Source organism: Cucumis melo, chromosome 7 (genome assembly GCF_025177605.1).
Source record: "Cucumis melo cultivar AY chromosome 7, USDA_Cmelo_AY_1.0, whole genome shotgun sequence".
In the NCBI taxonomy this organism is placed as follows: domain Eukaryota; kingdom Viridiplantae; phylum Streptophyta; class Magnoliopsida; order Cucurbitales; family Cucurbitaceae; genus Cucumis; species Cucumis melo.
Window position 1 is genome coordinate 7,854,632 of NC_066863.1, and position 72,089 is coordinate 7,926,720.

A 72,089-nucleotide genomic window follows, 5' to 3' on the forward strand; every position below is an offset into this window, starting at 1 on the left:
ATAAATAAAAGAAAAGTTGGCAATGCCATTTTGAAATTTGAAAAGGTAATTTTACTTTATTGCTCTTCAAAAATCAAAAGTTTTGCTTCCATTTGGGAAGCAAATCTCTCCTAACCATCTAAATATTCATAGCTAAATAGCTACAAATATTTGAATATTAATTGATATTAAAAGTATATATATATAGTACTAAAATACTAATAATAATATGGATCATATAATATCCAATGTGAAAATAATGTTTCCAAACTTGAGACTTTTTTACATATTGCATATATTGTGATTAATACCGTTAATATTTTCGTTTATGAACCCTAAACTTTGACAATGAAATAACATTCATTTTAGAATCATTTAAAATAAATGCAACAATTATCCTCCTCCGAAGGTAGGTCTTAATGATATGTCGATTTTTTTACTACTCATTATAATTAATCAAATAAATATTATTTTTCTTTTGATGTGCAAAACACATAAAAACAAATGTCTACTTTGATGGTCTTTGCCCGTCCAAGTAGGCATCCATCAAGAAAAAGGACTTTGATGCTTTTTGTCCATCAAAGAAACTCAAAAATTCTGTCCAAGTAGGCATCCATCAATGAGACTTTGAAGTCTTTTGTACATAAAGAAATTGGATCCGTCCATCAAGATAAACCATTTCATTGGCGTGTTTTGCCCATCAAGATAGTCCTTCTATTGACAATTTTTGACCATCAACAAAAATCTATTATTGACATTTTTCTTCCGTTAACTATAACAGCTTTAAAAAAAAATACACGGGTCATTACGACCCTCCCATATGTGTGACCTGTAATCAACCTCAACCAAGCTAAAAAAACCTGAAAATATCAAAACGTCAAAGTATGCAAAATTCATTACATACAACTACAGACCAACTTCAAACAACTTCTATAAATTCTTTTCAACTACATAACCTACACAACAATTCCAAAACTACAAAGCTCAAACAACTGTAGAACTCCAACAATTTGAAACTTCTAACTTCAAAAATTCAAACAACTCATGCAAAATATCAACAATCACAAATACAAAATTCATACCATTAGAGACCATATAATTGAAAAGCAAGTAACATATATTTCATAAACTTACCGGACATCCAAAATTCATACCATTAGAGACCATATAATTGAAAAGCAAGTAACATATATTTCATAAACTTACCGGACATCCATAGAATAAACTAATTAATTATTATTAATCAATTGTAATCCATCGAATAAACTAATTAATTTTTATTAATCAATTGTAATCCAAATTTTCTACAAAAAAAAACCCATTTATCTAACAAATAGGATCACATAAGACATAACCTTACAGAAATTGATATTGTATCACAATATACCTAAACCTATAAATATAAAAACTACCAGTTCATCACAATAAAAACACATGTATCATATGTAGCGTCCTAGAATTTCAAAAAATAATTTATTAGGGGGAGGAAATTTAAAAATTAGAAAACGAAATTACATGGAGTGTATCATTATTGTCTCATTTAGATTATTGTACAAATCAATGTGAACTTGAAGTTCAGAAAATAATTCATTTGCAAAATATAACAAATCAGTTTCCAGATGCATTTGTAAGTGTAAAGAAAGTAACTGAGTCACATATAAAAGTTACAAAAGTTCCATAAAAAATTGATATCCCAACACAACAATTTGTCATCAACGAATCTGGAACATGCCAGATACATGGTAGACTAGTGGGTTCCAAAGATAAAAATCCTCAAAAAAAAAAAAAAAAAAAAAAAAAGAAAGGGAGTCAATAACTCAATTAATAAGAATATAGATGTTCTAGAAGAAATCTAAAATTTGACTACTAACCAGAATATCAAAAAGATAAAAACAACCGAGAATAATAATGAGATTTCAATAAACCATGTCATGATAAAAGAAAGATGGAATCGAACTAATGTATTGTTGACAACATTTTTTATACAATATTTCTCTATTGATATTATATCTGAAAATGAGGATCCTGAAACAAAATCTGTTGAAGAATGTCGACAAAAAAAAGATTGATTTTTGTGGAAAGAAGCAATTGAGATAGAATTAAATTCACTGTCAAAATGTCAAATTTTTGTACTAGTAATCCAAACACCAAAATGTATCAAACTTGTGGGATATAAATGAGTATTTGTGAAAAAAAAAAAGAAATGAATATAATGAGATCACAAGATATAAAACAAGATATAAACTTGTTGCACAAGGTTTTTCACAAAGACCTAATATTGATCATTATGAGGACACATATTCTCCAGTAGTGGATGCAATCACATTAAGATTTTTAATTGGTCTGGTTGTGTATGAAAGCCTGGACATACATCTTATAAATATAGTCACAACATATTTATATGAATCACTTAATAATGTTATTTATATGAAAGTCCCAAAATGATTTAAAATACCTGAAACTATATATCAAATTCTCAGAAATTATATTAAATAAAGTTACTAAGATCATTATATGGATTATTAAAACAAAATCAGATGAAAATGGTAAAATCACTAATTAAGTGAGTATTTGTTAAAAGTAAAATATCAAAATAATCCAATATGTTCATGCGTTTTTTTTAAGAAATCACAGTCTGAATTTGTTATTATAACTGTATATGTTCATGATTTGAATACAATTGGAACTTTTGAAGAGCTTTTAAAGACAAAAATTATCTTAGGAAAGAATTAGAGATGAAAAATCTAAAAAAAAATAAAATTTTGCCTTCGTTTACAAATTGAGCATTTAGCAAATGAGATTTTTGTTCATCAATCAACTTATACAGGAACAATTTTGAAAGGATTTTATATGGATAAAGCACATTCATTGAACATTCTTATGCAAGTTCCGTTCATAAGATGTGAAGAAAGATATATTTCGACGTCGAGATGATAATGAAGAATTCCTTGGTATGGAAATACAATATCTTAGTGCAATTGGTGCACTTATATATATTGCTAGTAATACAAGACTGGATATTGCATTTTCAGTAAATTTATTAGCTAGATGCAATTCCTCTCCAACAAAAAGACATTGGAATGGAATAAAGCATATACTTTGTTATCTCCGAGGAACAATTGATACGAATTTGTTTTATTCAAATGAATTAAATGTCGACTTAGTTGGTTTTGCAGATTTTGGATATTTATATGATCCACAAAAAGGTAGATCTCAAATATGTTATCTATTCACTTATGGAGGAACTCATATATCATGATGATCAGTGAAACAAACCATATAACAACCACCTCCTCCAATCATGTTGAAATTCTTGCAATGCATGAAGCAAGTCGAGAATGTATATGACTAAGATTAATGACTCAATAATTTATAGACATGTGGTTTGTTTTCTAGTAAAATCTTCCAATGATACTGTACGAAGACAACATGACATGTATAGCTCAAATAAAATGAGGTTATATTAAAAGAGATAGAACAAAACATATTTCATCAAAACTTTTCTACACTCGTGATCTTGAAAAAAATGGAAACATCACGATACAACAAATTTGTTTAAAGGATAATCTATGAGACTTATTTACGAAATCATTATCTACCGCAACCTTTAAAAAATTGGTGCACAACAATGGAATGCGATAACTCAGAGATCTCAAATGATGTGTTCATGAGGGGGAGTAAATTTTATTTTTTAAGTATAGATGAAATATGTACTATTTTTTCCTCGCTAGGATTTTTTCCCATTTGGGTTTTTTTCTAGTAATGAGCATATAAGGGGAGTACTATAAACATTAGATGAATATATACCCATTATCCATTGAGCTTAGTGTCCTGTATCCATTGTTGGCTTTTTAGCCCTTAATCTCAAATTAATTAATTAATTAATTAAAGTAATATTTTGATGATAATAAATCTAATTTTTTTATAATTTTATTTTTAAATAGTTCATAATGTAGAGCTCGGAATAATGATTCTAAGCCTCTTGAATCACCAAAATCGGAATTCGAACAAAGAAAATAGTGCTAAAAGAAGCTTAACGGAAAAATTCATGAGATGATGATGTGACGACCAAATAATCAATTTGAACCAACTATAGAAAGTCACTTGGACCGTCGGAGAAGCAACACATGTGACTTTTGTTTTTTTATTGGCTTTTAAAAAGAAAACAAAGTTTTAAAAAATAAATTTTATTTTATTATTTATTTTGTGTCTAACGACTAGTTCTTTAAAATGAGTTGTTTTATTGAGCTTTAAACAAATTATTTTAAATTGATATATTATTATTTGTGTTTGTGTTGCAATCTAATTGAGTTTAAATCTCAACCATTTAATTTTCATTTACTTAGATCGAAAATTGTTTTGGGTTTCAATATCTATCCTCTCCATTTAAATACTTTATTTTCCCATAAATTTGTTAGAAGTTTGTTTTAACTTCACAGTCCTAGAAAAGTGCAAAAACCACAATTGTTTGAGTTTGATTTCATGTATTTCACCTTTTGCTTGCCAAATAGTCAAGAGATAACAACATTCGATGAATTTTGGAAAAGTGATACATCCACGAACTTTTCAAACAAAAGGGAGCGGTATTTGAAGAGTTTTTTTCTTTTTAATTTTAATTTTAATTTTATTTATTTATTAATATTATATTTATTTAGATATTTTATTTTTTTGGAGTTTCATATTTCAACTACGCCACGTTCTCACAACAGCTATTATTTATCAACATTTTCTCACTAATTTTGTTCTGAAGCACCAGTATTGTATTTTATGACAGTATAATTTGTTAAGATGTACGGAAAATACACAGATACTTGTTAAGATGTGAAAATGCATTAATTTAAACAATATGATGTAATATAAAATTAGGAGTAAGAAACGAAAAAGGAAAAAGAAAAATAAGAATGAAAACAAAAACATATGAGAGTGTGAGTTGTGATGGCGTTAGACAAATGAGAGCCATGCATTGGTTGCTTTATCAGGTGGTGAGCGCATGGGGCAGCCACGTCCCAACATCAACATGCACCTCTATGGACCACCCTAATTAAACGCTCTTATCTGCACGCCGTCTTCGCTTCCCCCAAACCACAAAACTTCCATTTCATTTCTTCCCTAATAGTAATAACTGATTTAATAAAATAATTTTACTACTATTTTTTCCGTGAACAATAGTTTTCGCAAATATCTTCCACTTTCAATTATTTTATTAGACCTCTTGTTTCGGTCTTAGACCAATTTAATATGTTTATGGTGTAAAGCTGACACAACACACATACATCCATAAACTATAATATTAAAATAATTAATATACAAATATAAATATAAATAAATAATATATTATAAATTTTTGAAATTTCAATCATTATTTGTGTGTGACAAAATTCATCAAATCTCACTATTTATTGACAATTTGACGAGCATACGATAGATTACAGGACCATTAAAGATTAATATTTTCAAGATACATAACAAATAAGTTTGGATGTATAGAAGAGTAAAATATGACAATAAACACTAAACATGATAAGCATTCCTAATAGTTTATCATTATTTCACCATTTTTAAAATATTTGATTATTTACTTGTTAACATTATTTAAAAAACATTAATTTCTAATTTTGACTTTGTTTTTGTTATTTGTTAATTTCAATTAATATTTATTTAAATATATAATATTTCAAACTGAGGTTACATTTCTTTCAGGAAATTTCATTTTTTTTTTTCTAATAGCTCACCTTTCAATTGAGATCTCGAGTATATGGTCAGTGTATTGGTAATGTGCTAAAAAATATAAATATATATTACATGTAACATATTTTGTTTGGAGTTTTATAAAAAAAATGGTGAAAAAAAAAAGATAAATTTTATTTCATCTATTTCTTTAAGAAATATAAATATTTTATCAATTTTTTAATCTTTGACAATTTTCCTATAATTTTTTTTTTTCTTTTGCGTTTTCAAATATACTAAAAAATATATGTATTTTAGGGTTTATGCATTTATCAAATATACCTTGACTTATATAGGTATGATACATTTATATATAATGTTTTTCTTTCTAAATTTGTTGTTTGATTCTTGTCTTTATCTACAGAATAATAAATTTTTTAGATTTTTTTCCTTATTTTCAAAAGAATACCGCAAAACTATCAATACAAATATGTTTTGAGCCATGTTTTGGTTCGATTAAGTCTCATTTTAATTAATATGTTGAAGACTTTGTAAAAGATATTATGAGATTATTATGTTAAAAGATAAGATTTTGTTCCGAAAGTATATTTGGAGGCAAGAAGTGAAATAAGAAATTAAATAAGAGAGTTATGAATTGTGATGACCAATGTAATAAGGAGTTGATAAAAAAGAAAAGTGGGACCTGTGAGGGAGACGAGAAACAAATGCACAACTCTATTTTCAAACTTTTTGCATCATAAACTTACTAAATGGCCGGCAGTAAATATTTCAACATTTGAGATTCAAAATGAAAAACATTCAATGAATTAAACATATATAATACAAATTGATAGAAGAAGACAAAATAAAAACTTAAAAATTCAAACACTAGAATAATATGGTTTGGTTTGCTTGTGTTTCACTCCTCCAAAAGAAACAAAACAAAACAAATTAAAAGGTCACTAATTTAGAAGATAAACAAATAGAGAGACAAAGAAAGAAAGAAAGAAAGAAAGAAAGAAATAAGATTGGTTGAAACTGAAAGGGGAAGGCATTGGAACAACGACATTCTGTCCAACCAAACAACCCTTTCTTTTTCAATGTCAAATTTCCAACCTCCCCTCCAACACTTCATATTTTCAATGTTTCATCTCTTAGTTCTTTTATCCATCTCACTTTCATTCCATTTATATATATATATATATATATATATATATATATATATATATATATATAATAGATAAATCGGTCCTACAATTTTTCTTTTCTTCAACTATTGTATTGTTTTCATTTATATACTTTCAAGTTTGTCTCATTTTACTCAATATAGTTTCAATAAATCTTAAATTTAGTTTGTCTTATTTTTATTCTTTTATTGTTATTTTGGAAAAAGAGTTATCTATGAAAATTTTACTACGAGTTTTGAAAATATCTTCATATACTTCATTTACTTACATGAAAATTACTGAAAGTATGAGAACTAACTAAAATTGAACAAACTTTAATGTTTGGAAATCAAAATGATATATTGACTTTTTTTTTTTTTTTAATGCTGTGATATCATGTACTAAATAGAAATATAAAATAGTTTAATAGCAACTTAGAATGAGTGAGGATGCAAATATATATTTTAAGTTACCACTAGGTTTATATTTTCTTTATTTGATGAATGTACACAACACACTAGCTTAATTAAGTTATATGTATTGGCTTTCATAAATAATTTTTATCTCTTTCTTTTTTATATACACGAATATTTTTAAAACTAAGCCAAGTTCTAAAATATAGAATTTTTTTGTTAAAATTGTAAATTATATTTAAGAAATATGAAATATATCTAAAGTAGAAAAAAATATGTATACATGTTTAGTTAAAAATAAAAAGTTAATTAAAACTAAACAAGACAATGGAATTATTATCAAACCATGATTTAATGATTATGTCTAATAATATAAAAATATTAAACAATTGCAAAACAAAAGCATGCTAGTGAATATTATAAGGGTAAAATAACGAGTATATTTGAAGCAATTTTTGGCAGGAACAAATACACTTTTCCCTCTTCTTGAAAAACAAAAAACAACCATTTCCCCTCAAAACCAACATTTGTTTCGGATACGTAAAAGTCCTCTAGCAAAAATAAATAAATAAATAAATAAATAAGTGAAGTATAGTTTGCAACAAAGTAGAGGCAGAATGCCCTAAATATCAATATTTAACCCAAACAAATTCAAAAAGTGAAAAAAAAAATAAAATAATAAAAAGCTTTGTTGACATTTGTATGAATTGAGTAATAAGAGATCTCCGATCAAATCTACTCCTCTCAATTTGTACTAAAGAAAAGAGATTTGATAACCAAATTGACATATCAATTAATAACAACAAATTTATTGGTTCTTTTTTCAAAGGACATTGATTTGTTGCACTATAGGAATTCGAGGATTTCCCGACACACAAACAAGCGCTTGGAAAATGGACGTTGAGACACAGGACTTTCCCCGACATCCTAATGGACACGTCAATAAATGGTAAATACATTATTTAATTGTTCACCTTCCCTGATGCCATGCACGTGACGTCGGAAAAAAGGACGCCAATCCCGACGTGTAGACCTACTGTGTTTGGGAAGGTGAACAATTAAATAATATATATCTTTTCTCACGACGTGCCTTGCATGACGTCGGGAATGGTGGGGTTCTCCCAACGTTTTCGTTGTGTGTTGGGAGTTCCCTTATAAAAAACGATCTTTCAGTTCTGTAAATCATTGAACTGAAAGAGAAAAAGAAAGAAGAACGACAGAGACCGCGAAGAAAAGAAAGAGAAATCCCCTATCGCTCGCCACGCTCGCAATGCTTGTCGCCGTTCCCTGCGGCCATTCATCGCCGCCGTCTGTCGAAATCTACTTACTATTGAAATATCCCCTTACTACGTAGAATGTGTGTATTATGGAGAGCTAGTTAACTTGAATAGAGGTTTAGAAAACTTTGATGAATGAACTAGTAGTAACCTTTTTGATGAAGGAACTAGTAGTAGCCACTTTCATAAAAAAGATAAAATGTTTGGTATGCTGAATGATTTACAAGAACTCCGATTGAATAGGAAGAGGAAATGGAGGAAGGTCATTTGGAGAATGCAATACCGTTTTGGGTAGACGACCGGACTACTCAAAAGGTTTTGGTTGGATGTAACGCCCCAAATTTTGGATGTTTAATATTATTTAATTTGTGATTATGTGATTTTGTTAGACATTACCTAATGGTGGTGGTGCTTGGGAGTTGTGTTAATTGGATGTATTTGAGGAAACTTGATTAATGAAATTTTTGGTTGTGTAATTAATTAAGTTTTGAGAAATATAATTATTTTGTTTGGATAATAAAAATTGGTAGAGATATTGTTTGTAGATAAAGATGATTGGTTGGTTGAGGAGGGAGGTTATGTGATTTATTTGGGAAAATTAAAAAAAAAAAGAAGATAAAAAGGGAGATTTGATGAGATTTATTTGAGGAGAGAGAGGATTTGTTGTTTGAAATAAAATAAGGAAAAGGAAAGAGAAATTCTTTTATTGATTTTATTATTGGTGTTTAAATAGGCATAGGAATCCGTGCACCAAAACCCATCATCTTCATCTTTGGAAAAAAAAAGGAGAAAACCCTAGCCGCCGCTGTGTTCATCCGACCGCCGCCGGAAGTGGACCGCGACTGTCCATCGAAGCCGTGAGCCCGACCCGCACGCCCGCGTCCCTTCCTCCGCAGTCCGCCCCGATTCGTCGTCGTCTGCACCGATCCACCAAACGCAGCCCCGTTCCGTCGTCGACCATCAAAGTTCGCTGCCACTTGGTCAGCGTCGCGTCGTTGGAAGACCAAGCCCTACCGTCTCAGCTGTCGCTCGAACTCGGAACTCGACTCGCGAGCCCGCGTCTTCTTCACCACGTGAAGCCGGTCGACCCGCGTCCCTTCCCCGCGACCCGAGCCGCGCCCGCACAATCCTTGCCGAGCCGCACCCGCGCATACGCCGTAGCTGAGTCGCACGCATGTCGCGCCTGCCCGAGCCGTCCTGTACGCGCGCGAGCCGCCTGTCCGAGCCGCCTTCTGCTTTTAGCCAAGCCGCCTAGCCATTTCACCTGTCTTTGAGCTACCAACCTGCTTTCAGTCCTTTTCACCTAGTTTGGTAAGTTTGATTGGGTTTTGGAATACCCAACTAAGATTTGTATTTGTTGGATCTCAAATAATTTAATTTTGGGGTTAAATTAAATTATTTCTCTTAAGGAACATCTTGGACCAATTGATTTTTGGAGCGTGGGATTTCTTCAGTTAAGGGCTCAAGCGTTGCAACCTCGACCTAGGGTAAGTTACTTCAATTGAATGTCTAGAGACTTTGGTCGTTTGGTGTTTAAGTTATGAAAATTGATGTTTCTAACCAGTAGGACTTCGCTGCTGGGAAAGCGTGACTTTGCGGTTAGGACTCGTTGAGCAAATCTCCAGGTAAGAGATTCTACTACTAAACCTACAAGTAGAATTAAGAGATCGCATACATTCTTAGTTATGCACATTGATGACTAGACTGCATAACGGTATGACAATCAATGAGGATATGATATGACATGATGATATGAGTTGACATAATGATATGACATGACATGATGATATGACATGACATGATGATATGATTCGACATGATGATATGATTTGACATGATGATATGATGTGACATGATGACGCGATGATGCTATGTTACGTGTATGCTATGGTTAGGGTGCATGTTAGCTTATCCTATTAGAGTCGTACCTGCATGGGTGTCCTTCGGGATCATCACCTATTTAGGACTGCGTAGTCCGACGGGACCGGCAGTCTGGCATTGATATAGACATGATTCGAGTGATTCGACGGGATCGCTTGCAGCCCGATCGTCTTAGTGTTTCCTCTGGATACGCTACAAACCAGTTTTTCCTAGGTGTTCCTTAGGGTCATCGAAGACCAGATTTTGTTCCTACGGGATCACATGTTGCACCTGTTCGGGAACGTGCCAGTTCTTGGGTATCATTTTTAGGACTCTAATAGGAAGTTAACAGGTACCTAGCGGGACTAGTAGTGGGTCATTTACTGAGTATTTTATACTCACTCTTTCCATTTCATTTTTCAGGTAGGGGCAGAGGTAAGGGCAAGGGCAAGCTGGCGAGCGACCAAAAGTGACCGCGACGAACCATAGGGATCTCTTGCTTCCGCTTTATATCCAAGTTCAGACCTTAATGTTTGCATTTTAGTTTATTCCTTATTTGTTATTTTATTTCTTTAAAATTAGATAGGGCCCGAGTTAGAATTTTATTTTTTTATTTTTTTATACATATCTCAAATTACTTTTGATTAGGCTTTTAAATAAAAATTTTGAGGTTTTGTTTCATTTTATCCAAACTTTACAAATTTTATTTGTCTTTTAAAATTAGTAATGACTTCGACTTAGTATAAGGAGTTGAGTCGTTACATTGGGGATCTAAGCCCAAGTCACGCAAGAGTTGTGGTAGCAATTTTTCGTCCTCATTTTTGCAAGCTCGGGAGTACGAAGATGCTAAAGACCTAATTGAGCAGCAACAAGTTGTGTTTGAAGAAGCCAAACACATGATTGAAGAACAAAGAAGGGTATCATAGATGCTAACTTCACAAATGGAGGAAATGAAGAAGATAGTCGAAGAAATACATCGGGCACAGAGGGGACCATGATTCCTTGCGGTACGAATATATCTTCCAATTATTAAGTTTTTTACTTTGCATTGTTCAGTTATTGTATATCTAAACTTACTTTTGTATCATTGTACGTCTGAAGTTGTTGTAATATGGCGTACACGGCTGTTAGGAGATGAACATATATATATTATTTCTATGTACTTTTTATCAAACATTTAATATTCTATGTAATTTTTCAAACATTCTTAGACATCGCAACACTGAATTATAATATGCTCATTTTTTATTTGGTATTTTATATAATTATTTACTAATTTATTGCTTATTTTCTATAATTTGATTCAATTTAAATCGAATTAGAACCGAAAAGAATAATATATGATTGAATAAAAAAAATTCAAAAAATATATATATTTAAAATCTTTCTCGACGCAGCAAATGCATTGGCAATTACCACATTCCCCGACGCTACTCTGGGTGCGTTGGGGTAACCATTTCCAATGTTGCATCGGGACAACTTCGAGGAATATGGTTTTCCAACGTCATATTAACATCGGCCAAAGTGATGTTGGGAAACGTTCAAGCTCCCAACATAGTGCTAGTAGCGCGTCAGGAATGGTTCTCCCGACGTATTTCTCTTGACAATCTTCCTGACATCATTTTGTGAGTCAGAAAAGCCTTTTCCGACGTATTTCCAGTCTACTCCAACGCTTTTATGCGTCGGGAATCCCTCAACTTGTTGTAATGTTGTTTTATATATATATATATGTATATATAAAATCGAATAGTTGGAAGAAAATAAGAGACCTTTTTATCCTCTCTTCTTATTTTTTAGACACCTTTAGGAATATAACAATTAGTCACAAATATATAATATATCAAAATTTTCGAACTCAAGGAAAAAAATTAGGAAAATTTCGTTTAAATGATGTAAATTCTAAGCCCAAACAATCTGTCTTGTAGTGTTTATAATTAAAGTTTTTTTTTTTCTGAACCCCACGATCTAAACACTATCTAACATTATATTTTATTTAATTCTAAAGTACAACACCATACAACACCATCGCATAGACAAATCAAACATACCACAAAGTTGAAAGAAGGGAGGTATATATATTAAATAAGCAAACAGCATATATACATATAGAAACAAAACAATTTTTTTTAAAAAAATAATCCTAAATTTGTTAAATCGGATCCATTTTAACCATAAACTTTATAAGAAAAAAATCATTACATTTAATTTTTTTTCATAAAATATAAATATTTTGTCAAATATTTTATTTTTAAAAATTTTCCTTAAAAGAAAATTTTAAAATTTATGAACCTTGGCAAAGTTATATTACGGTTCATCTTGGTGCTTGGATTTCGTTAGCGCAAACGATTCACTTCTCTCTTTGGTTTGATCTCCATGGAAAGATATAATGTGAGAGAGTCTCATCGAAGAAAATCCAAATGGAATGCACTAATATTGTCACTCTTAGAGAGAGCTTAAGTACATAAAGAATGAGGGGAGCTCCCACTTAGGAAAAGTATAAGTTTACTTGAGAGGAAGTTTTACATCTAAAAGAATCCAAATGATCAATAAGTTTATCTCTACATGGAGTGAGTGTAGTAGAGGTATTATAGAAAAGTATTAAATTGTAAAATGCTTAACTTTTCAATAGTGGTAGATTATCTTTCTTGAATGCAGTGCCTCAAATGTAAATAGTATATCGCTGAATTGAGTTACCAACTTTTGTGACACTCTCACTTTTTTTCTTGCCGTTGGTACTTTACTTGTTTCGATTTTTGTTAGTGTTTCTTTTGAGACATACCTAGTATGTAAGAAGTTACCCTCCCCTTTTGATAGAAGGTAATAAATACAATATTTCATAAATTTACTTTAAGATTAAATTAGAAGTTAAATTCTAGAAACAACCAAATTACTGCGATTAGCCAAATTTAAAGTAAGTTTTTGAAATTTTTTTTGTTCGAAAAACTTTGCTTGATTTTTAAAAACAAAAAGTGAATAACAATAAAACCAAAGGAAAGAAAATTATGAATGAAGTATTTATTTATATACTTTAGTTTTTTTATAAAGCTTAATTAAAAGAATTAATAATAGAAAGAAACTAAAAAAAGGTAATTTTCTTTTTTAAAAAAGAAAAAGCGAAAGAAAAAAAGGAAAAAAAGAAAGGCAAAAAAAAGGCTGAAAGCGGCAATGCAATAATGACAAAAACAAATCGGTTACCAATGGCGGGTTCCACGAGCCTCGTGTTCCTCTGTTTCTGCCCTTCTTCTTCTTCTCCTTCATCTTCTTCTTTTCGACTCTGAATTTCCAATTCAATTTCTCTGAAACACACAGACAAACAGCCAAGCGAGTAAACCAAGAAACAACGAAGAATACCCACTGGACAAATTTTGCTCAGATCTCCACCTTCACGCATTCCCATGTCTGGCTTTCCTTTTCTCTTTCTAGTTTTTTCAATTTCTTCTTAATTTTTTATCACCCAAAGTACTCCAATTTGTGATTTCCGCTTCCTGTTTTTTATTTTCTGAATTGGGATTCCTCTAATTAATCCTCCCAAACTATTCATGCTATCTCTTTCTCTCTCTGTCTCTGATTCTGTGCTCCTCGCATGGACGGCTATTACGCATTCTCATCGATCTCAACGGTCAGTGCTTCTTCCTTCTTGACTTTTGTGAGATTTCCCTCTCTTTCTAATGGGGTTTCTTTCTTTTATCTCTTTGGCTCGCACTTGGAGGTTTGATGTAATGTGTGTGAATCGGAGCTTCGCATTCCTCTTTGGAGTTGATTTTTTGTATGATCTGATTCTGTGATTTGTGTTCGTTTCGTTTGATCTGTATCTTGGTTGTGGTGGGTTTGTTCTGAAATTTGCTTTTCTTGTCCAGTAGATTATTTCTGGATCTGGAGTGGTTGATGTTGTTGCTCATGATGCTTCTCCCTGTTTTTCATCTCCATCGATTTGGAATCGGGTGGATATGGCGGCCATGATTAGGAGGGGTATGCTGCCGTTCTTTGGTGGTATTGGCCTAGGGTTTTGCTCTGGGGTTTTTCTGTGGTTTCTGTTACCATGGGCTGTGGAGGATCCAAGGTGGACGAGCTTCAATTGGTGACGCTTTGCAGAGAGAGGAAGGAGTTAATCAAAGCCGCGTCTCGACATCGTTATGCTCTTGCTGCAGCTCATGTTACGTATTTTCAGTCTCTTAAAGACATTGGTGAAGCTATACGAAAATTTGTTGATGAAGAGATTGTGATCTCTGGTGCTGAATCATCCTCCTCTCATGGTTCTCCTGTTCTTACTCTGCCATCCGATGAAGGGAAAGGAAAAAGGAAGAAACCGAAATCGGGTGAGAAACACATAAACTCATCTTCATCTTCCTCGGTTTTACATTCTGTTTCGATTTCACATGAACACTCTCCTCATGAGGACGAGATTGACGGTTCTCACTTGCATTTATCATCTGGATCGGAGTCTGAATATGAACAAAATTCTTCGGGTCATATTCATATCGAGGATAGCCCAGTACATGACGAAGGTTATAGCCATCCTCCTTATGCATATCCGCCAAAGGATATCCCAGCACAAGATGAAGGTTATAGCCATCTTCCTTATGCTTATCCGCCTAGAGATGTCCCCATACAAGATGAAGGATATAGCCATCCCCCTTATGCTTATCCGCCAAGAGATATCCCGGTACGCGACGAAGGATATAGCTATGCTCCTTATGCTTATCCGCCAAGGGACATCCCACTAGAAGTTGACGGTTCTAGCCATCCTCCTCCTTTTGCTTCTCCCCCAAGGGATTGGAGTTCGACGAATACATATGCTTACTTTATGCAGAAGTCAACCACTCCAGCGACTACTGTAATGTATAATGGGCCAGAGACGCATACCGCTTCAGATGGGCAGTGGCCTGGTCCGTCGTACAGTTATCCGCCGTATGCACAGTATGGAAACGGAGGGTTCTATGGGTTTTCAATGGGTTCACCACCGGATTATAACATGCACAGTCAGCAGCCTAAGCGCCCTGCTACTCCACCTCCTCCGCCTTCTCCGCCTAAGGTCTCTGCTTGGGATTTTATGAATGTGTTTGATGGCTATGATGATGGTTACCAGGAATATAACTCAGCAATTAGATACGGGTATGGTTCCATTCAAAGCAGTCCTGATTCCAATGAAGTGAGGGAGAGAGAAGGGATACCTCAGTTGGAAGATGAAACAGAGCCTGAAGCTCTGAAAGAAATTAAAGAGAGGAAGAAGTTGAAGGTGGAAGGGACGAACAAGAATATGAATTCAGGGGAGGGAACTTCAAAGTTTGTACCACCAGAGAGTGGTGAGGAGATCTCAAAATCGGTGCCATTGCCAAATAGTGGTACCTCAACGGTTTTGAAGGAGAAGGGCATAAATAACAGTCCTGATACAATTGTGTCGAAAACTTCAGAACATGAGGAGCCAATGGTGAAGAAAGAGGTGAGTTTCGAGATTGAGGAGACTTCAACATTGGATGTTGAATCTTCCAAGAAAACTAATTTAGCCACATTCGCTGCCTTTGGGACAAGGGACCTCCAGGAAGTTGTGAGTGAGATTAAGAATGAATTTGAAGCTGCTTCTAGTTGTGGGAAGGAGGTTGCAATGCTGCTTGAAGTGGGGAGATTGCCTTATAGGTCTAAGATCACAGTACTTAAAGGTTGGTACCTAAGAGGCACTGGTGTTTAAATTTTTCTTCTTGTGAATATATCTTTAAAACATCTTTCTCCATCTCTCTCTTTTAAACGAACAAATTTATTTTTGGTAATTAATCTGCGAACTGCATTTTTTTGGCTTCTTGTCGTTGTATATAAATAACGTACGTCCAATATTTATGGGGCATCACGCTCGGGTCAGCTCGGTTGTACTAAGCTTTTAACAATTCCAATTGACACAACATATATGTATATGAAATGATAATTAATAGTTTACTTACTATGGCAGCTAGTCTTGTTGTTTATGGCCTGTGGTTTTTTAATCTAGTCCATTGGGTTTACAAGAAGTTAAAAGCTGTAAGTTAGAATCTCCTTGCTTTCTCTAGGTTTTATTGGAACTTGAAAAGTTTGACCCAAAGTAGCCTTGGGACTGAACTTCAAGAAGCTGCCACAGATGCATCTCGATATTAATATTTTCTAAATATTTATTGTTTGGATCCTGTTATTTCCTACTGCTTTTATATCGGTAGATATTTGTTTCCCATATGCTAGTGGTCTTAAAACATGTTATACAGAGGGAACAAATTAGTTTGGGGCATTACAGAAATTCCTGTTAATTTGCAGTTATTCTTTCTCGGATCCAGTACTTGGTGGCCCCTTCCTCAGCATCTTCTCAGCCGCCATTGATTCGGTTGGACCCCAAGACAGTGAAAATGGCTAAAGAATATGCTGGGTCTAGCAGTCCTGGCAATGAGTTTGACTTGAAATCTGGAAGCCTTTCCTCTACGCTGGAGAAGCTTTATGTATGGGAGAAGAAACTTTACAAAGAAGTTAAGGTACTGATGAATATAAATTATATGCTAGTTTTTGCTTCTTGATTATGTAGTTGATTTGATTCGCGTTCCTTGATAAAATGCATTAAAATATGAATTTGTGAAGAGTCTAGATAAACTAATTGTTTGTGTACTGACATGCACACTGTCCTTTCTTCTCATTCACACCCAACTCTTGCTGCATTCGTGATAGAGAACGTCTGGCGTCCTTTTGAATGTGAACCCTGCCATATTTGGTGAATATGTCTTAGGACAACTCACGTGTACACAGACAATTCTACACTTCAATAAAAAAGAAGGGAATTATTATTAAGGATATGCTTGCATTTTTTATTAGTTTACTCTTGGTGAAGAAAATACAATTTCTTTCTCATTGCAACTTTCTTTGGTCTTCCATTATTGGGGAAGTTGTCCTAGATTTGTTGCTGGACAGCGTCAGCTGTTGAAAAAGAGCTTTCTAGTTTAGGGGGCAAATGTGTTCAGTTTACTCAAATAATACAACTGATATTAGAATTTAGTATACTTTTGTGTTGATTATTTGATTTTTTTTGTTCCATTGGGGCCATCTGATATGATTGGAATTTGGAACAATATAGAGAAGAGAGGCATTGGGCCTGCATAAAAATTGCTTGGAGATTCTTTGTGCTTGACTTTATCTTTTCTCTGTGATTCTAGCTTCCGAAGTATGTAAATGACCCTTAATGATGCTTTTGCACATTATGAACTCATGGGGTGAGGATAGCTGCAGTTTTGTTTTGGTAGGACAGGAAATGGCTTGAATGATGTTGTGCAGTTGACATGAAAATGCTGTCCTCTTCATTACAAATCTCCAATTTGATGTTCTAGGGCTGGTGCATGTTCGTTGCTTTTATTTAGGTGTTTGGATACAAATAAATTTTCTGACTCTACTGTTTTGTGTTCTTTTGCCAGGATGAAGAAAGGTTACGTATTATTTATGAAAAATTGTGCAAGAAGTTGAAAAGGTTAGATGACCATGGAGCTGATTCCACTAAAATTGACGCTACTCATGCCTCTATTCGAAAATTATCAACCAAGATCGACGTCTGTATCAAAGCTGCTGATGCTATATCAAGCAGGATACATAAGTTACGTGATGAAGAATTGCAGCCCCAATTAACAGATCTTATTCAGGGGTACTCAAACACATCCGATCTTGATTATTCAATTCTTTAAAAGTCCTTCGTTGCACTGATTTGTGAAAATAGATATCATAATCGTTGTTGAATGTTTATTGAGGGGACTGTATGAATTTTTCTATTCTGCTAAAGATGAAATAGAGAGATGAAATGTGAACAAGTTGTTTTAAGAAGAGATTTGACGTGATATCTTTTAAATGCTTTGATTAAATCTCACCACACGCAACCTACTAGCTTTGGCAGTTGCTTGACACACACATCTTGACATATTTGGTCTTCATTATTAAAACCTCTTTGTTACATGCAGGTGGATAAAAATGTGGAAATCCATTCTCAAGTGTCACCAGAAACAATTTCAAGCAGTCATGGAGAGCAAGATTCGCTCATTAAAAGCTAGAACTGGCTCTCGCAGAGACGAGAGTTTGAAGGCTACTGTTGATCTTGAAATGGAACTTGTCAATTGGTGCAGCAGATTCAACAATTGGATTCGCACCCAAAAAGCTTATGTTGAATCTTTAAATGGATGGCTCCTACGATGCCTTAATAATGAGCCTGAAGAAACTGCTGACGGAGTTGCTCCTTTTTCACCAAGTCGGATGGGAGCTCCACCAATTTTCATTATCTGCAACGATTGGCACCAAGCTATGGTTGAAATTTCAGAAGATAAAGTGGTCGGTGCCATTCATGGTTTTGCTTTAAACTTGCATGAGTTATGGGAAAGGCAAGATGAGGAACAACGTCAGAGAATCAAAGCCAATTTCCTTTACAAGGATTTTGAAGAACACCTTAGAACCTTGAAAATGGAGAGAGCAATGATAAAACCTGACCAAGATGAGGCATCAGTAAGAACTGCACTCTCAAAAGTCCCTTCCGAAAATCAAGTTTCACCACCAGATGATCTGAAAGCTAATTTAGATTCATTGAGGAAGAAGTTATATGATGAGAGAGCAAAACACAAAGATGCCATTAAATTGGTTCACAATGCTGCTTCGAATAGCATACAAGCAGGTTTGGTTCCAATTTTTGAGGCTTTGGAAAAATTCAGTTCTGAGGTCATGAAAGCTCACGAACAGGTCAGGCTTCAAAACTCTTAAGACGCTAATACCTGAAATACAATACGGCTCCACCGCATTCCGTTGCACAGGATTGAACTACAGCAGGTTATGTGTGATTGGGAGATACACTACGACGTACTGGCACTTGCAAATCTCGGTTGCCATTTATTTAAAATCCTCTCCCTTTCATGTACATATATAAGCGATGGAGATCACATGGTGTATGTATAATATTAGGCTACCAGAAAGGAAGCCATGGAAAAAGGATTAGACACACTGAGATAAGAAGAATGGATAACAGAAGCTAGAACTAGAAGTGATATTTTTGGAACAAAAAATTGGATTATAATTTTGAAGAGAGGAATGTTATTAGGATCAAGGAGAACATAGATTATAGAAGTCCGTGGTGGTATTGGTTATTTCGATATGCCTTGGAGAGCTGTCAAATGGGTGCAAGTTCTGAAAAAGAGTTGGTTTGCTTTGCCTAGCACCTTCATTTGGATGGATAGGAACAAGAATGTTGTATAGAAATTCATTTATTGGTGCATTTGTTGTAAGTTACATTAGGTTCTAGAATCTCCAAGATGAAAGAACTAACCCAAATTTTGATAATCTATGTTTTAGAGAGTAATAGCTGTTATTTTCGTTCTTTTCTTTTTGACAAGTTACTACTACTGGGGCAAGGGCTTAAACATCAAACCATAAATTTTAAATTCTTTGATATATGACAAATAGTTTATACAATAAGTAATTTTCAATTCTAAAGAAATACGTTCTTAATCAGGTTTTGAAAGCTACGACATGATTCTAATAATTTTAAATATTAAAATCACTCTCAAACCCGTCTCAAAATAAATTGTTATTAAATTTGATTTTCTTAAATTTAAGCTCAAGAACACTATTACTTATATATGTTTTTATTTGTTATTCATCTTCTACAACATTTTTTAAAAACCCTATATCGAATGGTGTGTTGGATTACATTTTCAAATATTTAATTTAAAAAATAAGTTATTTCGAAAAAATTTATAGTGTTTAGAAGCTATTTACAAATATTCTTTTTGAATGTATTTTAAACAATTTTTATAAAAATGAGTTTAAACAAAAATGAATTTTTTGAAAAACATTTTTTTTTAGGTTCAAGATGGATTAGAAATGTATGACAAGAAAATAAAGAGGAAACTAAAACTATAATTATTACCTAACATAGCTTTGATTTGTTTCTAAGATGTATTTTTATATGATAGGTAGTTCATAACTTAAACAAAAAAGATAAATAAACTTAGTGTATTTTAATTGACATGATATTTCATCGCAAGGTATAAAATCTGATCTAAATCTTTACTATTTTAGTTAATTTGCTAGAAGAAAAAAGTTAGAAAAAACGTGCAGTAAAATTTGCATAGTGTTTAGGTTCTTTTTGTACATCATCTATTTTGTGCCTTCTCACCTACTTACATAAAAAAATATTAAAATACTATATAAAGAAAAAGAAAATACAAAATTTGTCGTGACAAATTTTGATGGAACAATTTGGTAAAATGCATTAAAATATGTGGTATCTGAAATGTACCAAAACATTTTTCATGAAAACTTAAGGGTCGTTGGAGAAGAGTTATATAGGTAATGCTATAATAGTGTTTGTGATAAGATGTGTTTGGGAAAAGGTTATATGGGTAGATTTATGATTTTTTTTTGGTAATATTTTTTTCAAGTCATTTTGTAAATGTAAAAACCATTTATTGCATATTTTTAATTTTCCAAATCGTCCAACATTTTGTGTAATAGTTTGCCTTAATTTTCTCTAACGCCGATGTTCATATTTAACGTGATTAAATTAGTAATTATGTTTTGCATAATTGCTTTTTTTTCTTTTTTTTTTTTGTAACTTTTTTCCAAGTCATTTTCTAAATGTAAAAACCATTAATTGCATATTTTTAATTTTTGAAATCGTCCAACATTTTGTGTAACAGTTTGCTTTACTTTCTCTAACTCCAACGTTCATATATAATGTGATTAAATTAGATGGATAAGAAAAATACCTACAACTTTTTTAAAAATTCTAATTTTATTGAATGGTAAAACTTATGATGGATGTGTATACTAAAAAAATATATACAACTCTGGCAAAAATCCTAATTTCAAATAAGTAGTACTAAGAACAATTATAAATATTGAACTCACATCGCTCACGACGAAATTGCACTAATAAATAGTATTATGAACTTAGCGGCGGTTACTTTGAAAACATTACATAGTTTTAGATCTATGTTTCGTAATGTTAAAAAATTGTCTTACTTGCGATGTGTTAAAATAATCAGTCATAGTAATTTGGAAAATTTTCTTTGTATGATTTATAAACATATTAGCAGGCGTGGATTTTTTATTTTTATAAATTAATAGTCATGACAATGTAATAAGAAACCTTTTTAGGTTTCAATTTTTGGTAGTTATGTTTCGTGGGCATGCTTTTTATTGTAAAAGATACTAGTCACTTTTGTAAAACATATGTCGTTCCTAATTTTCTTAAACTAATGTGGCAATTATGTTCGCAATGACAAGTAGCAGTGAAATGCAATCTAAGAAGATTGTAATTTTACAAAAGCGAACTAAAAGGTAGAAGGAAAAAATTAGAGCGTTGCAAATTTATAAAGAATACTAGAAATGTTCTACATATAGTGTAAATACAAAACCAACAATCTGTTGAGAATAACTCAATTTAAATTTCACTGTCCTAACCATAAACGGAAAGAAACGACAAGAAAATGGAAATATACTACAAACGACTAATTCGTAGTACCTCTTACAAGGATATTATGAAGGCTGACGTCTTGCAGAAGAAAAAGAAAATTTGGAAATTCACACAGCAACGTGCGCAGGAACTATTGTAAATGAGTTAAGTAATTGAAAAAAAAATAAAAGAAACATAACCAATACGTACATTGTACGTCGACTAATGGACCTAAAAGATTAGAGATGAAGCTTGTTAATAGTGAGCATGAAAATGTAAATGGTTTTAGAAAAAAAAAAGTAGTCTTAAAGGAAAGAAATCCATTCAATAATTTGAACCAAATTTCTAGCAGTGGAAACATTAATTAAAAATATGCAAAACAAAAAACAGACACAAATAATAACATATAGCATAGATAAAAAAAACAAGGCAGAAATGGATGGAGGATGATGATGGTATAGAAAAAAGAAAGTGAACTACCAAAGAAGAAGGAACATAGAACACACAAACAACCAACGACTCAAAAGATGCAAGTAAAAACATATAAAGCGATTTTAACATAATTTCTAGTAGTTGAAACATCAATCAAAAGATTGGATCATAAGTAAGTGACACTAATAATAACATAGAGCATAGATACAAAACAAGGCAAAAAGGAATGGAGGATGATAATAATATAGAAAAAAGAAAGTGAACTAACAAAGAAGGAATAGAGAACACACAAACAACCAACAAATTCAAAAGATGCGAGTAAAAGCATATAAAGAGATCTTAACTGAATATGTAGTACTTGAAACATCAATTACAAGATTGCAACATACATGAATCATAACATGAAGCATAAATATAAAAAGGGATGGAGGATGATAATAATATAGAAAAAGAAAGTGACCTACCAAAGAAGAAGGAGCAAAAGACATACTAACAACCAATGAAATAAAAAATGCAAGTAATATGACATAAGAGGAAAGATATATATATAGGGGGATGGGAAAAATTATGATGCTTTTGATGACCACAAACCAAAAAATGCAGAAAAATCTCTGCAAATGACATGACAGAAAGGAGAAAAGTCCAATAACAGTCAAACCCTAACCATGGAAGCTACCCCATTTAGGACACAAAGAAAATGTTGTAAAAAAGGATTGAATAGATAAAACAATTTGCAAGGAACAAAGATAGCGGCTGAATGGATTCCCCATAAGATCAGTTATTCAACAGATATTGAAATAAAGAAGTAAATGCAAGTGAAGGGAAATTACAAAAAGAGGGCAACACAAGTTCAAAAAGAGGGCAACACAAGTTCAAAATTCACAAAGTTTCCAAAGAGGTACAATCCTCACAGAGACGAAAGACAGAACATATTGTACATACAAACATAGAGACAAAAGAACACAATATCGGTAAAAATTAGCAAACTAACAAAAAGAAACTACAAAAACGGATCCTAGAAACTACAAAAACAAATCCCAACTTGCACAGCGAGTACAAACATTTGACTACACATATAAAAAAGCAAACAAATTTAAATATGCTAATTTTGTTTTTGAAATCGGTCCTTAATAGACCTCATCATCGGCTTATGGAATAAAGAAAATCAAACCGAGAATTACCTCCCTACCATGCTCTACAATCACCCATTGCCACAATAAGAAATGTATAGCACCTGTCCTAACTCAGTGAAGAGAAACACCGATCCGCAAAGAGAAGATCGAGCGGCAAGGAGAAACAACGAAGGACTTGCATGTTCACCAAGAAGACTCATCGAACATGCAAGGCAAGGTTTCAGAGGCAATGAATCGTCCTAGCCGTTCAACGAAACCAAAAAGGGAAAAATGAAATGTTTTGAAGGTAATATTGTTGGAGTGAAGCCTTCAACAAAACAAATCACTTTTGAAGAGTGAGAGAGAAGATTTAGATCGATTTAGAGATGGATTGCGAAGAGAACAGAGAAGGGTGCTTTAGATGCAAGGGTTAAGATCTCACAGAGATACGAATCAGAAAGATGGTTTTTTGGGCGGCGTGTATGGAGGAGTAAAGGGAGAAAAAGAAAGAAGAAAAATCGACAAGGTTGAGGAATGAAGATTGGGAAAACACGGATTGAAGAGACAGATGAAAACATAGGTTGAAGAGACCCTACATAGGTTGAAGGATAGAAAGAAGGAAGAGAAATTGACAAGGTTGAAAAAGATAGAATGTGGTAAGCTTAGTATTATGGAAGCTCTAAAACTAGAATTTCCATCGACCTAAGCTCAAACAAAGGGTTAGGGTTGAGAAAACCCAAAAAGCCCCTAAAATTGTGCACTACAAGAATAAAGAAGATTGTAGAATTTAACAAATTTTGGAAATAATTAAAAGAAATCAACAACTAAAACTAAATCCACGTTGTAAAATGTAACGCCGTAGAGAAAAACGACAAAAATGAATTATAGATTATAAACGCAAAAGAGCTCAACAAAGGGGTCCATGGGAAGTCCCGAAGTGATGTGAGACAGTGAAATACGTCAGAAAAAGCATGCGAAGCACGTGATCTAAAATGGCACTATTCGTTTTCTTCTCTGACTGTGAGTCTGTGACTCAGAGCTCAACCACTAATCAACGGCTATGGCGTCCGCCATTTCTCTCTGCTTCGTTATTCTCTTTACTTTTCATTCTTCTTTACTCGTGCTTATCGTCGCCGGAACGTACGATTCTCAGGAGTTCGTCGTCGAGTTGGACCATTCTAACTTCACCGACTTCGTAAGCAAGCTCGATTTCCTTATCGTCTCCTTGTACTCTCCAGGGTATACTGAATTTAACTACTTAATTTGTAGTTCTTTTGTGTTATTTAGTCCGATTCTTTCTTCTATCTCTACTTCCATCTCGAGTTGAAGTATGTGAACTAGATGTTGCCATTGGTATTTACATTTCTTGAAATTTCATCCCTTCTCCTTGTATTTTGGTCCATCTGTACGATAGTTAAAAACTTGTTGATGATAATTATGTAATTCTCTCATTTCAGATGTGGACGTTGTAAGAAGTTGGCACCGGAGGTGATGAAATAGTTCTGTTCCTAATATCAGTAATTTGTAATCTGATTTTCGGACTGTTTTTGTTTGGACTGATTTTAACTCTCGAGGATTTAGTATTATATTTATAGCTGAACGATCACTTGTTAAAATGTTTTGTAGTATGAAAAAGCTGCTAATATCCTAAGTAAGCATAATCCTCCTCTGGTTCTAGCAAAAGTTGACATTTCAAAACAAGCAAATGAGGGACTTGCTGGATCCGATGGAAGAATTTCTATTAAGATTGTTAGAGAGGGAGGTAAGAATGTTCAAGAATACAAGGGTCCTTATGATGCAGAGGGTATTGTTAAATATGTGAAGAGACAGTATGGGCCTGCCTCTACTGAAATAAATACTCTGAAGGATGCCCAAATATTCTTATCTGACAATAAGATTGCTATTGTGAGTACTCTATATTGGCTCCTCTGATTTCATTCATACTTGTTGAAGCGTCTAGAATTATCATATTTTTTTTACTTGCAGGTTGGCATATTCCCTCATTTTTCTGGGGAGGAGTTTGAAAACTATACTATCCTAGCCAAGAAATTACGTCCTACCGAGGAATTTTTTCATACTTCAGATGCTAAACTTCTTCCTTGGGGTGAATCATCTGTACCCAGTCCCTTAATGAAGGTATTCAAGCCCTTTGATGAGCTCTTTGTTGATACTCAGGTACTTGAGAATTTTGTAAACCTATTATCCTGTGACGTATTATAATATGCTGTAAACTGGGATTCTTATGGAAGTACACTTTCAGGATTTTGACGTCAATGCTCTCGAGAAATTTGTTGAAGAATCAATTGTACCTACAGTAACTATTATGGATGGAGACCAGAGAAATCAACGTCTAGTTGACAATTTCATGTATAATTCAAATTCAAAGGTTAGAAGGAAGCTAGGAAATATTTACTGGTTTTATGTAGATGATTTAATACAAGTAATAAGAGATGGAAATTTTGTGTGAACTAGTGAACATTCCATCATTGAGAACATGCTGAAATTATTCTTTTTTCTCGAGGATTATTGATCCAAAGTCCGTTTCCAAATTTGTAGGTCATGTTGTTTATAAATTTTAGCAGTGAGGTTGCTGCTTCCTTTAAGTACAAGTATCATGAACTTGCTGAGCTGTACAAAGGAAATAACCTCAGTTTTCTGATGGCAGATATTGGTGTTAGTTCTCATGCGACTAAGGTTCATAACTCAGTATCATTTTTTGTTTGTGTTGGTTTCAGTTGTTTGGTTATTCCCACTTAACAAATATTTTCAATAACTTTAATGTTCTCTGTTCAATTTTTCTTGTAAATTACAGCAATATGGAATTAAGGATGATCAAATACCCTTCGTTATCCTACTAAGTGATGGAACAAAGTATCTGAAATCCAATGTGGAGCCTGATGAACTTTCTCCCTGGTTGAAAAAATATAAGGTGATGCCTCTCCCTCAGTTCAAGTGTTTCATTTTTCAAAATTTGCAAGGTGGTGTTTCCTTTCTCAACCTCAGTTTTGAAGGTTAATTAATTCATTTGGAGTTGTCTAGGATTTTCTGGTGATTAAGTTGCATTACTGCAGGATGGAGAATTGGAACCCTACATAAAATCTGAACCTATACCAGAGCATAATGACGAACCTGTGAAAGTGGTGGTAGCGCACACATTTCAGGACATAGTTTTCAACTCAAGGAAGAATGGTATGTATAAGGACATTTATTGGCATGCGTGAATTAAAATTGGAATCTGACTTCATTGGAATTGGAAATTGAATGTCACTTTTGGTTGGTGTTCTTGGAATCTTGACTTCATTGGAATTGGAAATTGAATGTCACTTTTGGTTAGTGTTCTTGCATTGCAGCTTGGTTGAGCAGTATCCGAATAAAGTTGTTAGTGGAGTGAAAATAAGGATTAATGTGAATTAGTTTATGGTCTGGAACCATTGAAATTGACTGGGTGGGAAGACGTGAGATATTTAATATGGAAATTACGTACCTTATGTAAGCTTTGTTTGATAACCTTTTGTTCTTGTTTTCTCACAACTTTTTGGTGAACTTTTTCACCTCCCTTGAAAACACATATGAATCCCAAGCCATATTAAAGAACAAATGAAGTTTGTAAAAACTACCTGTTTAGCTTTCTAACTTTTGGCATGGTTTTTGTCCTTGTGGAAACATTTTCTTTATAAAAAAAGTTGGTGAACTATACATGGTGAAAGTAGTGTTTATAAGCTTAATCTTAAAAAACAGAAAACCAAAAACAAAATTGTTATGAAATTTAGCCTTGGTTAATTCAGTTTGCATCAATTAGCTGTATGACTACAATAGGATTGACACTTCACTGACACGTGATTCTCTGCAGTTCTGCTTGAGTTTTATGCTCCTTCACATAAAGTCTGCAAAGAACAGGCTTCAGTCTTTGAGGATCTTGCCATCTCATATCGAAGAGATCCTGATGTCATAATTGCTAAATTTGTAAGTTATATTATGTCTTATCTTTTGTTCTTTAGGAGAGTGTTCAGAGCATTGCATTCTCAGTTTTACAGAGTTCGAAGTTAATATGCTGGAGTTAAGAAGTTTGTATTTGGAATCCAAAATTGTAAGGTAGAATTGATCGATAGATGTGCAAAATAGAGAGTGGGGAAAATATATAGTTCCTTGATAATAAATATGCAAACTTTAATAGAGTTACTATTAAAGTTGAGTATTTATCACAAAGTTGTGAAGTTGGCCAAACACCTTTTATTGTTTCTCAACTACGTTTTATTATCTTTTAAGTACTAGCTCCATACATTAAAAAATGGATCAACTTCAAAGTGACTGTTAGCATGTACAATAATAAATCCATTTTTTTTAGCGTGCATGAAAACGGTCTCAGTGACTAATAATCTAGCTCCTCATGTTAGAAATTTTATAATTTGTATTCGTGCTATTTTGTGTGATGATCTGATAATTTTTTAATATACATATTTCCTTGAAATTAACCAAAAAGAATATTCACCATGATGTCCTTTAAAGTAAATCTTTGAAAAATGTATTCTTCTGAGTCTACATGATTTGAACTTTAGTTTGCTAATAATTTTGATAATCTAAATAATCACATTTTTTTGTCGCTTTTTAAATATATTTACTTTTTAATCTTTGAACATTGACGTATGAAGTGATGTTGATACCTTTTTGGATGTTTATGATGATGCAATGCAAGATATCTCAATAACACCCTTTACAGGATATCTTTGCAAATGACATACTACATGACTTTGAGATCTGGAAACTCCCCACTGTTTACTTCAAATCGGCCGATGGGAACATATCACAATACACCGGGTATGCAACAAAGGAAGACTTCAGAGATTTCATCGAAAAGAATAGGTCTAAGCCTGCTGATAAACATTTGGATGTGAAGGACGAGCTCTAAAAGGCCGTAAGCTTTGTGTTCTTATAAATTCTCTGCAGAGTATTTCTATTTATCTTTTGATGTCACAATAGTTGTTCACAGATCTCTTTGCTTTTGCTTTGCTGACGAAGTTAGGAATAGACAAGCACTTGAAGCAAGAAACTTTTATGAAGAAAATACAGAGATGGAGACTTCTGAGAGATAGAGAACAGAAATACTCTTTTCCTCTCGGTACGGTACCCACTTTTGCTTCTTTCTTTCTTTAACTTCTTTTAGCTTCTTCTTTCTTGACTTGCAAATGGAGATACTAACTCTTACTTATGGCCATTACATCATTGGCCTTATTTCTCTCTTTGAACTAAAAATAAAAATAATGGAAAAAAAAAACCCCAAAACCAAATTTAAAATGAATGCAAAATTCATTACAACATCGAAACCCTCTGAAGCAAATTACTAAATTCCTATATGATAAGCATCTTGGAATTTCTCAATCACATTATTAAAATCTCCATAAACCAAGCCTGGCTAAGTTCATAAACGATATAGCTTCTCATTTTCTCAAAGGAAACCCTCCCAATTGTTTCACCACATTCTCACTTCTCTTCAACTCCGTTTTATCAATCATCACTGAATATTTACCACTGATACTACGTTGTAAATGGATCAAAGAAAACTGGAATACAACCCGAAATCAACGAATCAAGAACTGATTCCCGAAGAGTTGTAGGCAGAATTCCAATTCCAGAAAAAGTTTAATCACCAGCTGTGTGGGCGATCACAGTTTCCAATATTGCAATCTACATGTCGACAGAGCCTCCCATCTCCGGCCGTAGTGCAATGGTCTATTAACAGTGAACGTATGTTTTCCGAAGAGTTGGGTCAATGTGGGATGAGGTATTGCGACGTCATTTAGGCGCCAAGGTTGTGGTTTGACGGGTTTATATAATTGGTTAAGTTCCAAAAAGTTGGTCCCCCGCGAATGATTGTTATCTTGATAATTGTTACCGTTGTCCTTTCTTCTAAAATCCCAAGTGATTTTGCCCCAAAGGAAGACGTGGCGTGAGTTTATGGCGAGAGCCATTGAATGAGTTCTAGGCCAAATGAATTCTTAGGGGGGTGTTTGGGGATGAAAAGGAATAAGGGAGAAAAGTATAAGGAATTGGGATTATGAAAGGGAAAGATTATTTTATTCCTTGTTTGAGAGAAGGATTATGTGGCAAGGATTACGACCTAACTTTTTTTTTGTTTTTTTAATTCGATAAGAATTGAATTTTTTCATTTTCGTTTATTTTTTAATTTGTATAAATGAATTTTTTTGTTAAACAACTATGGTTTCTTTTTATTTATGACATTTCTATCGTAAATTATGTTCCATTACCTATTTAGAAAACAATGACATTTTTGAATGTCGAGTATGCAGTGTTTGTCGACCTTTCTATAAATTAATTGATTACTCATCATGAAATATCGGAAAACAATTCAACATAAATAGTGAATGTCGATTACAACATACAAACATATAATGCAAAGTAGGAAAAAAAACATGAATCCAAGGACACAAAAACAAAAAATACAAGTCATGCGAAGGAAAGCGAAACAAAATCACGAGTTATTATGGAGAAGGACCCTGCAATATGCGACCTTCATCAGATCAGGCATGTCGACAAAGGTTTTCATGAGCGACACCTTCTTTGTCACTATTATCATGCATTTAATGAGGTCCTCCACACTAAGGCCCAGAATGAATTCCATATGCATAATGACCTCATGTCACATAATGTCTTCTTTCTGGCTAGCTTTATCTGACCATTTTGTAATGGTTTTAAGTTGATCGTTCGCACAGTCCATGGCGTCTCGAATGAGGTTGTAAGTCTCGAACGCCTGCATGTCGCGCTTCCTCTTTCAATTGCTAGAACCTAGCCTACAATTGTTGGACCTACTAGATCGTTTGGTCATCATGTCGTCGGGCGACATGTTCATCTTGGGGTTGCACACAGGCGAGAACTCTTTATCTAGGCCATCCTTTGCTTGCACACCGTTGCTGGGTCCTGACACGTTTTACCTGAGCAATTGTTACAGATGGGTGTAAAATTATGTAGAGCAGTTTTTTCCGTTTTAGCTATCGCATCCGTCAGTGTACTAGATATTCTCAACTGTTCAAAATTTTTCTATAACTTTTGTGTTTACAATTAGACTATGCAATTAAACAATAACTAACTCATTCAATTACATATAAACCCTTACCACAAAATGGTATGATGCTCTTGCCTTTGTTATCGTTGACTAATATTGAAGTACCATTCCATATAACTAGGCCCAACATCTATGTCGTTGATTAGAGATCCACTTGCAATTAAATTCTCTTGATCTTTCGAAAGTGAAATTTGGGGAGCTAAATATCTAAGGGGTGTTTGCAAAAATAACAAACTATTTTATGATAATATGACCCGTGTTACTACATTTTCTAAATTGCAAAAGTAGTAAATTTAAAAGCGGATAGCCCTTTGCTAGCTTTTTAATAACCCGTCTGACATATTGAATTACTTGACATATTTGTCATATTTTCAATTTAAAAAAAGAGGTGTTATAGGTTGATTTTTTCTAAAATTTTTTGTCATATGATGCAATTTTTCAATATCTAACCAAATCATGCTTGTGTCAACCATGTAGATTATGTGAATACATTCAGGCGTCTGTATCACAAGGTTCAAGGATTTGTTGCATCATCCCAAATTGACACGTTGTATGATCTGGATAATGCCACTCCACCATGAAAATACATATGAGCTTACATTTGGATGTCTATATCTCATAACTCGCGGTGTAATGAAGTGGCATGTCTTGTATTGTGTGGTTATATGACTCCCACATAATCTACAGATGTTTTAAATTATTAATAAAACAATGAAATTAAAGGTTATTCATGGTAATATCATGAATTGAATTGTGCTTGATTATATGCAAGTTTGTCAAATATATACAAATACTGAAGTAGAACATGTGTAGTGTTTAACTGATAGAGAAGTCTTCATTCTATATGTAACAATCATCGGTCCAATATAAGGGGTTAATAAACATGTTAAATATTGTTAAGAAATTAAAAGTACCTAGTGTATTACTAACAACTTATCACCTAGGTTATCCTCATATCGATGGAGTGGCCAAGGTGTTAGGAGAGGAAATCGATGTTCAAATTTGTAGCAATAGAAGAGGGTCTGCAATATCTTTCCCATCAATAATAGTTGCCTTGCATAATTATCTATACAACATGCAAGATAACTCTTTAACTATATGTCATAATATTGTTAAGATCATCCAATAGAGGGAGGTACATCAAGTGCACTTGACTGTTGGATTTATCGGGAAAAACCAATTCGCCAATAAGTGTGAGGATAGAGGCTCGAGTATACAATATGGTCAAAATTGTGAAATTGCTATGCTAATCACGACAAGTTGAGACAACCTACCTTAAGAACACTATCATTTGTCTCTACTCCTAGTAGATCATAATACAACTAGACTCAATTATAGTTAAGTGACTTAGTAAGTGATTGTTTGCGAATGGGAAGTTTGAACTGGATTGCTACGTCTATAAGGTGATCGTATACTCTTCATGCACTATATGGAAGATATGTGTCTTCTGACACCATCGCTCTACCAATGTTGTGATGAGATGCTAATCAAGTTGCACAAATTTAATACGTGCAACTTCATAGAATTCAGATGCACATAAATAGTAAAAAATACGTGGGTCTGGATCTTCCTATCGTCAGATAACTTCCTCTCAACGCTTACAATGTAGAGCATCCACATGCACATCCTCCCATATGGTCCGTGATTGATGACTTTCCTAGAGGTGTAAAATGAAATGGTCATATGGTTCTGTACTAATGTCACTATCCATCTAATGTCTTTCAAATAAAATCTGGAGTAGTTAGAATTTACAGCAAATAATCATAATTAGAACTCCAAGTGGATAATCATTAGAGATTATGAATAAAATTAATTTTTTTGTATTTGTGGTCATTCAAATAATTATAGAAATTACATCGAGATTACATTAAAGTGAAACACAAACACTACACATGAAATTTCTACTTTAAATATGTCCTATTCACCTCGTTTGGGACATTTTCGTTGATTATGTCATTATCTGTAAACAGTGCAACACGAGGGAACTGTTGTGCCCCTTCTATCCATCTCGCTATACATCTGTGAGATGCATGTTCTGTCTATACTCCTTATTGTTGTTTCATTCAGATAAATAAATAGAAAGTTGGGATCTTTGTCGGGGATATGCTCAAACTAAGGTGAATAACAAGACATGTAGGTGGAAATCTTATAGTAATTATTCTATGTAGCAAAAATAGTCCACACCAAGATTTCTACATGTTGCAGTGGCATGGGAATATGAGATTCCGTAACTTTGTGATTTGTTACATGTGCACGTCCATTTGTTTAGCTTCACTTGATGTGTAAATCCACCTTTCAGTGTTAATGGATTAAATGTAGATGTTACATTGGACAAACTTGTCTGATGATCGTATATGTTAACTTCATGTGTGTGTTTGCACGTCTTTCCCATCAACGTAATTTCTTTATTGCATACTTATTACAGAAACCAATAACAAGTTATTGAACATTGAGTAATCATAGGGTACAAGTTATTCTTACATTAACCAATAACAAGTTATTGAATATTGAGTAATCATAGCGTAGAAGTTTCAAATAATTATATACAAGATGAATATACCTTGTAAAACTTTCGCCCGATTCAAGAGCAGCTCCTATTTCTACCCGGTGAGTAGTAAAATAAGCAATTGTTCGGTAGAATATGGCTTGTGCGAGTGCAGGAACTATTTGGTGTTCATGATATCCTTTAAGCCTTCAACCAGAAGGATTTGAATGATACGAATATAGACTTTGATACTAATCTTGATATAGAAAATTTGGGGTTTGATAATTTGATGGTTGGTATGGTATTCAATTCGAAAGAAGAATTGAAAATGAAGTGAAAAGATACACAATCATGTGACACCATGACTTCGAAGTAAGTAAACGAGGGATGTTTGGGCTATAAGGTGTAAGAGATACACCACTTATTGACGTTTAGACTTCGTGCAATTCATAGAAAAAAAACATGGAAAATATGAAATTACACAATACAATGGCCCTCATTCTTGTTTGTACGCAAGATTAAGCAGAGTCATAATTAGTTGGACTCTAATTTGATTGCAGCTGAGTTAAGTACCATTATGAATAAAGAAATTATGTCGCTGGGAAAGATGTGCAAACACGCATAAAGTTGACATATACGATCATTGAATAGGTTTGTCCGATGTAACATCTACAGTTAATCCGTTAACACTAAAAGGTAGATCCACACATCAAATGAAGCTAAGTGAATAGACATGCACATGTGACAACCGGAAAAGTTACAGATTCCCATGTTTCCATGCCATTGCAATGTGTAGAAATCTTGGTGTGGACTATTTGTGCCACATAGAATATTACTATAAGATTTTCACCTACATGTCTTGTTATTCACCTTAGTTTGAGCCTATCCTCGACAGAGATCTCAACTTTCTATTCATTTATCCAGATGAGACAACAATAAGGAGTGTAGACAGACCATACATCTCACAGATATATAACGAGATGAATAGGAGGGACACAATGGTTCCCTCACGTTGCACTGTTTGCAGACAAGAGGGACATAATGGACAAAAATGTCCTAAACGAGGTTTAAATGAGAAAATTCAAATTTTAACATCTAATTAGTTGTATCTTTTAAATAAATAAATAAAACTCATCTTAGTTGTAATTATGTCAAAAAAAATTGAAAATGTGATTATTCCTGAATTGATTTTAGTTAATTTGTTGAAGATAAAACAAACAAACAAAAGGCTAAAATAGGTTGTTTAATTTTGTAACTAACAACTTTCCTTTCTCCTCCATAAGAAAAAACCGTTTCTCTAAATTTCATCCATATATATGTATTGATCAAATGACCCACATCAACGAGGACACAATATTGGAAAAGAACAAAGAAAATAAAATGGCCAATAACTCTTGTCTCGTCATTGTCTCTCTCATTGGAGTTCTTTTGTTCACCATCATTTCAAATGTGGCATCATCTAACGATGTCGTTTCCACCATCTGTCCAAAAACTTCAAATCCACCATTTTGTTCAAGTGTGTTGAAATCTGCAGGCACTACAAATCTAAAAGGCTTGGCTGTATACATCTTAAACCCATACAAATGCTCGCGAATCTTTGACCTTAGCCAAGTCACTTACAACAACCACCACCAATCCTCAACTTAAGCAACGATATTCGTCTTGTGCTGAGAGCTATGATGAAGCTGTTGGTGACATTGAAAATGGCCAAAAGGACTTGGCACTTGGTGACTTTAATGCTGTCAATATTGTAACTTCTGGTGCCATGACAGAGATCGACGACTGTCAGGATAAGTTCTCGCAGCCGCCGAAGGATACATCGTTGCTTTTGAAGAATGGCAAGACTCTAAATGATATATGCAGCATTATTTTGGTTATATCTAATCATCTTTGAGGGCTATGTACTTTTGAGATTTTTATCAATAAATAATATGAAATTGAATTGTTAATATATATATATAATAACACTACAATGCGATGGTGATTGGGATTGATTTTGGTTAAACTCTAGAAGATAAGAAAATCAATCAGTAGATAATTCCAATAAATCAAAATAACTAAATAAAAAATCAGACTCGAAAGATAATATTCCTAATAACACATATAGATGTATATTAATAGATAATTCTAACAAAAGAAAAATTACTGAAATTTTATAAATATTTTGTTATATTTAAAAGCAATCATTAAGATAATTCACATAATATAATCTCTTAAATTTATGCGACCTTTCAAGAATACCTTAAGCCATTTAGTTTACTGATCCAGATTTATATAATATATAGTTACGTGTATTAATTTGAAGTGTTATATTTAAAAACAAAATTAGTTTCCAAAAATAACTAATAAACTATAATTTCAATATTTGACAAGAGGAAAAATATGTATAATAATACGTAAGGAATAGAGCATTTTAAATATGTTTAATGTATATATTATCGTTTAAATAAGATCATTTAATGTATATATAATTAAAATAATAATTAAATTAAAAACAAATAAAAATAACCAAATAAAAAACATCAAATTATATCAAACTTAAATAATTTATTTAATTCGTTAGATGTGATATAGTTACATTAATTGAAATTTAAATAACAAAGAAAGGAAAATCATTAGTTATACATTAACTTATAATTCTATTAAATGACTCATTCCAATTTCAATCTTGGAATCTTTTGCTAGTTTTAGAGTTTTTTCTTTTCTTTTCTCCAATGTTATTCCTCACATGGTGTTGACACGACGACAACATCAAACGATGTAGCATCAAACATATATCCAAAAACTAGAAATCCATCATTATGTGCTAATGTGTTGAAATCTAGAGGCAATCCATAGCTAAAAGTGTTAACCACTTGCATTCTCAAACTTACATGTACAAATGCAGAAAAATATCTAAATTTGGCCAAATCTCTTGCAGCAACGACGACCAGTTCTCAAGTTAAAAACTGATATTTATCTTCCTACTAGAGCAATGAGGAGGCCATGGTGACATTAAGAATGCTAAAAGAAATTTATTTGGCCGTTAGTGATTTAAATTGTGTCAAATCCATGTGATTGAGCCCATAGGTATGATCCATGAACCAGACCAGGCTGAAGTCCATAAAAGCTCACCAGAGAACTCTATAAATAGAGGAGTTCTCTTCATTCGTAAAAGGAAAATTTTTGACTTTAGAAGGTCTAGAGAGAATTCTCCCAATAGATAGAAGACTCCTCAACTCCTGAAGTCGGATACCCTCGAAGATTGAAGTTCCTTTGAATATACAAGCTTTCTTCCAAAACTCCAACTTCAAGAACATCCTCGAAGACTGAAGCTTCTTTGAAGATACAAGCTTTCTTCCATGACTCCAACTTCAAGAACATCACGTGTTTCGCTTCCTCAAATCAAGTGTAAGGATCCAGCTGAGAGAGAATCAGAGGATCAAATTCTAGAGATCGAACCACATCGCATCAAATCAACATAAATTCAACATCAACACAAGTTCAACTCACGAATCAAATTTCTTCGAAAATCTCGTGTGAACAGTTAAATGTCTAAATTAATTAAAAAAAAACTCTAAGACCTATATAACACAACCTGCAAAAACAACATAGGATTATTTTTGTGATTCTCAGTTTTCTATAGTAAGTCAAGAACTTCAAATAGATAATTGGACCATACCAAAGATAGATGTTAAAAGTATATGTCAAATTGGAAAATTTGATTTTCTTCAAGGCTATCAAATCAAAACTAAAGAACATTTAGTCTTAATAAATAAACTTTTTGAAACTTTTTCTCTATTCTCTAGATAATCAATTCTTCGACATCAGGAAAATATAAGTTTCTTCATATAGGCTTTGTTCAAGTTGTTATAAAGCCTCATTTTATAGGATTGGATTAGATACTCCTATTCTTTTAATATTACGAGATAAAAGACATAGAAACTTTTCAAATTCTATACTATCTGTAATCGAATCACATCTTGAAAAAGGACCGATTTACTTTAATTGTTATCTAAATTTTATTATTTCATTAAGTGATCCAAATATACTTCATTCTTTAATCTTGGTATCAAAATATTAAATATGAATTGGGAACCACAAACCGAATCCATCCTGGGATATTTCGGATACGTTATCAATTGATGCACACAAATATATCTCCTAGAGTGCTTAGAACTTCTCCTAAAGATCAAACTCTTCTCATGGAATTAGCCAATACCGAACACTCAAATACCTTCACTCCAAAAATGTTATTTTGGAACCAAATTAACCATAATCCTAGATGGAGTCTAGAAGATGCCTTTAAACATTAATTAAAAATTCAAAATTGACTCAAATTGTTGAAAACGAGGACGGAAGCGTAGAAATACAATTCCAATCCCAATATGCAAGATTAGAACTTCCTAGATTTTCTACTACCTACGAACCTGCTCGTTCAAGTACTTCTATTAACCTTTAAAGAGTACGGTTCGATACTATAATACCACAATATTTTTATGCAAAAGAAAGATACCCAACCTTATCTCTAACTCATTTTGATATGCAAAATATTAATCAACTAAATGTTATCTCTAAACCCTTTTCAATAAATAAAATAGTTCTAGATAATGAATTTTGGTCAAACAATAATAAACTTTTAAGAGATATTTTTTTTTGAATATTTTAGCAAAATTGAACAAAATGAAATACATGGAGAACATTATAAAACCATGGAAAGGTTAAAAACAAATATATAATTTTTCTAATGAATGAAACATAGAACCTATTATCAAAATCTTACATTTTGAATACATCAAACTATTAATACAAATTCATCATCACCAACTTGGGAAACTACAAATCCAAAAAGACAAATAACTTTCTCATATACACCTTTGGAAGAAATTAAGTTTCAAAGTAGTAAAGCTTCTCCTTTAAAATGATAAACTCCTATGAAATTGAAACAAAAACACCAACCAAGTAGAAAAAATAGAATCTAAATTTGAATCTCATCATTACTGTGTTAATCACAACCTCAGCCCATAAGATAAAACATAACCTTTATTTAAACCTTCTGAAATTTCAGATAAAGATTTAAAACTAATTAATTTCTCAAATAAAGAATTTTACTGTAAGGCCCCAAAATTTAGAAATTTAATATTATTATCTTAAGTACGATTTTGAGATTTTGAGTGTTATTTAAATGTTGAAGATTTTATCTTATGGAGATTTGATTCTATTGGATAATTTAAAATATCAATTTTTTTGTTGAGTTGAAATTTATGTTTGTTTTGGTTATGTATGTTTGGGGGTATTTTTGGGACTTAAGGACTTAACAATTGTATTGTGAGAATAAAGTAATGACTTATGAAAATATAGTTTGATAAAATAAAGATGATTGGTTGGTTGAGGAGAGAGATTATGTGACTTATTTGGGAAAAGATAAAAGAAGAGAAAATGGAGATTTGGTGAGATTTAAATGAGGAGAGAGAAGATTGGTTTGTTTTGGAAATAAGATAAGGAAAAGGAAAGAAAAATAATGTTGGAATTTATTTGTGTTTAAATAGGCTTCGAGACCCGTGCACCATAAAACCCATCATCTTCTTCCTTGAAAAAAAAGAGAAAAAAAAAGAAGAAGAAAAAGGGCGAGAAAACCCTAGCTGCCGTCGAGACCCGCCGCCGGAAGTGGATCGTAAGCCATCAGTCGAAGTCATGAACCCGACTCGCGTCTCTTCCTCTGCAACCCGAGCCGTCTCCGTTCGACCTCCTCCGCTTGGAAGCCGTCGCCGATCGGCTGTGTTCCGTCACAGCCCGTCGCTCACCGCTGCAAGACAAGCCGTCGGCCGCGCAAGTCGCCGTCAAGCCCTAACCGTTAGCCGTCGCTCGAACCCGGAAACCCGACCCGCGCGCCCGCGCCTCCATGACCGCGTGAAGTCGATCCGACCTGCGTCTCTTCTCTGCAACCCAACCCGAGCCGCGCCTACGCCGTAGCCGAGTCGCATGCACGCCACGCCTGCCCGAGCTGTCCTGCACGCGCGCGAGCCGCCGCTTCGAGCCGCCTTCTGCTTTCTAGCCACCTTCTGCTTTCTAGCCGAGTCGCCTAGCCGCTTCACCTGTCTTTGAGCTGCTAGCCTGCTTTCCGTTCTTTTCACCTAGTTTGGAAAGTTTGATTGGGTTGTGGAATACCTAACTAAGATTTGAAATTGTTGGATCTCAAATAATTTAATTTTGGAGTTAAATTAAATTATTTCTCTTAAGGAACATCTTGGACCAATTGATTCCAAGAGCGTGGGATTTCTTCGATTAAGGGCTTATTCGTGGCAACCTCGACCTAGAGTAAGTTATTTCGACTGAATTCTTGGGTCCTTGGTCGTTTGTCGGTTAAGTTATGTACAATGATGTTTTCTAACTATTTAGGACTTCGTTGCTTGGGAAGCGTGCTTTATTGTTAGAATTCGTTAGAGCAGATCTCCAGGTAAGAGATTATACTACTAGACCTACGAATGAAATTAAGAGATCGCATGTATTTGTAGTTATGCATACTGATGACTAGATTGCATAATGACATGGCAATTAATGATGATATGATATGACATGATGACATGATGACATGATATGACATGATGATGTGATGTGGCGTGATGATATGACATGACTTGATGATGTGATGATGGTTTGTTATGGCTAGGGTGTATGTTAGCTTATCCTATTAGAGTCGTACCTACATGGGTGTCCTTCGGGATCACCACCTTTTTAGGACTGCACAGTCCGACGGGACCGCCAGTTGGGCATTGACATAGACATGATTCGAGTGATTCGACGGGATCGCTCGCAGCCCGATTGTCTTAGTGTTTCCTCCGGGTACACTACAGACCAGTTTGTCCTAGGTGTTCCTTTGGGTTCACCGAAGACCAGTTATTGTTCCTCCGGGATCACATGTTGCACGTGTTCAAGAATGTGCCAGTTCTTGGGTACCACTTTTAGGACTCTAATAGGAAGTTAATAGGCACCTAGTGTAGTGGGACTAGTAATGGGTCCCTTACTGAGTATTTTCTACTCACTCTTTCCATTTCTATTTTTCAGGCAGGGGCAGAGGTAAGGGTAAAGGCAAGTTGGTGTGCGACCAGAAGTGACCGTGGTGAGCCATAGGGATCTCTTGCTTCCGCTTTATGTCCTAGTTTAGACTTTACTGTTTGCATTTTTTGTTATTATTTGTTATCTCTTTAAAATTAGGTAGGACCCGAGTTAGGATTTTATTTTTATACTTATCTCTAGTCACATTTGTTTATGCTTTTAAATTTAATTTTGAGGTTTTGTTTTATTTTTATCCAAACTTTACAAATTTTATTTATCTTTTAAATTAGTAATGACTTCGACTTAGTATAAGGAGTTGGGTCATTACACTAACAATATTTTAGACAAAATTAATCTCCCATTACAGCACTCAGATCTAAATGCTTCTAAAAAACCCATCCACATCAAAATCATTACTATAAATGAAACCCTGGTGAAAACAATATTTACAAGCCAAAAGATAACTTTTGAAGATAACAATCTCAAAGAACAACTTCAAAGTCTTACTCTAAAAAATAACAAATCAACTTAAGCTCAATACACAAGAAATGCAATATGAAGAAATTATTATAAAAATGGAATATAGATGACATGATTGAACATCAAATTCTAAATTTAATGCATGAAACGACCTTAACAGCTATTACTTATAAGATATGTCAAAATACAGACCACCAAATTACTCTGATCCTCATCTTTGGATTTACTGGAAATCTAAAGGGAAGGTGGGATAATTTGTGTACTCTCAAGCGACAGCATGGATTTTAACCTCCATTAAGGTTGAACAAAGTGGTCCAGGTATAAATCTAAAGCAAGATGCTGTAACAACTTTAATTTATACCATTGCTAAAAACTTTATAGGAGATCCCGTTCAATTCCAGGAATGAAGTTCTAAAATCCTTTCAAAGATGTTTTTTTTAAGCAAGATGTTGGTACAAAGATGTTTTTTAAGCAATGTCTTTACTCGAACAAATTACAATAATCAATATCGGAAATAAAATTTTCTTCCAGGATTATCAAAGTTATTCGTTGAAAAGGTTCGCCAAACTATGAGACAAACCTTTCGAGCAACAATCCCATTTGATAATTTGATTTATGGGGAACTAATTAATTTTATCAATAATGAAGGATTAGCTTTATGTATGGACCTCGAATTGAAAACAAAAATAAAAGATGAATTCCAAAAACAAGAGCTTGGATCTTTTTTGCCCAATATAGTTATGAAAAAATACAAGCTTCTTCGATATGAAAAAGCCCCAAGATATACAGAAAATAATTCTTATGAAAACCTTATAGGATCCATGGATATTATCAGAACTACTAGAACAAACAAAATTATACATCCACACCAAAGAGAAAAAAGAAAAAAGAAAAAACAAGAATACTAAGAAAATAAAAGAAGTTTTCTCTGCTACAAATGTTGACAAAAGGAACATATAGCCCCATCATCTTCTGACAAGTAATGAATTTTCTTATGACCAAAATTTTGAAATTTAAGGAAGTTTAGATAATACTGATTCCGAAAAATCATCCTTCTCCAGTGATAATCAAATAAAAACTTGTACGTGCAATAAAAACATAAATGTCATCTCAAGAGATCAAGAGATTCTTTTTTAAGCTATTAGGCAAATTGAAGATCTAGAAATCAAAAAAGGAATACTTTGAAAAATTAAAGGGCCATATTATACAAGAAACCAAACAACAAAGTATTCAACATTATAACCTTAAAGTTATATTTTCTCGATTTGAACCTAGAACAAAGTCAGTAACTATTCCTGATCTTCAAAGAGAAATAAATACAATAAAAGAAGAGATTTCTAACATTAAAAAGAAAATTTTGAAAATAAATTTGAACTTCTATCCCTCTAAACTCAACAAATAATTGACCAACCTTCAACTTTTGAAGATCACATTGAAAATATTCCTCATGATTGTTTTATCAATCTTATCAATCATGTTCAATTACAAAATGGTATTCTGGCATTAACCTTGTTATCAATAAAGATATCAAGTGTGACTTTAAAAGTCTTGATTGATTTAGACCAAGAAATCATTTTAGGAACCCCATTCCTTTCTTAACTATATCCTTTTTCAGTAAATGAAAAAGGAATGATCTTGAGGATTCTAGATCAATAAATTATGTTTAAATTTGTAAACCCCATATCTACTTAAACAATACATTTTGGTCAAAGTTCTTCAATCTATAAAACAACAAAATGTTGGCTTACAATACATCAAAACCTTTCACGAATAAAAAATCCCTACTAAAGCCAGATCTATACAAATGAATGCTAAATTATTACAATATTATCATAAAGAAATCCAAGAGCTTTTAGAAAAAATCATTACACGACCAAGTAAATCACCTTGAAGTTGCGCTGTTTTTTATGTTAATAATCAAGCTAAAATTGAACGAGGAGTACTTCGCCTTGTAATCAATTATAAACCTTTAAATTATGTATTAGAATGGGTTCGTTATCCTATACCAAATAAGAAAGACTTAATAAACCGAATAAAAAAATGTCTTATTCTTCTCAAATTTCGATATGAAATCTGGATTTTGGCAAATCTAAATTACTGTGAAAGACAAGTATAAAACAACATTTAATGTTCCATTTGAACCATATGAATGGAATGTGTTAGGACAACAAGCTCCCCAAATATCTCCACAATGGTATGATATTGTTCACTTTGGGTGTACACCCTCGTGACTTTGCTTTTGATATCATCCTAAAAGGCCTCATACCAATGGAGATAGTTGTCTTCACTTATATATCCAAGATCATCCCTTATCTAACCGATGATATTCTCTGTCAGCAAGAATATAACAAGTACTTCCAAAGACATGAAAATACTTCACATTAGGCTTTTTTCCCTTCTATAGTTCATATAAAGTGACAGTAGTTCCAAATCGAGTCGTAACTCTATTGTGAATGTGATAAGCTGTGTTAACGGCTTCTGCTAAAAAATTTAAAGGCAAACCTTTGGCATGTATTATGACTCGAGCCATTTCTTACAGAGTTCTGTTTTTTCTTTCAACCACTCCATTTTGCTGACGAGTTATAGGAGCATAAAATTCATGATGTATTAGTTCCGACTCACAGAAGTTATTTAGATCTTCATTTTCAAACTCCTTACCATGATAGCTTCTAATCCTAATAATCATTTTCCCTTTTTCACGTTGCAAATTCAAGCAAAGGGTGATATAACTTTTAGCAGTATCAGATTTACCTTCCAACAACCCAACCCAAATAAATTTGGAAAAATCATCCACAGCAACAAATATATACTTCTTTCCTCCAAGATTTTCAGTTTGCATTGGCCTCGTAAGATCCAAATGTAGTAGTTCAAGAATTCTATTTGTGGAACATTCTTTTAGACTTTTATGAGACACTTTGGTTTGTTTTCTAATTAGACAATCTCCACAAAAGAATTTGCTATTGATGTCTATTTTTAGAATACCTACCACAACCTCATTTTTTTATAGCTTTATCTATGCTCTTTAAGCTAATATGCCCCAACTTTCTATGCCACAACCAGATTTGATCTTCTTTAGTTGACTGACATATATCTAAGTTATTAGAGATTTAATGGTAAAAATTATCTGTCTGTCGACTACCACTCATAAATACATGATTATCTTTGTCAACTACAACACAATTGGCTTTGCTAAAATTCACACTGTAACCTTGATTGGATAGCTTGCTCACACTAATTAGATTTGCTTTTAATCCATCCACATATCTAACATCATTTAGACAAGGTAGATTATTCTTATCAATGTTTCCTTTAGCTATGATTTTTCCTCTTGCACCATCTTCTAACATGACCTGAGGCACATTCCTTCAACTCAGAGAAGAACGACCTGTTTCCGGTCATATGTTTGGAACATCCACTATCAAAGTACCAGGCATCATTCGTAGCTTGAACAATTGTAAAGGGAATATTATAGTGTTATGACGATTTAACTCTTCAGACCATACGACTTTTTTTTTCCTTTGTTTCAATTTTTGAAAGTTGATTTATGCTTTAAACTGCCATACGCTGCCTCTCGTTGCCACCATTTGTCTCTTAATAGTTTAAAACAAAAAGGTCTGATATGGCCTTTTCGATCACAGTAATAACAAATCCATCTTGTAGTTTTAGTTGGAGGATTAACACTGTCATTGTAGGAACTGTTTCAGTTTCGTCTTTTACTAAAGCAAGAACAAACTTTATTTCAATTGTAGGTTTAATACTTCTCTCTGAAGCATCGAACCAAGACCATATTTTCTTGAACTATTCTGTCCTGAATTTAGTATTAAGTCTAAATTTTCAAATCCTCAATTTAATATCTTCGCAAATTTTATCGTCTGATCGTAGTCATTCTGAACTTCTTTCAATTTCAGCTTTAGAGATGATATGACAGACATTAATCGTAGTCATTCTGAGCACGTCACGGAGTGTCGTCGTGAGTGACGTGCTCCATGTGATGGCTGATGCTTGTGTATAGTTCGGCTACGACGGCGACGCGACTTCAACGATGGAGGCGGCGCACCTGGTGAAGCCGATCGGCTCGGACTGGCGGCGGCTGCTGCGGTTCGCAAGGGGAGGCGGCGGCGGCGGGGTTAGGGTTAGGGTTTGCTCCTTCTCTCTTTTTTTTCTGTTTTTTTTTGTGAAGAAGATGACCCACTTCCCAAGAAGCCTATTTAACCAATAATAATAGTACATTTATTATTATTTTCCTCCTTTTCCTACTCCTTAATAAATTCCAAAACATCCAAATCTTTCTCTCTTCATTTAAAACTCACCAAATCTCCCTTTTTAATTCAAAAACAACCAATCACATCAATCTCTTTTTTTTTTCCAAATAAAATTATCACCATTATCTTTAACCAAATAAATTTAATTTTCTCTCTCCTCAATCCAATATCTTTATCTTCAACAAATATCTCTACCAATTTTTATTATCCAAATAAAGTAATTATATTATCCTTAAAACTTAATTAATTACACAACCAAAAATATAATTAATCAAGTTTCCTCAATTTCATCCAAAATTTCAATAATTACACTTAAGATAATTGAAGCTAAACCATCCCAAATTTTTGGGTGTTACAATCTTCCCTCATTTGAGAAACTTTCGTCCTCGAAAGTTCTAATCCTTGAACAACTCAGGGTACTGGGCTGTCATGTCTTCTTCTCTCTCCCATGTGGCCTCTTCAACTCCGTGGTTTCGCCAAAGAACCTTGACCAGTGAAATTCCTCGATTATGGAGCATCTTGACCTCCCTTGCCAAAATCTCAACAGGTTGCTCCTCGTAGCTCAAGTTCTCCTTAATTTGCAATGGCTCGAAGTCAATTACATGCGTCGAGTCTGCGACATACTTCCTCAGCATGGGGACATGGAATACATCATGCACTATAGAAAATGATGGGGGCAACGCCAAACGATAGGCTACAGGGCCAATCCGCTCCAGTATCTCAAATGGCCTTACAAAACATGGACTTAGCTTCCCCTTCTTTTTGAACCTCATAACACCCTTCATAGGTGCTACCTTCAGAAAAACCATGTCTCCCACATCAAACTCGAGATCCTTATGCCGTACATCAGCATAACTCTTGTGTCTGCTCTGTGCTGTCAACATATGAGCCCTAATCCTCTGTATCGCTGCATTGGTGGTATGCACTAACTCAGGGCCTAGCAGTCTCTGTTCACCTAACTTTTCCCAACAGACAGGAGATCTACAACACCTACCATATACAGCTTCAAACGGCGCCATACCAATGGTGGCTTGGTAACTGTTATTATAGGCGAACTCCATCAAACGTAAATGGGAGTCCCAACTCCCTGAAAACTCTAGCGCACAAGCTCGCAGCATGTCCTCTAAAATCTGGTTCGACCTCTCTGTTTGACCATCAGTCTGAGGATGGAAAGCTGTGCTGAAGTCTAACCTCGTGCCCAAAGCAAGCTGAAGTCCTTTCCAGAACTTCGATATGAAACGTATCTCTGTCAGAAACGATGCATACAGGTACTCCATGCAGTCTCACTATCTCGGTCATATATAATTGTCTCCACTTACTAGCAGTGTAAGTGGACTTCCCTGGAATGAAATGGGCTAACTTTGTGAGCCTGTCGACAACAACCCAGATCACTGTATAGCCCTTTAGAGTTCTGGGCAGTCCTGTAATGAAGTCCATCGATACACTCTCCCATTTCCATCCTAGTACACTCAAGGGTTGCAACAACCCTGCTAGCTTCTATCTAGGTGCCTTCACCTGCTAACACACAAAACATCTACTGATGAAGTCTGCCATTTCTCTCTTCATCTTCCTCCACCAATAGACATACCTCAAGTCTTGATACATCTTCGTACTTCCAGGGTGCATAGTAAATGGAGAATTGTGAGCCTTAGTCAAAAGCTCTACCTTGACTGCACTGTCTTCTGGCATGCACAAACGTCCATCAAATGTAAGTCTATCATCAGAGGATATGGAGAAATCCTCACCTTGCCCTACCTCTACTAATCGATGCTTCTCGACCAAATAAGGATCATTTAGTTGAGCAACAATAATCCTCTGTCTCAAGGTTGACTACACTGACAACTGAGCCAACTATGAGGTAACTTCCCCTACCGAGACTGCAACTCAGCTCTCTCAAAATCTCTGAGCAAGCTCGGAGATAAGCACTGCTGAATGTGCAACTTTCCTACTGAGCGCGTTGGCTACTACATTTGCCTTACCAAGGTGATACAGAATCTCGTAGTCATAATCCTTCACCAACTCAAGCCATTTTCTCTGTCTCATGTTCAACTCCTTCTGGGTGAAGAAGTACTTTAGGCTCTTATGGTCAGTGAAAATCTGTATCATCTCACCATACAGGTAGTGTCTCCATATCTTCAGTGAAAAAACCACTGCTGCCAACTCTAGGTCATGGGTAGGATAGTTCTACTCATGGCTCTTCAACTGACATGAGGCATAAGCAACTACCCTACCCTGCTGCATCAACACGTAACCCAGTCCTTTCTTGGAGGCATCACTGTAGATTACAAAGCTCCCGGATCCATCTAGCCCTATGAGGACTGGTGGAGACACAAGCTTCTGCTTAAGCTCCTGGAAGCTACTCTCACAAACTGGGCTCCAAACAAAAGGAGTCCTCTTCGTGATCAACTGAGTTAAGGGACTGGCTATACGAGAGAAGTCTTCCACGAACGTTCTGTAGTAACCTGCCAAACCCAGGAAACTACGAATCTCACTAACTGTAGACGGTCGAGGCCAACTGGTAACCGCTTCGATCTTTGCTGAGTCCACAGAAACTCCCTCACTAGAAACCACATGGTCGAGAAAAGTCACCTTCTTCAGCCAGAACTCACACTTGGAGAACTTGGCATACAACTTATTAGCTCGAAGAGTCTCCAAAACCTGATGCAAATGCTCTTCATGTTCAGCCTCAGTCTTGGAATAAATCAAAATGTCATCAATGAAAACTATAACAAACGTGTCTAAGAAGTCCTTAAACACCCTGTTCATCAAGTCCATGAATACTGCAGAAGCATTACTCAAACCAAAGGACATCACAATGAACTCGTAATGCCCATATCTGGAACGGAAAGCCGTCTTAGGAATATCACTATCCTTGATCCTCAGCTGGTGATAGCCTGATCGTAGGTCGATCTTAGAAAAGACGGTGGCTCCTTGTAACTGATCGATTAAATCATCAATCTTGGGTAAGGGATAGCGGTTCTTGACTGTCACCTTGTTCAACTCTCTATAGTCAATGCAAAGGCGCATTGACCCATCCTTCTTCTTTACGAACAATATTGGTGCTCCCCAAGGTGACACACTTGGTCAAATGAAACCCTTGTCCAACAACTCCTACAGCTGCACCTTCAGCTCCTTTAACTCAGTTGGAGCCATTCTGTAAGGGGCCTTCGAGATAGGAGTAGTGCCTGGCTCTAACTCGATGGTGAAGTCTATCTCCTGGGAGGGGGAAGTCCTGGAAGCTCGTCGGGGAAAACATCGGGGTACTCCCTTACCACTGGTTCGAAGGACAGGGAACTTCTGGTTCTCTAGTATCTACTACGCTTGCTAAAATGCTCCAGGTACCCTGACTGAGTGGTTTACTAGCCTTCATAGCTGAGATGACCTTAGGTATACATACGATTCCTGCCCCTTTAAATTTGAAACTAGTCCCAAAGGGAGGGTTAAAAACGACTTCCTTATGAAAGTAGTCTATAATTGCATGGTTAGCAGACAACCAATCCATGCCTAGGATTACGTCGAAATCCTGCATGTCTAACACTAGTAAGGTCACATCTAACATCTGGTTTGCTATCTCTATCTGACATGCCTTTATCTTTTCTTTAGACAACAAAACCTCCTCATATGGAGTAGAAACAGACAAAACACCACTCAACGGTTCTACCTCTAAACTAACATGCAGAACGAACACAGAGGATATGAATGAATGGGATGACCTAGAGTCAAACAGCACAAAAACATAGTGCCCCAAGATTGGGAGCGTACCTGTCACCACTGTACCAGCTCGCTCGGCCTCCTAACGAGTAGTGGCAAAAACTCTTCCCTACTGAGAAGCGGGAGGCTGGTGCGAGGTAGTCTCAATGAGTTTTCGAGGACAAGCGTCAGCGGTATGCCCTGGTTGCTTGCACCTGAAGCAAACTTCGCTCCCGGCCAAGCAATGACCTCCATGAACTCTCCTACAGCTAGGACAAACAGATAGCTCTCTCAAGGTTCTCCCGACTGCTGCAAGCTCCCGACGATGCCACTGGAAGACAACTCCTGACCTCAGGTTTTGCTGCGATATCAGGTCAGGCTACGCCTCAATCTTCCTCTTCTGACCAAGGGTTGGCCCTTTGTCTGCAGCCTTGAACGAATCAGCTCTCTCATGCAGACTCAGGTCTAGTGCCAGGCGTAACACATCAACATGGGTAGTTGGCCTAAGGGCTCGAACGTTACCCTGGAGATCTAGTCTGAGACCTCTCACGAACTTCTCGATCCTTGCCTCCTCATCCTTCACTACATCAGGGGCAAAACGGGATAGCATGTCAAACTCAACGTCGTACCGCTCCACAGTCATGTCACCTTGCTCCAAGTTTAGGAACTCTTTCTGCTTGTCGTACTTCACGTTGGCAGTAAAGAACTTAGCATAGAAGCTCTCCTTGAACTGCTCCCAGGTTATCTTACTGACGTTGCCACCTAGCATCCTCTCAGCGGTCTCCCACCATACAATACCTCTATCTTCTAGGAAGAAAACTGCGCACTGAACCTTCTGGTCATCAAGGTATTTCATGTACCTGAAGATTTTCTCTATAGAGGTCAACCACATCTGGGCCTTGGTGTGGTTGTCCATGGATCCGTCAAATGTTTTAGGATTGTACTTCCTAAAGTCTCTCAGATGTTTGGCCTCTGCCGACAGTTGATCCGACACGGGCTGAGCTTCCACTGGAACTGAAGGAGAGACGGTCTGGGCCTGAGCAGGGGCGGCTCGAGTCTGCTGGGCAGCAAGAAAAGGTGCTAAAGCAGCTTGTAGCATGTCTTGATATCGCTGCTCCATCGCGGTGAGATCTGCCTGGGTGACAAATGCGTTAGGGTTTGCTGCCTGCACAGCAGGTTACTCCTCCGACTGGGTACGTCCAGCTCCTCTGCCTCCCCTACCACCCCCTTGCTTGGTGATAAGCGCTGCTGAATGCGCAACCTTTCTACTCAGCGCATCAGCTACTACGTTTGGCTTACCTGGATGATACAAAATCTCGCAGTCATAATCCTTCACTAACTAAAGCCATCTCCTTTGCCTCATGTTCAACTCCTTCTGGGTGAAGAAGTACTTTAGGCTCTTATGGTCAGTGAAAATCTGTATCTTTTCACCGTACAGGTAGTGTCTCCACATCTTTAGTGCAAAAACCACTGCTGCCATCTCTAAGTCATGGGTAGGATAGTTCTGCTCATGACTCTTCAATTGACGGGAGGCATAAACAACTACCTTACTTTGCTGCATTAACACGCAACCCAGCCCTCTTTTGGAGGCATCACTGTAGATTACAAAGCCTCCAAACCCATCTGGCACTGTAAGGACTGGTGCGAACACAAGCTTCTGCTTAAGCTTCTGGAAACTAGACTCACAATCTGGGTTCCAAACAAAAGGAGTCCCCTTCCTGGTCAACTGAGTTAAGGGACTAGCTATACGAGAAAAGTCTTCCACGAACCTCCTGTAATAACCTGCTAGACCCAGAAAACTATGGATCTCACTAACTGTAGACGGTCGAGGCTAACTAGTAACAGCTTCAATCTTTGCTGGGTCTACAGAAAATGCATCACTGGACACCACATGTCCAAGAAAAGATACCTTGTTCAATCAGAACTTACACTTGGAAAACTTTGCATACAACTTATTAGCTCGAAGAGTCCCCAAAACTTGATGCAAGTGATCCTCATGCTCGGCCTCTGTCTTGGAGTAAACCAAGATATCGTCAATGAAAACTATAACAAATGTGTCTAAGAAGTCCTTAAACACTCTGTTCATCAAGTCCATGAATACTGCAGGAGCATTAGTTAAACCAAAGGACATCACAATGAACTCGTAATGCCCGTATCTGGAACGGAACACAGTCTTAGGAATATCACTGTGTCTGATCCTCAGCTGGTGGTATCCCCAACGTAAATCGATCTTAGAGAAGACAGTGGCTCCTTGCAGCTGGTTAAACAAGTCATCAATCTTGGGCAAAGGATAACAGTTTTTTACTGTCACCTTATTTAGCTCTCTGTAATCAATGCAAAGGCGCATCAATCCATCTTTCTTCTTCACGAACAATACTGGCGCTCCTCAAGGTGACATGCTAGGTCGTATGAAGCCCTTTTAAGACTAATGAAAACATAAACTATTTCTTACCAATTCCTCTCGAAGATTAGCATAACCTTTTCTTGAAAGTCTATGGTTATACTTATTCTTCTTTCGTCTCTCTTGTTGAAGTTTTCTTTTGTCCTACACAATATAACATTGTATTGAAGTTTTATAAAGTTTCTTAACAAATATTTAATACATAAAATATAAATAAATTCAATGATACCTCAAAATGTGGACATAGTCTAGATCTAACAAATTCTTCCCATTGTTTTTGGTCAATATAAGAATACATGTATGGTGGTCGTTTCAAGAGTTCAGGTTCATTCTTGAAAGGCAAGATATACTTCTTCGTCAACCAATGCTTAAATTGACGGAATGTTGTTCCTGCAGTCTTAAGAATGCTCTTCCTAGATCTACTATTGATTATAAATGCTGTCTGAGATTAAAGATCAGTTAGTATCATATTGCCAATTTAAATAAACTTGTACAAAAATTACTATAATTAAATTTACCTCAACTGTGGTATATTTTTTTTCCTTAAATTCTACAGGCACATCTATCCATGTTGCATAGATAATGGGGATGTGATAATGTACACACGACCCGATAAAGGAGTTACGCTTCACCCCATTTTCTCCAATGGGTACACCATCTTTGTTGTATTCAACCAATTTTCTTTCACCTTTGCTTCGAACACGTGTCACATCAAACATAATCGTTGGTCCCCGCTTTCTTTGTTGTTTAGGTTTTTCTACATATTCATCAACCACTCCAACAACTAATCCATCAATCTCAGCTCTACCAACCTCCTTGTCTTGATCGTCTCTTTATCGTTAGCTCCATGTGTAAAGAGAATATCCTGTCAAAGAAAGATGAAGATTATATTAGGCATACTAGGCATATACAAACCAAACATAGCATATACGTACATAATAAGTAGAAACCCACCCACAATGTGTTATTTAGGAATCCATGTGCCTTCACAGCCTGATCGTACATATGTTGACATATTCTCATCCAAATCGTTACCTCTATCGATATTTGGCATATCACTAGGTACTCCTTGACAATGTAACATGATATCTCCAAGTTCATCGTCATTTAATTGATCTTCACAATCTCTCTGTGGTGGAGTAAGCACAATTGACCATCTAGCATCACTTGGATGTTCAACGTAAAAAACTTGTCTTGCTTGGGTTTCCATTATAAATGAATCAGACTTATGACCTATTCTTTTTAAATCAACTAAGATAAAACCAAGGTCCTCAATCTTCATACCATTATTGTTCTCAACCTAATCGCATCTAAACACTGCAACATTGAACGTATTGTAATTAAGTTCCCATATGTCTTGAATCACTCCATAAAAGGACATATCTCCAATGATGGGATTTTTATCTTTCGAACTAGACACTTGCATTGTTTTGGCCACTAAACTAACTCCACTATTTTGAACACTTCGATTCTTATCATAAGACTCCGTGTGATAGCGACATCCATTAATGGCATAACTATTATGCTTAATGACAAAAGGATAAGGGCCATGAGCAATCCATCTCAAGTTATCTGAAATTTCAACATTTCCCATCCCAATCTCAGATGCAACATACCAAGACAAGTACCTTAACATAATTACAAAATTCATCATAAAAAAATATCAGTAAGTAAGTTTAAAATTTTACCTCTTCTCTCAACCAAGATATGAAAGTTCGATTGTGTTCTTCTTGAATCCATTTTTGATGAAGAACCTTATTTGCGTATTTCAATTGCAATACCTCCACGTGTTTACTTGAACATTGAAACATTGTAATGTATAGTTAAGTTTATGTCATTAATTAAATAAAAAACCAAAGACAAGGTAATTGAAACTTTAACTTACTCTATATATGATTGCACATCAATTGTATTAGCCAAAACATACTGATGAGCTTGGTATAGAAGATCTTGTTCAGGTTTGAAGGAAACTCCTACAGATAATGGTCTACCAAAGCTTGAATTGTCTAAAGAAGCATCTAATCTATCAATGCCTAGCCCAACAGGATCAACCCCAGATAAGAAGTCTGAACAAAACTCAATAGCTTCTTCTACTATATAACATTCTGCAATACAACCCTCTGGACAATGTCTATTTCTCACATAGTTTTTTAGAACTTTCATGTATCTTTCGAAGGGATACATCCATCTAAGATATACAGGCCCACAAAGTTTGACTTCTCTGACAATGTGTACAATGAGATGCATCATAATGGTGAAAAATGAAGAAGGAAAGTATTTCTCTAGCAAACACATAGTTGCCACAATATCTTCTTCCAAGTTTTCCAGTTGTTGCTCATCGACGACTTTATTACATATCAGATTGAAAAATGTACACAACTGAGTGATGACATACCGAACATGTTTTGGGAGCACAGATCTTATTGCAATAGGAAATAGTTGTTGTAAGAGCACGTGACAGTCATGAGATTTTAAACCAAAACTTAAATCAGTCATCGACACAAGGTTTTTAACATTGAAAGAATAACCTTTTGGTACCTTTACTTCTGACAATGTCTTCAGAACACAACGTTTTTCTTCCTTTGTAAGAGTATAACAAGCAGGAGGAATGAAGATTTTTTTTTCACCGTTAATAGGTGCAAGCTCTGGTCGAATTTTCAAATGGACTAAATCACGTCTAGCATTCAAGCCGTCCTTACTTTTTCCAGGAATATCAAGAAGCGTACTCAATATATTCATACATATATTTTTTTCAATGTGCATCACATCTAGACAATGTCTAACATGAAGATCTTTCCAATATGGTTGCTCAAAAAACGAAGACACTCTATTCCAACAACTTCTTGCACCTCCTTTTATAGATTGTTTTTTTGTCTTCTTCTTTCCTCTTGGAAATTCAAGGTCTTTTATTCTTGAATATATAGCCTCTCCAGACAAAGGTTCTGAAATTTTTTTAAGCTCCTTTTCACCATTAAATGACTTTTTTTTATGTCGGTATGGATGGTTGCGTGCTAGAAATCTTTGATGTCCAAGGTATGCCATTTTCTTCCCATATTTTAGTCTTATAGCGGATGTATTATCTCCACAAATTGGGCATGCCTTATACCCTTTCACACTAAATCCACTAAAATTTCCATATGCAGGAAAATCATTTATTGTCCATAACAAAACAGCCCTTAAATTGAATATTTCTTCTTGATTAGCATCATAACATTCAACACCACTTTCCCATAAGAGTTTTAAATCCTCGATGGGTGGTGCTAAGTACGTACCAATGTCATCCCTTGGTTGCCTTGGACCCGATATCAACATTGATAACATCATGAACTTTCTTTTCATGCACAACCATGGTGGAAGATTGTAAATAACTATCACTACGGGCCAACAACTATATTTAGAACTCATTTCACCGTGTGGGTTGATCCCATCCACTGACAATGCTAAACGAATATTCCTAGGTTCAGAGCCAAAGTCTGGCCACTTCAAATCTATTAATTTCCAAGCTGGAGAGTCTACAGGATGTCGTAATTTTCCATCAATTACTCGTTCATTAGAATGTCGAATCAAAAATTTAGCATTGTTAATACTTCGAAACAATCTTTTGAAACGTGGAATCGGTGGAAAATACCATACAACTTTTTCAGGAATTTGTTTTTTTCCCCCGTTTGCATTATTAGCAAACTTCCACTTTGATTCATCACATTCAGGACATTCAGTTGCATTAACGTGTTCTTTTCTATACAAACAACAATCATTAGGGCATGCATGAATCTCTTCATAACTCATTCCTAATGCACCTAAAGTTTTCTTCTCTTCATACATGGATGTTGGGATCTCATTGGAAGTAGGCAAAATTTTCTTTAAAATTTTCAGTAGTTCCGAAAAGCTAATATCACTCCATCCATACCTAACTTTTAAATTATACAACTTCACTAATGTGGACAACTTGGTGAATTTTTTGCATCCTTCATATAGTGATTTTTCGGCATCATTAAGCAATTTCTCAAATTCATTTGGATCGTTTGAATACTCCTCATGAGCAACTTCAATCATTTCATTTATACTTCCAACATCATTCTCTTCATACATATGAGTGTCAAACTTAGAAGATTCCTCGTATAAGGATGACTCAGGTAGTTATTCACCATGCTAAAACCAAATTTTATAACTTTCATCTATTCCATTGACATATAAGTGATCTCTAATAGTAGTACGACTTTGCTTTTTCACAATTCCCACATTTCAAACAAGGACAACAAATAGAGGCATCTTTTGTATTAGAAAATCCAAAACTTATGAAGTTTTCTACACTCAATTCATAATCTTTGAATAACCTACTCTTGTGCATCCATGATCTATCCATAAGTGTAAGTCCTAAGAAAATTTATTGAGTAATGGTTATCAATTTGAATTATAATGTATGAAAGAATACAAGAAATTCATAATATGAAAGAAATTCATATGAAAGAATACAATAAATACAAGATTTTAGCAACTCCTACTAACAAAAAGAATACAAGTTGCTATAGGCCATAACCAAATCTATAACATTAAAATCCAACAATCAAAATACAAAGGGATAAGAACTTGCATGCAAACAAATGCAATTATTAAAACAAAGTCTAAATAGACACTCTACCTTCTTCACAAAGGAATATCAAAATACATACTATAAGTGCTTATTTTGATTGGTCTTTTTAGGTTTTTTAAGTGGATGAAATCAACTATAAAGTACATCCAAAACAATTCCTAAACGTTTCTAGTGAGTATTTCAATATAAGATAACTTCAATATCCTCCCAAATAGAAAAGCTTGGTGGTCCATGATTTCCCCTATAAACTTAATTGAAAATAATACAATAACAAAGTCGTATTGGCCAATACACACAATGGGCTAAAGAGAACACTAAATCTCCAACATCAAGAAACTTCATATCCCCTCAATCTCCAACACAAAAAAAAAAAATCGAAAACAAATAATAAATAGGTGCAGAAATTAGCATGAAACTAAATAAAAAAATAAAAAAAATAAATGACATCAAAACAAATCTAATTACAATGACTTACCGATAAAATTATGAGGAAAATAGGGAAGAATTCCACGGCGGTGGTCGGTTGCGGCGGCGGGTTGCGGCGGCCTGTTGCGAAAGACGAAAAGTGAAGCGGTGGCTTACGGCGGCGATTGCGGAAGAAGAATCGTGTAGCGACGACGGTTGCGAAAGAAGAATTGTGTAGTGGCAGCGGCAGACGGATCGTGTAGCGGCGGCGGTGTGATGACGGGTTGCGTTGTGTAGCAGCAGTGACAGACGACGGGTTACGTTCATGGGGCGGCATGGGCGGAAGACGAGCGGGTTGCATTCGTGGGCGACAGACGAATCTTCATACGACCAGCGGCAGACGACCGATAGATGGTGAGTGGTGACAGCAGCTTTAGAGGACCTTCTTACGTGAGGGAGATAGATAAATTGGGAGGGGGAAAACTTAGGTTAATTCCAAAAATTGGGAGGGGGAAAACTTAGGTTAATTCCTTTTACAAAATTTGGGGGAAAAATTTGGTAAAGTAAAATTAGAAGAGGGAAAATTAATTGTTAGAGTTTAATTTTTTTACAAAACTGGGGGAAAGTAAAATTAGAAGAGGGAAAATTAATTGTTAGAGTTTAATTTTTTTACAAAATTGGGGAAATTTTTTTGGGAAAAAGTAAAATTAGAAAAGGGAAAATTATTTGTTAAGGTTTAATTTTTTAAAAAAATTGGGGGAAAAAGGTTGGGAAAGTAAAAATTAGAACAGGAAAATTTTTAATTGAAAAAAATATATTACTTGACAATTTTTTAAATGTCAAGTAATTAAAAATAATTTTGACAATTTTAACCTGTCAAGTATTTAAAAGAAAAAAACAAAAAATTTGGGTTTTTTCAATCTCTCTTATTCTTGACACTCTTTTATGTTATTTGACAGTTTTTCTTAAAATTGTCAAGTATATCAATTGTAAAAGTGTCAAGTAAACCCAGTTTTGTAGTAGTGCATGCCCATTTCATTAATGTGTGTGTCCATGAGCCCCGTATGCATGTCACGATGCTTGTCCATGACAGCTCCATGAACAGGGCTAGATGCATAGCCCTTGGGCACCATTAGATGCACACCAGCGCTACCCAGATGACCCATGAGCATAGGCAACAGCGCATGGCACAGCGGCCAGCCCACTATACGCGCACTCCTACCAGACGGTCGTCTAGTCATGGTGCGTGTGACAGGACCTGTGTGCGCCCCACATAGGCGACACCGATGCATGGCGCGCGCCTAACGTAGATTTAACACGACATACGCAACACCATGCCCATGCGTATGCATCGCATGATAGGCGACATGCTGCGGGCAGCTGATGCACGCGATGGATGCGCGCGACAGCCTACACACGCGCCCATGGTCGAGAAGGACCCAGATGCTTCTAGAACATTCGATGACAGATGGAAAGGCTCGAGAAGACTTCAAAAGGCTAGCAAATGCCTGAGAGGGGGTTGGAATGCATGCAAGGGGCCCAGATGGCGTGTGTCGGTGCAAGCCCAGCCTAGTGTCACAATCGTAACCCTTTAAACACGATTGTGCAGCACTTGTTCTGCTCGGTTAACAAGTCAACCATTTAAAATTTGAAATTCGCAGACGAACTCATGATATGATGCGGCCTCCCTTTACGTTCTTGAGAAAATTGTTTTGTAAAATGTGAGAGACAAAAAAATCATTGAAAACATCATAAATGAAAGCATTGAAGATTATCGATTGCAAAGAAAAGCTTAGTTTACAAAGAGTGTGACAAGGCTTGGTTGGAAATTTGACTACTATGCCTCCCTATATTACATTTTGAATATTTTTAGCCTTGGCAAGCTTGCATATGAAAATGTCAAAACGTCACACTTTAGCTCGGCGACACGAAAATGAAAGTAATAGACTAAATAGTAAAGAAAACATAAAGACAAGAAAAATTGGGGGTATTTGGACATATGGCCATAGGTAAACAACACCTTAGACAAGCATGTTCGTGACACCTAGCACCCTCTAGACCCGTCAAGAAGCTTCTATGACGATCCAGAGAGCTTCTATGTCGATCGGATGTGTTATGGAAAGTCTGGATTGCTATAGAACCATTTGTTTAGTGGTAAATGTGTTTGTAACTTCTAGAGTACCCCATGACCGACTTACTAAGGTCCTAGGTCGGTTGTGGAGGTCTATAAATACTTGTAATGGGCCTCATTTGTAATCAACCTTGGTAACCTTGGCAATAAAAGCAAGGCAAGACATTTACCTCAAAGCTCTCATTCCCAAACCTTTATTCACTCACTTGCCTAACCTTTCACGAGTTTTAAGTGCTCTTTTGCACTAACTTTCTTCCATTGCCATATTTTGTTCATAGTGCTCGGTGCACTAACCTCTTAAAAGGCTTACATGGCTATGCGGGCATATTATTTAGCCAAGTGTCACACGTTGGGTTAGTTAGAAAGTCTAACCACGTGACAGTTGGTATTAGAGCCAAACGATCTCTGTAGAGTAATTGATACCAAGTGGAAGTTGGTATCAGAGCCAAATGGTCTCTGAGGAATTGTTGATACGAAGGGGAAATTGGTATCAAAGTGACGATACCAAGGTGAAACGATATCTCCGTGATAGTTAGTTTCAAGGACAATGAAACCAAGGGACAAGTAATACCTTCTTAACGATTCGATGGTATTTTGATTTCAAGATTTGGATAATCTTGAAGGTTTGTGCTTAGGGTGTATCGGAGCAACAGTGTGAGGATCTAGTGTCACGTGGTTAGATTTTCCAGCTAACCCAACGTGCGACACTAGGCTAAATAATACGCCCGTGTAGCCAAGTAAGCCTTTTAAGAGGTTAGTGCTTCAAGCACTATGAGCAAAATATGTTAGCAGAAGAAAGTTAGTGCAATAAAGCACTTAAAATTCGCGAAAGGTTAGGCAAGTAAGTGAATAAGGGTTTGGGAATGAAAGCTTTTAAGTTAAATGCCTTGCTTTGCTTGTATTGCCAAAGTTGCCAAGGTTGATTACAAATAAGGCCCATTACAAGTATTTATAGACCTCTACAGCCGACCTAGGGGCTTAGCAAGTCGGCCATGGGACACTTTAGAAGTTACAAGCACATTTACCCCTAAACAAATGGTTCTAGAAGAATCTAGACTTTCCATGACACTTTCGATAGACATTGAAGCTCTCAAGACCGTCATAGAAGCTTCTGGATGTGTTTGGAGAGTGCTAGGTGTTATAAGTATGCTTGTCCAAGACGTTGTTTGCCTATAGCCGCATGTGCAAATACCCCAAAATTATCTTGTTTTTATGTTTTCTTTATTGTTTAGTATATTGCTTTCATTTTCGAGTCGCTGAGCTAAAGTGTGACATTTCGACATTTTCATATGCAAGCCTGCTAAGGCTAAAAATGTTAAAAATGTACTATAAGGGAGACATAGTAGTTGAATCCCCGACCAAGCCTTGTCGCACTCTTTACAAACTAAGCTTTTCTTTACAATTGACAGTCTTTAATGCTTTCATTTATGATGTTTTCAATGATTTTCTTCTCTCTCACGTTCTATAAAACAATTTTCTCAAGAATGTAAAAGGAGGCTACATCATATCACGTGTTTGCGAATTTCAAACTTTAAACGGCTGACTTGTTAATCGAGCAGAACAAGTGTCGCACAATCGTGTTTGAAGAGTTACGATTGTGACATTAAGCTGGGTGCGCACTGACACATGCCATCTAGGCCTCTTGCATGCATTCCAGCCCCATCTCGAGTGTTTGCCAGCCTTCTAGAGTCTTCCTATCCATCATCAAATGTTCTAGAAGCATTTTGACCCTTCTCGACTATGGGCACCTGTGCAGGATGTTATGCGCGTTTGTCGTATGCATCGGTTGCATGTACAATGCTGCGCGCAACATGTCACTCATCGTGCAGTAAGCGCACATAGGTATGGTGTCACGCGTGCTGTGCTGCATCTGCATTGGGGTGCGCACGCGCTGTTCAAAGGCGTCGCTTGTGTGGGACATGTGTCATGCCTGAGTGGTCGTCTAGTGGGCGTGTGCGCCTGTGTGCATGCATGGTAGGCTATCCATCGTGCCATGTGCCGCTGCCTATACGCATGGGTCGTCTGGGTAGTGTTGGTGCTTGGCATTGGTATGCATCTGATGGTGCCCATGGGTTGTGCGTCTAGCCCTACTTATGGGGTTGTCATGGGCACACGTTGCAACATGCATGCGGGGTTCGTAGGTTGGCTTCTGTGGGCACACGCTAATGCCATGGGCCTGTGTTACAGGTACATGTGGGCTTTCGCATGGCCTTGTTGGGCTATCGTGCGGGCATGGTTGGCTCCCTCTTGGCCTTGCTAGAGGAGCCTTGTGACATGCTCTGGCGTAAATTTTAGGGTGTTTTTCACGGTACGTGACACCCTCCTCCACTTCAGTTCGGAATGTCCTCGTTGCGACCTTGGATTTATGTGAGCCTTTTCCTTTATGGTGTCTTTTAAATCGCATGGCACTGAGCATCACCTCTTATGTTGCTCCCATGCGTTTAAGGGGCACCTCCCTCCTTATGCGTGAAAAACCAAGGGTCTTCTTAAATAGGTTGATCGTGGCATAGGCTCTATCAATGAAGTCCAACCCTAGGATTATCTTACAATCGTTAAGAGGGGCTATGAGGAAATCGAGCTCACCTTGGCATCCTCCTATCCTTATCTTAACATCCCAAGCCCATCGAATATTCATCATTAGCTTGCCATTGATGATTTTTATCTTAGTGTCACTTCTCCTTGTTATCCTGAGGCCTAGCCGCTTAGCCTCTTTAGGATCCATCACATTTTTGGTTGCGCCAATGTCTAGCATTGCTAAGGCAACCTTATTGTTGAGCGTGGTGTCCATATACAACTAACCTCCCTTTTGAGGTTCTTTAAAGGAATCACTCTCCATGGCCATGCTGTCAACACCATGCACAAAGCCTATACACGTGATAGGCACTCACGGTACCTTGCATGCGTGCTCATGTCTGCCCAAGTCCCAGACGGTCCTAGATGCTACTAGAACTTTCGATGATAGATAGAAAGGATCGAAAAGAGTTGGCATCAAAGTCAAAAGGTCTCTGTGGAGTAATTGATACCAAGTGGAAGTTGGTATCAAAGCCAAATGGTCTCTATGGAGTAATTGATACCAAGTGGAAGTCGGTATCAGAGCGAAATGGTCTCTGTGAAGTAACTGATACGACGTGGAAGAGTGGTATGAGGGTAGATTGATCCAATGGGAAAAGTTGATACTATATAGTAGTGTAGTATTAGAATGGATCGATTCTTCAAGAAAGGTTGATGCCTCTACATCAGAAGGGTTGTCCAAAGTCGTGAAGTCTGGAAAGTGTTTGCTAAAGCATGGAAAGTCTAAAGAGAGACGGGTTAGCCAGAGACCCAAAGTCTGAAGACGTGTTAGGGTGTATCAAAGTAATGGTGTGAGGACCTAGGTACCCCTAAATGAGGAGTGTCGAATTGATGACATCCAAGGAGGGATGCGACTCATAGTTGATGTCACACCCCCTCTAGGACTACCTGCTAGCTTAGACCGAAAGATGGCGTGAAGCCGATGAACAACGCTTTTCTTTACCTGTATCTGTCGACTATGCTTAAAACTTTAATGTGATTAACTTGCCAATCTAGTATATAAACTATTATACATGCAACAAAACACATCAGACCCTAGGCTAGTCAAACACATACATGTAGTGTACCTCGGAATTAAATGATTTCATGAGTAAACCTAAAGACACCTTAATCAAAATATAACCAACAAAAATTTACACAACTTTAGCTTCTAAAGCTTATACAAACTGTGGAGTATCTATAACATACAAGGGTGTATATACATCATAACACAACAGACTCTATGCCCAACTCAAAACACGTACTAGCAATCGATAACGGAGCTTTAACAGACTAAGGCAGTCTATCAGGCACCAGGAACTCGATCTCTACCTGGAAAATGGGTAAAAAATTTTGGAAAGGGTGAGCTATAAAGCTCAGTGAGTGACTCAGTTTAAAACTATAAATTTAAAGATAAGAGCAGGTGAAAACTTTACACATATAAATCTGTTTATACAAGTCGTAAATGTAAACGTGTAGTAGTAAGAATAGCTTCCTCAAATACTCAGCATATTCGTCATTGAAATCTAGTAACGCATATCAAATATATCGAACCATTTTAACTAACATGACAAATCTACGTTGTGTAGAGTACACCCAGTACAACAACGTTTACAAGCTCTATAATGTAATGGGGCCTGCCCAGCACTCCCATCATCTTTGTCGTAGTGGGGCCCGCCCAGCCCTCACGATAGCATCGTTGTTACGGAGTACACTCAACGTCAACGATGGAATCTAACCAATGTGCACACGGTAATCTTTAGCCTCAGGCTCAAGATCTCAGTCATGTAGTTAATGAAAATTTCATAAATCATCTAAAAATATTAAAACATGCCTGCTTATAAATCTTAGATAAAACTCGAACTTTACTCAGCTCTTTCATGGAAAATTGTAGTTCTTAAAACAAAACTTCTTATTAATTCATGCTTTGCTTAAAACATTGTGGTTTAAATACTTTCCAAACATTTAATATCCGCGTGCTAGCATAAATTTCATTAAGAAATCTAATCTCCAAATGTATACTTGAAAATAGTCATGACATTCAAATACCTTTCATGGCTTCGTAAATAAACATTTATCGCATTCAATCATCAATAACAGTTATGGAAAATATTTAAAAATTGGTTTTGTCACTCACCGTCTTGGGCTAGATCCTTGGTCTATAAGCTCGATTTAATTTTCTCGGTCTGCCAACAACCCAACCGAGTATTAGAACTTTAAACATTCTGGTTTTCTAAAGATATACATAACATGTCGCACTAAAGATGACGCTCACGAAAACAAAACTTAAGAAATAAAATCTTATTTCAACAACTCTCTGAAATTTCCAGATTTTTAACATAAATTTCAAATGACTATAACTTCCTCAATACTTAAACCAAAATGAGTGTTCTTTATATCAAACTATTCATTTTGAGGTCATCTAAAACTTAACTGAAGACATGTAAATCTGATTCCCTATGAATAAACTCAGATAACGAAACATAATAACTTCAAGAATCGCGCGCACACGACCTCTTTAACTTGTCCCTACAATTTAACTTATTTTTAGTCATTATTTGTTCACGCTTCCTTCATGAATGTTGTAGTCAATTGAATAAGCTTTAAACCGTATCAAATAGAGATCCTAACTCTACTGGTATACTCTGAAATACAAAAAAACTAGAGACCTTCTGATTTCGCGTGAAAACCAACTGCCCTGTTTTTTTTCTCAAAAAGCACCCAATGAATATCAAAATTTACTCCAACTTTCTTCATAAAATTTGTTTGAAAATGAGTTAAATTTCAATAAATGTAAACCTCACCTCTTAATTCCTTTTGAAGAGTTCAAACCGAATTAAAAACCAGTGATATGCAGAATAAACCAAGATTTAGCCATGGATACACTTTGCTTGAGTTCTCCTTCTCTTCTTCAACCTCAAAATTCTAGTAAAAATCCTCTTCTTCTTCCTTCCAAACTCTCTCTTAAATGTTCTTTGTAAATTAAAGAAGGAAAAATGGAAGATGTGTAACGCCCCAAAAAATTAAGATAATTTATTGGGCGTTATTTTGAATCCATTTAATGAGAATTATTTGATTTAGGTGGGAACTGAAATTAATTAAATATTTCTTGGATGAATATTTAATTAATTAGAGGTTTTGGCATGGGGTGTTTGTTGAGTTTTTGATTAAATAGTAAGTTAAGAGAATTAAGTAAAGTTGTGGATTTTTAGTGTTGTTGAAGTTGAATTTAATTAAATAATTATGGATGTTATTTAATTAAATTGTGGGGTGGAAAGTTTGTTGGAGATTTAATAATTATATGTATATGTGGAAATATATATATAATTATTATGTTAAAGGAAAAGATAATTATATTTGTTAAAATATAATTATTTAAGGAAAAGATAGTTGTATTTTGGGGAAAGGATATTTATTAAAGGAGAAAAAGTAAAATAATTATATTTTGGGAAAATATAATTATTTGTAAAAGGATAATTAATTACTTTGGAGAAAGATAAACAATAATTAATTATTGTGGAAGATAATTAATTGTTTTGAAGAAAGATAAATAATAATTAGTTATTATGGAAGATAATTAATTATTATGTAGGAAGATAAATATTGTTTATGAAGTGAAGTTGTTATGGTTGAGTTAAGCTAATTCATGTTGGAAGTTATAAGTGATTTATTGGAAAAGATTTGATTGATTAAATTAATTGAGGACTTAAGTTAATTTGAGATTTTGGAGAGAAAAGTTAGTTTTGGTGGAATTGTAATTAATTGAGTATATATATATGGATATATATATATTTAATTAATAATTTGGAAAAGTGTAGTTAATTATATTATGGAATATAATTATATTTATTTGGAAAAGAAAATAATTCATGAAGAGAGAGATGATTGATTTTGATTGGACGAAGAAGATATATATTTATAAGAGAGAATAATGGTTTAAATAAATATATATTTATTGTAGATTTTGGTGAGAGAAAAATAATAATAATAAAGAAGTATTATTATTATTACTAATGGTTATAAATGCCTAAGATTAAGGCATTGGTTTAGGAAAGATAATGGGAATAAAGATATATGTATATTTTTTTGGTATTATATATATATATATCCTAAAAGGAAAAGGAAAAGGAAATAATAATAATAATTAGTATTATTGTTATTATTTGGGTCTATAAATAGCATTGGAATGCTTAAGATGGAATTAAAGGAAAAAGAAAAAGGTTCTTTATCTTCTTCTCTAAGATAACCCTCTGCTGTCGCCGCCTCAGTTAAAGTTAAGATTGGTCTCTTTGGAAGCTTGAGGATTTAAAGTGATGAATTAAGAGGATTTTTCGACCTCCATTTGAGTAACCTTGGTAAGCAAATAAAATTAAATTAATATTTTATTAATTTAATTTTGGATCTATTTGAGGTTTCTTTAAAGGTTCAATTGGCTAAACTTTTTAAGATCTAAATCTTGGATTTTTCCCAATCAAGGTTGAATTGGTTTCAACCCCAATTTTTAGAAAGTTAATTAATTTGGGAGGATTTTTGGATGTTAGCCAATTGCTAATTTCATTAATTAAGATACTAAGTGTTCCTTTTATGATTAGGATCAAGCTAATTGGAGAATTTTACTGTCAACTAGGGAGTACCTTTGTTTGGCTAAAATCTTCAGGTAAGAGATTCTCCTACTAGACCTTCGAACTGAATTCAAGAGACCGCATGTAATTATGATTATGCATTGATGGTAGCTAAAATGCATAACTTGATGCTACTGATAATGACTGTCATTGTATTGATGTTGATGATGATGACTGAGATTATTATGTTGATGATTGATGATGATGACTGATGTTATGTTAATGACTGGTAGATTGATGTTGATGATTGTTAATGCATGATATATTAATCACATGATTAAGGATGTTAAGATTAATATTCATGCCATGTTATGATGTTATGTTATGCTACATGCTATGGATAGGGTGTTCTGTTAACTTTGTCTATTAGAGTCGTACCTGCATGGGTGTCCTTCGGGATCACCACCTATTTAGGACTGAGTGGTCCGAGGGGACGCCAGTCTAGCATGGATATAGATATGATTCGAGTGATTCGACGGGGTCCTCGCATCCCGATTGTCTTAGTGTTACCCCCGGGTTCACTACAGACCAGCATGTCCTAGGTGCTCCCTCGGGACACCGAAGACCAGATTTTCGTTCCTATGGGAGCGCATGTTGCACGTGTTCGGGAACGTGCCAGAGATTGGGTACCATTTTCAGGACTCTAATGGGAAGTTAACAGACACCTAGCGGGACTAGTAGTAGGTCCCTTACTGAGTATATGTTTATACTCACTCTTTCTATGTTTAACATTTCAGGCGAAGGTAAAGGTAGAGGAAAGTTGGCGAGCGACAAAGAAGGATCCGTGACATGCCATATGGGGACTCAGTTTTGCTTCCGCGTTTATGTTTCAGTGTTTTAATATTCCGTTTTTAATGAAAATTTATTCTTCCCTCGTTTCAAAAAGTGTCTCTTGTCATTGTTTCTTTTTAGTAACGACCTCAGCTTAGTATAAAGAGTTGGGTCGTTACAGTTGGTATTAGAGCGTCAGCTTTTAGGTTCTGTAGACTAACTTACGATGTGAGTCTCTGATTTTGTCTCTATATATGGCTATTACGGTCCTTCGTCACTCGCCAGGTATGTATTTTATGATACATGATTATGAATATGCACGTGACCTTGCCTGTATTAAACTAGAAGTGCATGAATGTTATGATTTAATGGTGATGGCTTTGGTGGTAAAGTTTTAAGAAAGATGTTGGCACGTAAAGATGCTCAAAGGGGTGATTGAGTAGGCAAAAGAGTTGGACGTGTTCAGCGTGATGAACTGTTTTGTGACTGGATATCTAAGAAATAAGTTATGTTGGTGGTTTTAAAGGGAACTAAAGGCATGGTTAAGTTCAAGTATATCAAGCACATTTGATTGTGTTTAGAATTGAGTTGCTGGAGAAGGAACAAAGCAAACTTTAGTGCATAGTTATTTTGGTGAGACTTCAAGAAACTGTTTTTGAGTTTACCATGAAGGATAAGTTACAGCTAGTTTAAAGTACAAGTGATGAATTAACGAACTCCTTTAGAATAACTAGCTAAGTTGATGTCATTAAAGAAAGTCAATAGTTGGACATGAGTTTGAACTTTATCAAACAAGAAAAGAGAAATTAGTAAGTTCTAAAGATTGCTAAATGGTGGAGAATGCCTTACTAAGGGTGGAAGTCCGAAGTTGGAAAATAGAATGTAGTTTTTGAAGAGTTATGAATTAAGTTTTACTTGGATAAGTGTAAAGAGAAGAAAAGTATTTGAGAAAAGTAATATTTTGTCAAGTAAGGTAGAGCATTGCGCAACATGAGTGTTGCACTTAAGAAAATTTTATGGCAGAGTTACCAAGTTGAGAAGGCTACTTAGGAACAAGAGTTTGACAAGGGAGCTCGATACTCGAAATTGTTCGAGGACTAAAACTTTCGAGGACGAAAGTTTCTTAGCGAGGGAAGATTGTAACACCCAATAAATTTAAGGAACTTATTATGGGTATTACATTAAGTGGACTTCAAAGTTAAGGAATATATTCGGTTGTTTTGTGTTGGATTAATTAAATATATATACATGGGTGTGTATATTTAATTAAAGATTTTGGAATTTGGTAGAAATTGTTATTAATTAAGACGTGAGAGCCAAGTATCCCAAGTTGTTCAAAGATTAGAACTTTCGAGGACGAAAGTTGTTAAAGGAGGGAAGATTGTAACGCCCCAAAAAATTAAGATAATTTATTGGGCGTTATTTTGAATCCATTTAATGAGAATTATTTGATTTAGGTGGGAACTGAAATTAATTAAATATTTCTTGGATGAATATTTAATTAATTAGAGGTTTTGGCATGGGGTGTTTGTTGAGTTTTTGATTAAATAGTAAGTTAAGAGAATTAAGTAAAGTTGTGGATTTTTAGTGTTGTTGAAGTTGAATTTAATTAAATAATTATGGATGTTATTTAATTAAATTGTGGGGTGGAAAGTTTGTTGGAGATTTAATAATTATATGTATATGTGGAAATATATATATAATTATTATGTTAAAGGAAAAGATAATTATATTTGTTAAAATATAATTATTTAAGGAAAAGATAGTTGTATTTTGGGGAAAGGATATTTATTAAAGGAGAAAAAGTAAAATAATTATATTTTGGGAAAATATAATTATTTGTAAAAGGATAATTAATTACTTTGGAGAAAGATAAACAATAATTAATTATTGTGGAAGATAATTAATTGTTTTGAAGAAAGATAAATAATAATTAGTTATTGTGGAAGATAATTAATTATTATGTAGGAAGATAAATATTGTTTATGAAGTGAAGTTGTTATGGTTGAATTAAGCTAATTCATGTTGGAAGTTATAAGTGATTTATTGGAAAAGATTTGATTGATTAAATTAATTGAGGACTTAAGTTAATTTGAGATTTTGGAGGGAAAAGTTAGTTTTGGTGGAATTGTAATTAATTGAGTATATATATATGGATATATATATATTTAATTAATAATTTGGAAAAGTGTAGTTAATTATATTATGGAATATAATTATATTTATTTGGAAAAGAAAATAATTCATGAAGAGAGAGATGATTGATTTTGATTGGACGAAGAAGATATATATTTATAAGAGAGAATAATGGTTTAAATAAATATATATTTATTGTAGATTTTGGTGAGAGAAAAATAATAATAATAAAGAAGTATTATTATTATTACTAATGGTTATAAATGCCTAAGATTAAGGCATTGATTTAGGAAAGATAATGGGAATAAAGATATATGTATATTTTTTTGGTATTATATATATATATATCCTAAAAGGAAAAGGAAAAGGAAATAATAATAATAATTAGTATTATTGTTATTATTTGGGTCTATAAATAGCATTGGAATGCTTAAGATGGAATTAAAGGAAAAAGAAAAAGGTTCTTTATCTTCTTCTCTAAGATAACCCTCTGCTGTCGCCGCCTCAGTTAAAGTTAAGATTGGTCTCTTTGGAAGCTTGAGGATTTAAAGTGATGAATTAAGAGGATTTTTCGACCTCCATTTGAGTAACCTTGGTAAGCAAATAAAATTAAATTAATATTTTATTAATTTAATTTTGGATCTATTTGAGGTTTCTTTAAAGGTTCAATTGGCTAAACTTTTTAAGATCTAAATCTTGGATTTTTCCCAATCAAGGTTGAATTGGTTTCAACCCCAATTTTTAGAAAGTTAATTAATTTGGGAGGATTTTTGGATGTTAGCCAATTGCTAATTTCATTAATTAAGATACTAAGTGTTCCTTTTATGATTAGGATCAAGCTAATTGGAGAATTTTACTGTCAACTAGGGAGTACCTTTGTTTGGCTAAAATCTTCAGGTAAGAGATTCTCCTACTAGACCTTCGAACTGAATTCAAGAGACCGCATGTAATTATGATTATGCATTGATGGTAGCTAAAATGCATAACTTGATGCTACTGATAATGACTGTCATTGTATTGATGTTGATGATGATGACTGAGATTATTATGTTGATGATTGATGATGATGACTGATGTTATGTTAATGACTGGTAGATTGATGTTGATGATTGTTAATGCATGATATATTAATCACATGATTAAGGACGTTAAGATTAATATTCATGCCATGTTATGATGTTATGTTATGCTACATGCTATGGATAGGGTGTTCTGTTAACTTTGTCTATTAGAGTGTACCTGCATGGGTGTCCTTCGGGATCACCACCTATTTAGGACTGAGTGGTCCGACGGGACGCCAGTCTAGCATGGATATAGATATGATTCGAGTGATTCGACGGGGTCCTCGCATCCCGATTGTCTTAGTGTTACCCCCGGGTTCACTACAGACCAGCATGTCCTAGGTGCTCCCTCGGGACACCGAAGACCAGATTTTCGTTCCTATGGGAGCGCATGTTGCACGTGTTCGGGAACGTGCCAGAGATTGGGTACCATTTTCAGGACTCTAATGGGAAGTTAACAGACACCTAGCGGGACTAGTAGTAGGTCCCTTACTGAGTATATGTTTATACTCACTCTTTCTATGTTTAACATTTCAGGCGAAGGTAAAGGTAGAGGAAAGCTGGCGAGCGACAAAGAAGGATCCGTGACATGCCATATGGGGACTCAGTTTTGCTTCCGCGTTTATGTTTCAGTGTTTTAATATTCCGTTTTTAATGAAAATTTATTCTTCCCTCGTTTCAAAAAGTGTCTCTTGTCATTGTTTCTTTTTAGTAACGACCTCAGCTTAGTATAAAGAGTTGGGTCGTTACAAGATGGATGAGAACTTTTTCTTCAAAGAGTTTGGCGGTGAAGGGAAGAGAAGAAGAAGAAAAGAAAAAATAAAATTTTCTTCTCTTTTTTTTCCTTTTATCCTTTATTTTCTTTATTTTCTTTATTTTACTTAATAAAACCATTATATATATATATATATACACTTAATTTCTTTTTTTTTCTTTTTTTCCACATTTAAAGAAATTAAACCAAGAAAATATCGGGTTTACAGTTGAGGAGCCAAAGGATCAATGACACGAGTTGGCAAAACGAGAAGAGATGAGCAAGGAGTTGAGATTTGGAGGAATGGACATGACGTGGAAGGCGAGCTCCATAGAATAATTGTGCTACCAACGAACATAGCTACCTCAATGATGATGGAAGACGACACAAGAATAGGATTGACATGCACACTGCCTTACACATAACTCAAAATCGACATGCGCATGGCCTTGTGCATAACTCAGGATCGCCATGCGCACTGCCTTACGTATAGCTCAGGATCGCCATGCGCACCCCCTTGCGTATGGCTTAGGATCGACATACACTATGTCAACGTGCATGTCGCAATGAAGACATGGAAAAATGGAGTGGGGGAGGGTGTCATGTTCCTTGAAACGATATCTGAATCACCCCTAAATTTATGTCGCGATGTGCCCATGACTCCTTCAAGATGGGCACGGAGAAGCCCCAGTGTAGTCTGAAGATAACCCGCGGGTGGCCACACTACACGCCTATGACAGTGGCGTGTGCCTTTCAAGGACAACTCATAGTCCCGATATACGTGCCATGTCTGCCTAGGACAGTCCAAGTGCACACCCACATGTACAGCCCCATGGCATGCCCAGATGCCCATTGGCGCTTAAAACATGCACCCAGAACAGCTCATGTGCACCGGCAAATGCGCATGCACGCCCACTTGACACGACCATGCTTGCCCAAACAAGGCGCGCGCGGTGTCATAGGCATACTTGTCCAAGGCATTGTTTGCCTATGGCCGTATGTCCGAATACCCCCAAATCAATTTGTCTTTATGTCTTGTACGTAGTTTTATCCATTACTTTCCTTTTTGTGTTGTCGAGCTAGGGTGTGCATTTCGACATTTTCATATGCAAGCCTGTCAAGGCTAAAAATATTCAAAATGTACTAGAGGGGAGACATAATAGTTGAATCCCTGACCAAGCCTGGCCATAGTCTTTGCAAGCTTATCTTTTCTTCGCAATTGACAGTCTTCAATGCATTCATTTATGATGTTTTCAATGATTTCCTTTCTCTCTCATATTTTATAAAACAATTTCCCCAAGAACGTGAAGGGAGGCTACATGATATCGCGAGTTTGTCTGCGACTTTCGGATTTTATATGGTTGACTTGTTGGCGGAAAAGAACAAGTGCTGCACAATCGTGTTTGAAAGGCTACGCTTGTGACAAGTGGTATTAGAGCCGAATTGGCTAATCGACAGTTAAGATAGAAACATGTCAACGATAAATCAATCGGGTAAGGTCCAGAAAGATCGACTAATAAAGCTAGAAGAGTAGATGCTCTACCTAGTTGAAGTTCCTGACTCAATCGTTGTGGTGGCCAGCTGTGTCAAAGGATTACCGATACAAGAGTTGTTGGTAAGAGTCGACAGTCTATAAGTAAATGTTGGAAGAACTGGTAACTACGAGTGTGGAGATAATTCGTCGGGCTCTATTGCTCCACATAGAGGAATGTGTCAATGAGCTAGATAGCTCTCAGAAGACACTTTTAGTGACGATAAATGGCATGTTGGAGGATTTTCGAGCTACCCTCGATGTCGTTAGAAATGAAATCGTAGATGTGAACACGAGATTGAATCTCACAACGCGAGTAATGACAAACCAAGGTTCGAGCGAAGGGGAAATCCCCGTTAGTAAAATTAAGATTTTGAAACCCAGGACCTTCTGTGGGGCAAAGGATGCAAAGGCCTTAAAGAACTTCATATTTAATCTCGAGCAGTATTTCAAGGCCACAAACACAGTTACTAAGGAAGCTAAAGTGACATTGGCGACGATGCATATGTCTCTGAGGATGCCAAGTTGTGGTGGAGGTCTCGATACATTGACATACATGAGGGATGTTGCACAATAGACTCTTGGGATGCTTTGAAAAAAGAAGTCCGCTTGCAGTTCTTCCCTGAGAATGTAGAAATCCTGGCTCGACAATAACTGTGTAAACTGAAACACAATGACAACATTCGAGAGTACGTAAAACAGTTTGCAGGGCTGATGTTAGACATACCGATATGTCAGAGAAAGATAAAGTTTTTTGTTTTGTTGAAGGGCT

At 35.2% G+C, this 72,089-nt stretch overlaps 3 protein-coding genes across 20 annotated transcripts; all 3 read left to right on the forward strand.

Annotated features, from left to right (window-relative positions):
• The first annotated feature begins 13,489 nt into the window (after positions 1 to 13,489).
• Positions 13,490 to 19,690, forward strand: LOC103487594 (nitrate regulatory gene2 protein). Of its 4 annotated transcripts, none has more exons than XM_008445953.3 (5): positions 13,490 to 14,128; positions 14,220 to 16,019; positions 16,639 to 16,850; positions 17,778 to 18,001; positions 18,312 to 19,690. In XM_008445953.3, the coding sequence occupies exons 2-5, from the start codon at positions 14,402 to 14,404 to the stop codon at positions 19,096 to 19,098; spliced, it is 2,841 nt and encodes a 946-aa protein (XP_008444175.2). In that variant the 5' UTR covers positions 13,490 to 14,128; positions 14,220 to 14,401; the 3' UTR covers positions 19,099 to 19,690. The 4 variants fall into 4 exon arrangements, with proteins under 4 accessions (XP_008444175.2, XP_008444174.2, XP_008444177.2 ...); XM_008445952.3 differs by having other exon boundaries at positions 14,223 to 16,019; XM_008445955.3 differs by having other exon boundaries at positions 13,490 to 13,981.
• Positions 19,691 to 24,284: 4,594 nt separating this feature from the next.
• Positions 24,285 to 40,096, forward strand: LOC103487593 (protein disulfide-isomerase-like). 15 transcript variants are annotated; one of them, XM_051087527.1, is made up of 12 exons: positions 24,285 to 24,529; positions 24,792 to 24,822; positions 24,961 to 25,239; positions 25,321 to 25,509; positions 25,595 to 25,720; positions 25,891 to 26,028; positions 26,147 to 26,263; positions 26,406 to 26,523; positions 27,185 to 27,297; positions 28,052 to 28,246; positions 28,351 to 28,450; positions 39,942 to 40,095. In XM_051087527.1, the coding sequence occupies exons 1-10, from the start codon at positions 24,327 to 24,329 to the stop codon at positions 28,238 to 28,240; spliced, it is 1,503 nt and encodes a 500-aa protein (XP_050943484.1). In that variant the 5' UTR covers positions 24,285 to 24,326; the 3' UTR covers positions 28,241 to 28,246; positions 28,351 to 28,450; positions 39,942 to 40,095. The 15 variants fall into 15 exon arrangements, with proteins under 15 accessions (XP_050943484.1, XP_050943480.1, XP_008444171.1 ...); XM_051087523.1 differs by having other exon boundaries at positions 28,355 to 28,450; XM_008445949.3 differs by lacking the exon at positions 39,942 to 40,095 and adding an exon at positions 30,890 to 31,149 and having other exon boundaries at positions 28,322 to 28,450.
• LOC103487678 (pectinesterase inhibitor-like) lies at positions 34,278 to 34,791 on the forward strand. Its single transcript, XM_051087736.1, has 2 exons — positions 34,278 to 34,413; positions 34,505 to 34,791. The coding sequence occupies exons 1-2, from the start codon at positions 34,278 to 34,280 to the stop codon at positions 34,789 to 34,791; spliced, it is 423 nt and encodes a 140-aa protein (XP_050943693.1).
• Positions 40,097 to 72,089: the final 31,993 nt, after the last annotated feature.

Bases quoted from the DNA above. Each gene is read 5' to 3' on its own strand.
- LOC103487594 (XM_008445953.3), top strand. From the start codon at position 14,402: ATGGGCTGTGGAGGATCCAAGGTGGACGAGCTTCAATTGGTGACGCTT. The intron at 16,020-16,638 runs GTTGGTACCTAA...GTTAATTTGCAG, and splicing joins TAAGATCACAGTACTTAAAG to TTATTCTTTCTCGGATCCAG. The intron at 16,851-17,777 runs GTACTGATGAAT...TTCTTTTGCCAG, and splicing joins AACTTTACAAAGAAGTTAAG to GATGAAGAAAGGTTACGTAT.
- LOC103487593 (XM_051087521.1), top strand. From the start codon at position 24,327: ATGGCACTATTCGTTTTCTTCTCTGACTGTGAGTCTGTGACTCAGAGC. The intron at 26,524-27,184 runs GTATGTATAAGG...GATTCTCTGCAG, and splicing joins TTTCAACTCAAGGAAGAATG to TTCTGCTTGAGTTTTATGCT. The intron at 27,298-28,051 runs GTAAGTTATATT...CACCCTTTACAG, and splicing joins ATGTCATAATTGCTAAATTT to GATATCTTTGCAAATGACAT.
- LOC103487678 (XM_051087736.1), top strand. From the start codon at position 34,278: ATGGCCAATAACTCTTGTCTCGTCATTGTCTCTCTCATTGGAGTTCTT. The intron at 34,414-34,504 runs GTGTGTTGAAAT...CTTTGACCTTAG, and splicing joins AAATCCACCATTTTGTTCAA to CCAAGTCACTTACAACAACC.